The sequence below is a fragment of the Arvicanthis niloticus genome, chromosome 21 (genome assembly GCF_011762505.2).
Source record: "Arvicanthis niloticus isolate mArvNil1 chromosome 21, mArvNil1.pat.X, whole genome shotgun sequence".
Classification (NCBI taxonomy): domain Eukaryota; kingdom Metazoa; phylum Chordata; class Mammalia; order Rodentia; family Muridae; genus Arvicanthis; species Arvicanthis niloticus.
Window position 1 is genome coordinate 26,706,049 of NC_047678.1, and position 63,293 is coordinate 26,769,341.

The 63,293-nt window shown below is 44.7% G+C and overlaps 3 protein-coding genes, 1 long non-coding RNA gene and 1 other non-coding gene across 10 annotated transcripts in view; 3 read left to right on the forward strand and 2 right to left on the reverse strand.

The window, feature by feature from the left end:
* The first annotated feature begins 4,687 nt into the window (after positions 1-4,687).
* Positions 4,688-6,438, forward strand: Iqcf5 (IQ motif containing F5). The gene is made up of 2 exons (XM_034484514.2): positions 4,688-4,759; positions 5,991-6,438. Exons 1-2 carry the CDS (start codon positions 4,756-4,758, stop codon positions 6,431-6,433), a joined length of 447 nt encoding a protein of 148 aa, XP_034340405.1. The 5' UTR covers positions 4,688-4,755; the 3' UTR covers positions 6,434-6,438.
* Positions 6,439-12,164: 5,726 nt separating this feature from the next.
* Iqcf2 (IQ motif containing F2) lies at positions 12,165-51,450 on the reverse strand. Of its 6 annotated transcripts, XM_076917440.1 has the most exons (9): positions 51,361-51,446; positions 50,725-50,796; positions 48,757-48,837; positions 45,553-45,648; positions 45,011-45,088; positions 44,266-44,447; positions 36,701-36,748; positions 19,223-19,285; positions 13,693-13,834 (listed from the first exon to the last, which is right to left on the reverse strand). In XM_076917440.1, exons 1-8 carry the CDS (start codon positions 51,361-51,363, stop codon positions 19,270-19,272), a joined length of 576 nt encoding a protein of 191 aa, XP_076773555.1. In that variant the 5' UTR covers positions 51,364-51,446; the 3' UTR covers positions 13,693-13,834; positions 19,223-19,269. The 6 variants fall into 6 exon arrangements, with proteins under 6 accessions (XP_076773557.1, XP_076773552.1, XP_076773555.1 ...); XM_076917437.1 differs by lacking the exon at positions 44,266-44,447 and having other exon boundaries at positions 13,413-13,834; positions 51,361-51,450; XM_076917441.1 differs by lacking the exons at positions 13,693-13,834; positions 19,223-19,285 and adding an exon at positions 35,707-36,166.
* A 41-nt stretch (positions 51,451-51,491) lies between these two features.
* Positions 51,492-59,438, forward strand: LOC143435352 (uncharacterized). The gene is made up of 4 exons (XR_013105583.1): positions 51,492-51,581; positions 56,212-56,317; positions 58,736-58,798; positions 59,160-59,438. It is a non-coding gene; the product is annotated as an uncharacterized LOC143435352 (long non-coding RNA).
* Positions 57,557-57,696, forward strand: LOC117693927 (small nucleolar RNA SNORA48). The gene has a single exon (XR_004604511.1). It is a non-coding gene; the product is annotated as a small nucleolar RNA SNORA48 (small nucleolar RNA).
* Positions 59,439-61,870: 2,432 nt separating the features above from the next.
* LOC117693808 (IQ domain-containing protein F5-like) overlaps positions 61,871-63,293 on the reverse strand; it is a 2,649-nt gene continuing 1,226 nt past the window's right edge. Inside the window, exon 3 of the mRNA XM_076917366.1 lies at positions 61,871-62,338. Coding sequence (XP_076773481.1) covers positions 61,898-62,338 — 441 coding nt within the window. The 3' untranslated portion in view covers positions 61,871-61,897. The remainder of the gene's footprint in view (positions 62,339-63,293) is intronic.

The following is a 63,293-nucleotide window of genomic DNA, read 5'->3' on the forward strand; positions in this document are numbered from 1 at the left end:
AACACAAAGGCAGCCGAACAGAGCTTCTCTTCAGGGCTGGTCAGGGTTTGATACAGTCACTGCAAATAGTTTTTCTCATTCGGAAAGTTGGAATCTTGGTTCAGTCAACCATTCTTACTGCTAAGCCATGGAAATCTGTGGTGGTTGGGCAAGTCAGCTCCTCCAGCTTTGATTTCTGTGATGAAGATGTAGAACTCTCAGCTCCTCCTGCATCATGCCTGCCTGGATGCTGCCATGCTCCTGCCTTGATGATAATGGACTAAACCTCTGAACCTGTAAGTCAGCCCCGATTGAATGTTGTCCTTATAAGAGTTGCTTTGGTCACGGTGTCTGTTCACAGTAGGAAAACCCTAACTAAGACAATTTCTGACAATCATTTGTGGAATCCATGATGGCTAAATGGACAATGCCTAGTAGTTTCCTAGTGATAGGCAAGGCAGAAGATTCCATAATTTCCCATATGTATTAATGGATATTTCTATATCTATTAGTAACATATCTACTAATGGATACAGTGAGAAGCTATGGGCTATAAGCACTGCACACTTTCGTCTGTCTGTGGTGGTGAGATCAAAGCCCCCAGGGCCTTGCACATGGACATGCAAGGCAAACATTCTGGGTCTGATTCTCCGCCCAAGCCTTTCATAAGCTTGTCCCACCTCCCGCCCCCCAGCACCCCCTACCCTCTTTTGTCCACTCCTATTTTCAGTTTTATTGGGCTTGTCACATCTAGGAAGAGTCCGTGTCAAGTGCTGCTGAGTTTTCTTCCCCTTGACTCCAACAGATATTCTCACATATATTTGTTTCCTACATACTACATACTATTTTTAGAGGCTCATTCTCACCACTTCAAAGCTGGTGTTTGCCCTGTCAGTAACAGCAGCTGGTCTGTACTGGTGCATCTGTCAACTCATTAAGAGCCAAGGAAAGCCACTTGAAAACCCTTGTTTGGAAGTTGGCTATTGATGTTTCCCCCTCATGTCTTCAAGTCTCCGAGCAGCTTTTTTTCTTATGAAGGCTAGTAATGCTGTTTGTTTTCTCTGGACACATTTCTTCAGCTGCTGCAACCAAACTGATTTAATTAAGCTCACACCCGGTAACAGCTTTCCTTGTTTGGTTAGCACATGAACAAGTTGGAATTTTTTAAAAAATATTTATTTATTTATTTTTTAATTTTTTGCAGTCCTGCCTTCACATTTTAGTTTTGGAAAAAAGTTCTGGTGTGGTGAGATATGCATCGCCACTGAGTGTTCTCAACCTTTGTGCTCACTGCTTTTCCATGAACTGGAAAGATGGTGGTTTGTGTCATCTATTAATGTTGGGGGCCGACTTTTTTTCTCTCTCTTTTTTTCTTCTTCTTCTTCTTTTTTTTCCAAGACAGGGTTTCTCTGTGTAGTCCTGGCTGTCCTGGAACTCACTCTGTAGACCAGGCTGGCCTCGAACTCAGAAATCCGCCTGCCTCTGCCTCCCAAGTGCTGGGATGGGGGCCGACTTTTAGCAGAAAGCGGATATCAGCTTTGCAGCCATCTTGAGCCATATACCCTGACATGAGACTTGGATTACAATAGCCTACAACAGCTGAGCACACTCCGATAATCTTGGTTTAGATACCTTGGGTGTGTGAGATTAAAGGTGTGTGAGATTAAAGGTGTATAACTTAAGAGTGTGACTTAGAAGTGTAGAGATCAGATTTAGAGATAAGACCTAAGGGCATGATTAAAGGTGTGACTTAGAGGCATGGCTTAGAAGTGAGACATATAAAAGGCAGAGGCAGATGGTAGAGAATCAGACAGAGATCAGAGAATCAGACAGAGGAGACAGAGAAGGAGACACTTAGAGGAAGAGAGACTGAAGAATAAACGGGATTGAATCACACTCTGTCTGGTCTCCATTCTTTGAGTCCGAGTCCATCCTCTCTCTCTTGCTGAACCCTGACCCGTGGACCGGAGCGGCAGCTTGGGCCGGGATACAGTGGCCGCCCAAACGCGGGACAACCCGGGCCTCAACATTTTGCTCGGGCCGCGACATTTTTTGGCCGCCCAAAGTGGGGTAGCTCGGGCCTCAACATTTTTGGCGCCTGAACAGGGACTCGAGCTTGGGCCTCAACATTTTTTGGTGCCCGAACGTGGGGCTAGTGCGGTTCTCAACATATTAATACGGGTTTATCTTAGTTGCTTTACATTCCATCGCTTATTACTTTATAGGTATGGGTGTTTTGCCTGCATGGGTGTCTATATAGAATGTGCATGCAGTGCCCTTAAAGGCTAGAAGAGGGTGGTGGATTGAAGTTACAGATGGTTGTGAGTCACCATTTGGGTGCTTGGAATTGAACCCAGGTCCTTTGGAAAAGCAGCCAGTTCTCTTAATCACAGAACTGTCTCTCCATCTCCTTATCTTAGTTTCTCTGTTTGTGACTATGATAAAATCTCTGACAAAAGCCACTTAAGGATGGAAGAGGTTAGTCTGGCTTCGAGTTCAAGGTACAGTCCATTATGCCCAGGGGGTCAAGGCAGCAAGAGACTGATGCTGTTGGTTGAACTGCCCATCTCAGCAGATGACCTTTGCCCCCTGCATATTCCTTCCCACTTCCCTAAAACTACGTAACCCTTGATTCATCCTGAATAAAGCTGATCTATCTCCCCAAAGCTGATCTGGGGGTGTCACCATCTCCTTGGTACTCAGGGGGTTTCTGATCTCCCTGTCAGTCACCCCATTCCATATTCTCTATGCCCATAAATCAGATCTAGTCTATTACCTGTCTTTCTATATCCCAAATAGTTTAGCATAAGCATGACAGTCCTCCAATAAAACTTTCTGAACACTGACAGACATTTGGATTTTCCTTTTCTTTAACTTTTGTGGTCCTGAGGAATGAACCCAGGGCCTCCCACATGACACGCCAGCACTCAACCACTGGGCTGTATCTTCAGATCTCTTTTTGCTTTTTATTTTGAGACACAGCTCATTAAGTTGCCCAAACTGGCCTTGAAGTCACCATGTAGCCCAGGAAGGCCCTGGGTTTGTGATATACCCAGTTTGAGCCTCCCAAGTGGCTGGGATTATCACTCTGCTCTAGGCCTCACTCACTTATGCTTTGTGAAACACAACTATTCTTTTGTGGTGTTCTAGCTACTTAAAAAAAATGTAAAAGCTACTTTTCCTAGGATGCAGAGGATCCTGGATTAGATTTGACTTACAAATTGTAGCACTTTAGCCAGGCTCTAGTCAGTGCCTACCATGCCATTCACTGCTTAATGGAATGTAGGTGTCTAGGAGCTAATGTGTGGAAACAGAAGTGTTTTTTTTTTTTTTTTCATGTGTGTGGCATGCACATGTGTGTTGAGGCCTAAGCTGGAGTCCCTGTTCGGGTGCCAAAAATGTTGAGAACCGCACTAGCCCACGTTTAGGCGCCAAAAATGTTGCGGCCCTCTCGACTCCACGATTGGCGGCCACTGTTTCCTGGCCCAAGCTGCTGCTCCGGTCCACGGATCGGGGTTCAGCAAGAGAGAGAGTGAGGACGGACTTGAAGAATGGAGACCAGACAGAGTGTGATTCAATCCTGTTTATTCTTCAGTCTCTCTTCCTAGTCTAAGTCCCAAGTCTTGAGTTCCTAGTTCCTAGTTGCACTCCTCTTAAGAGTCTCCCTAAAGAGTATATTTCCTCTAAGTGTCTGATTCTCTCAACTCTCTTCTGTCTGCCTCTGCCTTTATATGTCTCATTTCTAAGCCATGCCTCTAAGTCACACCTTTAATCATGCCCTTAGGTCTTATCTCTAAATCTGATCTCTACACTTCTAAGTCATACTCTTAAATCACACACCTCTAATCTCACACACCTTTAATCTCACACACCCAAGGTATCTAAACCAAGATTATCGGAGTGTGCTCAGCTGTTGTAGGCTATTGTAATCCAAGTCTCATGTCAGGGTATATGGCTCAAGATGGCTGCAAAGCTGATATCCGCTTTCTGCTAAAAGTCGGCACCCAACACATGTGCATGCCCTAATGCAGGTGTGAGCATGTATTTGTGTGCCTGTGGAAGTCTTGGAGGGCAATGATTCTTCAGCTGACACCCACTTTCTCTTTTATTTTGATACAAGAGGTCTCATTGCCTGGAACTCACAGAGTAGACTGACTGGTTAGAAAGTTCGGGCATCCTTCTGTCTCCTTTACTTCAGTGGCCCTGGGGTTACAAACATGTGCTACTGAGCCCAGTTACTTTATGCAGGTTCTGGGGACCAAATCTTACACAGCTATCAGCATAATATCTGAACTCTCTTCCTAGCCCAAAGATGCTATTAAAAAAGATTCATTCTTATTTATTATTCATAAAAATGATTTATTCTTATTTTATGTGCATGAGTATTTGCCTACACACATGTCTGTGCACCATGTGTGAGGTGTTCATGGAAGCAGGGAGAGGACTTTGGGTTCTCTGGAACAATTGTGAGCCACTGTGTGGATGCTGGAGAAGAAACCCAGGTTCCCTGGAGCATCACCCAGGGCTCTTAACTGTTGGGCCATATCTCTGGTATAAAGATGTGGGTTATGTGGGTTTGTATGTGGGTGTATTGGACCCTCCCGTCATAGCCAGTGACACACAACACAGGTGCTGAGAATGTTGGTTGTTAGAAGCTGTCCTGATGCCTGTGTCATAGGCACCCTTATGACATCATCACTCTTTCCTATCTACTCTCTGCTGGATCAGAGCTAGAAGAGCAGACCGGAGGGTGATGGGAACATCTAGCCCCTAACTATGGGTAATTCATAAAATTCAAATCTGAGGGGTTAACCATGCATACCTAACTCAGGGGATTGAATGTTTTATTTCTATTTATTTATTTATTTATTTATTTATATTTATTTATTTTTGAGACAGGGTTTCTCTGTGTATCTCTGGCTGTCCTGGAACTTACTCTGTAGACCAGGCCTGCCTCTGCCTCCCAAGTGCTGGAATTAAAGGTGTGTGCCACCACTGCCTGAGATTGAATGTTTTATAAGAGATTGGTCTATCCAGGAATGGTCGGCCCACAGCCCATGAGCAGCATACCAATGAGGATAGCTAGGAATGTGGCCCAATATAAAGTTGTAAACTTCCTTAAAGTGTTATGAAGTTTATGTGTGTGACTGATTTTGTTTTGTAACTCAATCATGGTGTTGTTTTTGTTTTTTAGTGTGAACTTAGTAGGTGACAGAGTTATTCACAATGTCTAAAGGTTGTATACACTTGATAGGGATCAATAAGTGTCTCCTAGTTACCACAGGAGGGGATTTATAACAAAGGCCACAAATAACTGGGTGTAGTGGCCCACAGCTTTAATCCCAGTACTTGGAGAGGCAGAGGTAGGCAGATCTCTGTGAGTTCAAGGCCAGCCTGTTACTGGACAGCCAGAGCTGCATAGTGAGACCCTGTCTCAAACTAACACTCTCTCTCTCTCTCTCTCTCTCTCTCTCTCTCTCTCTCTCTCTCTCTCTCTCTCTCTTTCTCTCTTTCCCCAGAAACTGAGTCTTGTACACTTGGCACCAGGAAAAACATTCTTATGTTCTCTCCTACTTTCTTCCTACTTTCTTCCCAAATACGGGAGTTTTAAATTATTATCACAGCCGGGCGGTGGTGGTGCAAGCCTTTAATCCCAGCACTTGGGAGGTAGAGGCAGGCAGATTTCTGAGTTCCAGGACAGCCTGGTCTACAGAGTAAGTTCCAGGACAGCCAGGGCTACACAGAGAAACCCTGTCTCGAACCCCCCCCCCCCAAAAAAAAATATCACAATAGGTACATGTCATGTCCAGAAACTCAGATGTCAGGTTGACGCACTCATGCTGATTAATCAGCATGTACCACAGGCAGTTCAATTTAGCTGGTCTCCTGGGCGCATCCGTGGCCCTGCCGGGTTCTGCAGCTCTTGAACTTCCTAGATAGAGGATCGGGATTCCTGTCTGGCTCACCCTGAACTCCCTAAGCATCCTAAGTGGTCTGTTCTTTCTTGCAAGGCCCAGAAGAGACTACCGCCATGGTGAAAACATCTGCAGCTGTGCGCATCCAAGCCTGGTGGCGTGGCACACTGCTGCGACGCTCACTGCTGTATGCCGCCCTCAGCGCATGGATCATTCAGTGCTGGTGGAGAAAGATAATGATGAGGGTGCAAGGGAAGAAACGGCGGATGGCTCTGGAGTTATATGCTCGAAAAACTTGGGCAATAGTCAAGCTGCAGTCCTGGTTCAGAATGTGGCATATTCGTCAACGATACTGTCGTTTGCTAAATGCTGTTCGCATCATCCAGGTTTATTGGCGTTGGCATAGTTGTCACACCCGTGGCTTTATTCAGGGCAACTATGAAATCAAAGAAAATCGACTGAATATTCAACTTGAAATTTCCCTGGGCTCACAGGCTTGTAAGGTGGAACAGTGCATAACCCTACCAATAAAAGAGTGATCAGGTCTGCCACACCCGTATTTCTCCACTCTTTATCAGAAGGATTTTCAAGTCACTATTAGGCCCATCATGGCTTTAATCACACTAGTGCCTGGCAAATCAGCTCTGAGAGACACTTCTGAGAAGGCTCCTCAGTGGTGAATAAGGATCTGGGATGGATTAGTAATGTCTGCTATGGGGAGGGGCATTAAGATTTCAGGGTTGTCAAGTGTCCAGAATGCGGAAATGGGCTCCCTTGACAATGCAACAAGGAAGCCTGTGTTTTGGGGTTCTGTGTTTGCTACAAAATATTAAGACATTTTAAAAATCACGGTGAAAATATGACACGAACTTACCATTTTAAAGTAGGTTGAAAGGTACTTACATCAAGTGATTGCCACCGACCATCGATCAACCTGTCTTCATAGCTTTTTCATCTTGAGAGCTGAACTCTTCCAGCCACTAAACAGTAACTCTTTGAGTAATTCCCTCAGCCCTTGACAACTTGTCTTTATGACTTCAACTGTTCATATGAGTGCCCCCCTTTCTAGAGAATCCAGAAGTCCCATATAATATCAATGTTGTAGTGACCTACTTATTTCACTTCTTCAAGTCCATGTTGTAGGGTGTGTTAGGTTTGTTTTTGTTAAAGGCTGAATAACAGCCCAGAGAATATACATACTGCCTGGTGTTCATCTGTTGATTGATGCATGTCCCTCTTGCCTTTTGGCTATTTGAACAATGTGGCTATGGACCCAGATGGGCAAATAGCCTTAAAAAAAAAAAAAACAAAACAAAACTAAACTAAAAATCTGTGTCTCTGTTGTATGCAAGTATGTGTGTGTGCTTGTGTGGTGTAGTGTGTGATGTATGCATGTGTGTATGTGGTATATGCATGTGTGTGTGTGTATAGTGTATGAATGTGTGTGTGTGTTGCTTGTATGTGTGTGGTGTATGTGTGCTTGTGTGGTGTGTATGATGTGTGCTTGTGTGGTGTGTATGATGTATACATGTGTGGGTGGGTGTCTGGTGTATAAATGTGTTTGTGTGTCTGTGTGTTGCATGTGTGTAAGTATGTGTGGTGTATGTGTGCTTGTGTGGTATAGTGTATGATGTATGCAATTTGTGTGGTATAGTCATGTGTGTGTTGGTGTTTGTATGGTGTATCAATGTGGGTCTATGTGTGTTGTGTGTGTGTGTGTGGTATATGTGTGTGTGTGGTGTGTGTGTGTGGTATATGCATGTGTGTGTGTGGTGTCTGTGTATGTGTGGTGTCTGTGTGTGTGGTGTGTGTGTGTGGTGTCTGTGTGTGTGGTATATGCATGTGTGTGTGTGTAGTATTTGCATGCATGTGTGTAAGTGTGTGTGGTGTCTCTCTGTGTGTGGTATATGCATGTGTGTGTGTAGTGTTTGCATGCATGTCTGTATACTCACATTCATGCACACAGGTTACCCTTAAACTCACTATGTAGTTAAAGGGTGAACTTGACCCTTGGAGTCTCTTCCTGCCCCCATTTCTCCAGTGCATCCTAGGATCAGAGGTGCACATCACCATTCACATTTATTTGCTTTTTGAAAACAAGTCTTGCCATATAGTTGGCCTTGAACTCAGGTCTTCTTGGTAGCTAAATGTTCCTTGGTGTGCATACAAAGAAATGGAAAATTTACATCCCCATAAAGCCCTGAGCATGTGTGATTACAGAAGCTTTACTCATAACTGCCCATGTCTGCAAACATCTGAGATGTACTTAGGCACAGGAGGGGTTGAGTAAACTTGTAGTTGTTAAGGCCAAGGTAAAATATTAAGGCCTAGATGGAATGTTAAGGCCTAGGTAGCAGTTATCTGGCTAGCCTACCATTTTAAGGGAGCTCTCTCAGGTTTCCACTGTTACTAGGAAACTTTCTAATGCCAAGTTGCTTATGTTCTGTGCCCTTGGAAACCAATCATGATAGAAATCAGTAGGACTGTTTTGTATAGTTACCCACAATAAGTTTGCACCCAAACTAACCACCCAACAGTGATTCCTGTACCCGTGTATAAGCTTTTATGTTATAAGCTGTCCCTGGGATAGACCCCAACATAAGAGAGGCACCTGCACCAATATAAGAAACCGTTTGGAATAAGACTTCCATTTTGAGTAGTGGTCCAGTAAAATTTAAGTTCCATGGAAACTGAAATCCTACTTGGAAGAAAGAGACATGTATGTGGGCAACAGACATTCTGCTGTCAAGTTAAGATATAAATATTAGACAAGGCAAGCTCCTGCCACAGTTGAATGCCCCCAACCAATGGGAGAAGCACAAATGTACAAGAAAGATATGTTCCTAAAGAAACCCCTATCCCCAAATCCTTATTGGTGAAATAACTTGGCACAGATGTTTGTGTATTTTGGGCCTAAAATCTCTGTAGGATCTTAACTTGGGGTCATGATTGGGTTCCTGGATCTGGACCATGGCCCTGGTTGACAAGTTCTGGGGTGTATGCTCAATAAACTATCCCTGTCTGACTGAGATCAGTGTTTGTGTGGTTTGTGAGGCAATTTCTGAATCCCAACAGTATTATGTCCCTCAAGTGGTAGATTAGATGTTATTAAAGGGAGTGAGCCATGATAACACATGAGAGAACTTACATACATGTTACTCAAGGAGAGAAACTAACAGTTCAGGCTACGTACTGTGTGCTTCCAGCTAAGTAACAGTCTGGTAAAAAACAAACAACAAACAAACACATACCGTGGAGAAACAAATAAATGTCAGTGACTGGTTGGCTTTTTAGGGGTTGAGGAGGGAGGAGTATGTAGCCCAGGATGGATTTGAACTTGCAGTCTCCTAGCCTCTGAGTGCTGGGATTACAAATGTGCACACATTGCTGAGTACATAGGAATTTTTTTTTAAAAAAGGAACTTAAACTATTATTCATGAGTCCATAATGGTGGGTCCATGGCAGATCCGTGAGCACGCAGCAATGGAGAGTACATACTTTGGGTGAGATGGTTGTCAGCTTGTGGGCTTACTAAACAAATGTGCTATTCTGGTTGGGGAGCAGATAATGAGGGAGGCTGGGAGCATTTGGGGACAGGGATAGGGGGTGGAGTCTCTGTACTGTCAATTTAATGTGAACTTACAATTGTACCGAAAAGCTAGACAAAACAAAACAACTAAACATTTGTAGGCTGGCAAGGTGGCTCAGTGGATAGAAGTTCAGTCACCAAGCCAGATGAGCTGACGGTGATAGTTAGCAAATTAAACCTGCATCTCAGGTTAGTTGCTAAACTTAAGTAAATGGCATCTCTACTGTGCTCATTCAGCTTGTGAACCCACTATCCCCCAGATTGTGTTTTATATCACTGTTTAAAAAATTTCAGTACATAGATCTGCATTTACTGTATTAAGTGATTATCCAAATTTAATTTTCCCTTTCTCCCTTCTTTCCTTTCCTTCCCTCTTCCTCCTTTCTCTCTTTCTCTTCCTTCCTGCTACCCTCTTTTTCTCCCTTTCCTTTCTAGATAGGGTCTCTCTTGTAGCTCAGGGCTAACCTTGAACTCACCATGTAGCTGCAGCTAAAGAGGCCCTTGAACTTCTGACCCCACTGCCTCTACTTCCCAAGTGTTGGAATTACAGGCACGCACCACCAAGTCTTGTTTCAGATGCATGCTGGCCTTGCGCTCTCCCAGCGGAAGTAGCCCACTTCCTACGTCTGTTTCTTTGGGTGGATTCTCATTTGTATTTAGAATCTCAGGTCTGTAATCTCAATCTGTAAATACGAGCGGTTTTGCTTTCCTGTCTTCTGTCTGTCTGCCCTTTATTTCTCTTTATTGACTATGCGTTGGCTAGAATTTCTAGCACACTGTTGAACAGAAGCTTTGAGGGTAGATCTCATCTCGATTGCGGTCTTGAGGGGCTGGGAGCAGGGTGGAGTGTGCTGTTACAATCATGCTGGTTGTGGGGTTCTCATAGATCCCCCTTATCAGATGTCTAAAATGCTTGAGAATTTTTATCATGAGCAGGTGTTGAATTTGGCAAGTCATTTTTTTCTGATGATTTTTAGTGTTTACCCTTACTTTCTTGACTTAAATTTTGTTTGATCAGGATGGACAATCACTTAGATGTATTGTTGACTTTTGAGTGTGATGAGACCTTTTATAGCCCAATTATACATGACCCGAGTACCTAGGGTGCTGGACACTTATGCTCCCCAAAGGAAAATCTGGGACGGTGGCTCTGAGTTTGTGGTCTTATGCCAGTGAAGGCTTCTCACTTGGACATGTGTGGGAGTATGAAAGGCACAAGCAAGCTTTATTGGAGTTACAGAAAAGTAAGAAACGGAAGGAAATCGAGAGACTTTCAAGAGTGGGAGGAGTTTTCACAGAGGTGAAACAGCTATTGAACTTCCTGGTTTAGGGGTTTTTATAGAGCTATGGCAGAAACTGGACAAAGGCTGAGGTAAGCTCTGTGGTTTGTCCGATGTGCTATCATGGGCAGAGACAACGGAGGTCCCAGCACTCTTCGAATGTCCCTCTGGCCCACCCAAGGAGATGATCATGTGCTGTCCTCCCAGGAGGGGTGATGAGTCCTTCTCTTGTTCATGTCTGACTCTGACTTTGTTAGTCGTTGACCGTGACTGTCCGCTGCTGGTCCTCAGACACTGGCTACCATTGCTACCTCTAACTTTTCAGGTGTCTCAATTGCTATTAATTATACTAAGTTAGTTTTGCTCTTTAAATCTACCAAGACGGCTGGAGGGATGGCTCAGTGGTTGAAAGCACTCTTCCAGACGACGACCTGTGTTCGATCCCCACGCCCATATGGTGACTCACAACTACCTATAACTCCAGTTCTGAGGTATCTGATGTCTTCTTTTGGCCTCTCTGGTACAGGGCATACACATGGTACAGAGACATACATGTAGGTAAAATAGCCACACAATACAGTCACACACACACTGCACTAGGTATATTTCTAGGGATTTTTCATACCAGACAGTGCAACTAAAGAAAGTTCTACAAAAATAGAGTTATTTTAGTATGACCATGGGGGCATAATTAAAGAACTTGGGAGGGTTGTTTCAGGGGAGGAGTGGGGAAGAAGTGTTGCCAGAGCAAACACTGTTTGGATGAGAGAATTGTGAAGAAAGAACTGAGGGACTGTGAGTCTTTCCCCGATTGTTCTCAGATCATCTTGCCTGTTGACATGCCCAGCCCTGCCTATCACTAAGGCTGAACTTCTATTCTTATTTGGAGCCACTTCATAATGCCCTATTTAGACACTGGTATCTCTTCTCTCTCTCTCTCTCTCTCTCTCTCTCTCTCTCTCTCTCTCTCTCTTTCTCTTTAAAGAATTATTTATTTTATGTTTATAAGTACACAGTAGCTGTCTTCAGAAACACCAGAAGAGGGCATCAGATCTCATCACAGATGGTTGTGAGCCACCATGTAGTTGCTTGGAATTGAACTCAGGTCCTCTGGAAGAGCAGACAGTGCTCTTAACCACTGAGCCATCTCTCCAGCCCTGGTATTTTCTTTAGATGTTTCCCAAAGAGGAAACTGAGGCACTCTAGATCCAGCCAACCCTGGCTTCAGCCCCCAGAGTCAGTCTGTGCGTGTAGAGGTGTCAAGAGTTTTTGTTGCGGCCCTCTCCACTCCACACTTGGCGGCCACTGTATCCCTGCCCAAGCAGCCGCTTCGGTCTGCGGGTCAGGGTTCAGCAAGAGAGAGAGTGAGGATGGACTCGAAGAATGGAGACCAGACAGAGTGTGATTCAATCCCGTTTATTCTTCAGTCTCTCTTCCTAGTCCAAGTCCCAAGTCTTGAGTTCCTAGTTCCTAGTTGTACTCCTGTTGTTCTCTTCCGAGTGTCCAATGTCTACCCCTGCTCCTAGTGTCTGAATCTGTTACTCCAAATTGTTTTCACTTCTAAGCCATGCCTTTTGGTCACACCTTTAATCATGCTCTTAGGTCTTATCTCCAAATCTGATCTCTACACTTCTAAGTCACACTCTTAAGTTACACACCTTTAATCTCACACACCTTTAATCTCACACACCCAAGGTATCTAAACCAAGATTATCAGAGTGTTCTCAGCTGTTGTAGGCTATTGTAACCCAAGTCTCATGTCAGGGTATATGGCTCAAGATGGCTGTAAAGCTGATATCCGCTTTCTGCTAAAAGTAGGCTCCCAACAAGTTTTCATGAGATGTAGTTCAGACATCTTTGGATCAGTGGTGGGGAGAAAGAATGGGTCTGGAAATGGGACTTGGACTTCTGTCTGCATCTGTCAGATCAGGTTGGGACCTTGCTGCTGTTTTGAAGACTGAGTGGCACATGACCATTCCAATACCCAGACACAGGAAATCCTCACTGTTGTAGATTTGGTTTAAGGCTTGTATGATCCTAATTGGGTTCCTAAAATTATACGTCTGCAAAATTACATGTCTGCATGTAAGATGCTGAGGGTTTCTGCCCCTAGTTGGCTTTGATTGGTAAATAAAGTTGCCGGTGGCCAAAGGCTGGGCAGGGAGACAGAGGTGGGACTTTTAGCAAACTGGGCAAGGAACGCAGAAGGGAGGAGAGAGGAACTCCATGCCAGGGAAGAAAAACTGTAGGACAGAGAGACTACCAACATGTCAGAGTTGGGGATCATGGCTCAGGAGGTATGCAGGCCTGGGTCCGGGGTGGCCAGGATGGAATATTGGTTTTAGTAAGTGATAATTCAGGAATATGGGAGAATGTGAGAGCCAAGTAGAGGATTAAAGTGGCTCAACCATTGGGCTGATTAAAGCATATTAAATATAAGGCTGGTGAGTGTGTGTGTGCGTGCATGTCTCTCATTTGGGAATCCAGAACATTGGGGTGGGTAGTGAGGAACTTGTGCCGCCACCAGGCGATTTGAGTAACGTTAATAGTTTACAGTAACACCTCACTTTGGTTCTTTGTGAGGAACAACAGGAGTCAGTGAGGCTCAATTCTCAAGGCTTCCATTACCAACCACTGAGTCCTTTACTGAGGACCGGAGACACAGCATCTCTTCCCGTCAGCCCTCAGTGGTCAATGATCTCAATATGGAACTGCAGGTGAGTGGTGGTGATCACACAGTGACCCCGCAGGAGCGAGCATGACTGGCAGTTGTGGTATTTCCAGTGGCCCTCGATGGTGTAGATAGCGCTGAGGACCTGGCAGTACCGCCAGTGGATCCGCCACATCCGCACCAGAGACTGGAGCGTCACCACCGCTCTCTCTCTGTTTGAGAAGTCAATCAAAGCTTTCCTCCGTTGCTTCTCCCGGATCCTCCTGAGCGTCAGCCGCCACCAGCACTGAATGACCCAGGCTCCGAGGGCTGCGTGTAGCAGTGCCCTGCGCACCAGGGTCCCACGCCACCAGGCCTGCACCTGAATGGCTGCTTTCTTTCTGTTTTTCATGAACTTTTTCTAGACAGAGATAAGAGAGATTGCTTAGAGACCTTCTTGCTACAACCTTCCAGGGTCTTCTTGCAAGGGTTCTGGGCTGTCTCTTTAACATTGGGTCATCCTCAGAGAGTTCGGGGATCTAACAAAAGTCTAATAAGGATCCAGGAGACCCGGTAGGGACCTTTCTCTGCCATTGTGGACCCATTATCTCCCTCTCAGCGGTACAGTCCCTCTTTCTCATCCCATGTATTCTAGGCTGGCTTTGATCTCCTTAAATTCAGTTCATCCTGCCTCTATCTCCCACGACTAGTATTAGAGGGATGTATTTCCACCCTTGGCTTATAGCATTCCTCTCTTGCCTACCTAACTGTTGCCTAGATCAAGGGGAAACCAGAGTCACCAGAAGGGTGGGGAGGAGGGTTGCGTCATTAGTCACACCCCGTCTTTAGGACTCACTGGTTTGGGAATGTTTACTCTTCTAATTTGCCCGGCTTACACCGTCTGATTGTTCTCTGCAATAATCGTGTATTTTGATTTTGTGATAGGGTTTGCAGCACTTCCCGAATATTCTACAACCAGCCTTGCTGTAGTTAGAACATTCTGCTTAATTCAGAGTACTCATGTTCTTGACTTCTAGCCCCAAGCATTTTCCCTCTTTCCAGTCTCTATGTCAGAGTCAGACTCAGATCCAAGAGTCTAGGCCGAGAAGGAGACATAGTGGAATGAGCAAATATTAACTTGACCCTTGGTTATTTTAGACTGAGATGTATATATGCAGAATCCCATACCTGTTGCTATGTGTTGTAATGTTAAGTGTGGGCCTCAAGACCTGGTTGCCCCAGAGATGAGAGAGTCTGCAAGTGATGCTCTATGTGACCTTGCCCCCAAGTTATTTCTGATTGGTGAATAAAGATGCCTACAGCCTATAACTGGGCAGAATTGAGATAGGCGGGGCTTGGTGTTCCCAGTCTTGAGGTTGGGGGAGACCATGGGGAGAGAGAGAGAAGAAGGTGGAGAAAGGAGAAAGCTGCCATGGGTTAGGAATCAAGAAAGCATGGCCACAGGGGCTGGCCAATTGGAGTTAAGAGCAGCCTAGATTGAAGCATAGTAAGTAATGGTTCTGGATTATCGACAGGAATGTAGATTCTAACAGCATAGAGGGCAGGTCTCTGCCCAGCTCCAGTGCTGACTGAGGCTTATTGCAAATGATAAAAGTTGTGTGTCTCTTTCTGGGAACTGAACGACTAAAGGCAGAGTAGAAGCCCTGGACTGAGAGTAAATATTTTCTACAACATATTGGCACCTGACATGGGGCAAAACTCACTTTAAAAACGTTAATTTCAGATTCCTGAATAAAGAACACATGCTGTCTCTTTAAGACTATGGAGGTGGGGAGAACTGGTTCCTTAGCAAAGTCAGTTCATCTCCAAGGCACTTGTTTTTTTTTTTTTTTCCCCAAGCTTCATGGGGTTCAAGACTAGGGCAAAATTATGCACACATAATTCTGGGGTTTATAGTGTGAGCTAAAACACAGCCACACCACATTCCCCCAAACCAAACTAAACAACATGCCAAGTGGCAGGCTCAAGCCCCAGCCTGGGGTCTTCCCAAGTGCTGCTTTGGAGATGCAGCTGTGTCAGCTCAGATGCTAAAAGGCCCTGCTGTGCATTGAAGCAGGCAAAGGCCTGCTTCTCAGACAGCAGCAAGCAAGTTGCATACTTCCTGCAACCAGAAAATTACAGAGGGGAAACACAAATTAAGGTGTCAACGCTACCTTAAGCAACTGTTTTCCTTCAACTTTGCCTCCACGGGAAAACTGGGACTGCTTGGCCTAGCACGGGGCATACACATGATGGCTTGAGAATGTGCTTACACAGTAAATAAAATGAAATTTAAATAAAGTTAAATATAGAGAAGGATATTGAATTAATTTATATAAAGATAAAGAAAAAGGGGATATAAGTATATTTATCCACAGAGATAGAAATCTCCAAAGAAGGGAGAAAGAAATGAGAATTGATATAAATGTTTTTAAAGATATACAGATAAATAAATAAATCCCAGGCCTTTGATCTCAATACTTGGGAGACAAAGGCAAGCACAGGTAGATTTCTTGTGAGCTTGTAGCCAGCCTAATCTACAAAGCAAGTCCATGTTGGCCCCGGCTACACAGAAAAACCCTGTCTCAATAAATAATAATTGTTTTAAATATTAAAATTAAGATGTTATAATTTTCAGTGGTTATAATGGTATTACAGATCCTCTATGAAAGAGATCAAAGTAGAGAAGACCTAAGTAAAACAGAGGCTGCTAAATTGAATCAATCTATACTTTTGATGACTTCAGGTTGCTGGACCAATGACATGATATTTTGGGAGAAAGGTTCTGTATTTGTGTTAACAGGAAAGAAAAAAAAAAAGGCTTTGGACTCCTTCCAAACTAAAAAGGATCAGATGTGATAGAAGAAGACTCCCTGAAGATCTTGGCTGCAGACAAAATGAAAGAAATCAAGAAGACCAAACAACACAGGCAACATGATTTACTGATTGTTCCTTCCACATGGGAATAGCCCTTTAAACTTTCTGAGACATAAAACTGCCTCTAGCCAGAACTTCAGGTACACATAGCCAATGGATCTTGTTGGCTACAGAGTCCTCAAGACTCATTATGCCATCTTTTCCTATGGCATGAATGGAGATTTATATTACAGTTTGATTATATGACCAAACTAACTCTAAAGAAAGACAGTTGTCTTTCACCCGATCAAGCTAAGAGCAGAAATTCACCCTTAATTGATCTGTACACCCTTCACATTCTATACAGATGTCTTTATAAAATTATGTGTATTGCTTGTAATATTTATGTGTTACAGAATGAAACACCAAGAGGGTAGGTTGCCCTGACAGGATTCACCCTGAGGATGCTGAGCGGGAGGTGTTCCAGCTCCCTAGTCAATCATGCCCCAAACTGATGCTGTTTCCAGAGACTTGCTTCTAGAACAATTTCAAAAAGGACTCCTGATCCCAAATGACATTGGTTCATCCAGCCTTTTAGACTGTTCCAATCAGGACTTCAGTTAAGCCCTGAATTTTCTCAGCACATAGAGACTGGACAACAAATAATGTCAGCTAGCTTTCTTTTGACTTAACTGTTTTTTAAATTTCCCTTTGGGCTTCTAAACAGAAGTCTTTTGCCCTAATTCTTTAAGAATCAACTATAAGAAGACTGTTTTCCCAATCCCTTAAATTGGAATAGATGATTTTTGGTTATTTTATGAATTATAGGTATGTTATCATTTTAAAGGACGGTTTACAAGTAATTATAGTTTTGGACAGGGAGAAAAAAAACAAGGAACTTAGACTTAGGGATTTCTATCTTTCCTTTCTTCGTTTCTATCTTTCTTTCTTAGAAAGGGAAAGTAGGTTGAGAAGAAAAAGGGAGCGATATAGGAATATTATAAGAAGTTAGACAAATAGGGGTAGATTATTGAATCTATTCTTAAACAAAAGCATTCTATAGACATAATCTTACATTGGTACAAATCTTTATATTTTGGTGCAAAATTGAAACTATATTTTCTTACATTGATACAAATCTTTGTATACTGATACAAAATTTAATTTAATTTTATGCAAAATTTTTGTTACATGATCATGTATTTTCAACTCTTGTATAGGTGTTATGCCTATGCAACTCATTTAAGAATACAAGGCTCCGGCTGGTGAGATGGCTCAGCGGTTAAGAGCACTAACTGCTCTTCTGGAGGTCATGAGTTCAAATCCCAGCAACCACATGGTGGCTCACAACCATCTGTAATGAGATCTGATGCCCTCTTATGGGGTGTCTGAAGACAGCGACAGTGTACTTACTAATAATAAATAAATAAATAAATAAATAAATTGTTAAAAAAAAAAACAATACAAGGCTCAGACCCAGGTCTTTTAATAGCTGCTACTACAAACTGTTTAGAATAATTAAATAATGTAAATTAATAGTCAGATAGTCAAACTCATGGTCATATTAGATACTAATTTAGTTAATTACAATAAAATGTTTTAAAAGTTATTCAAATAGTAAATAGCTAAAAATAAACAATGTTTAACAATTCAGATATGCTATATATAGATGGATGGTCTTCAAAAGCATCAGAGATCCACAGACTATGGCATTTAAAATAATTTTATTATTAAAAGATTTTTTGACTATGAGACAGATTCGCTTCTGACAGTGCCTTCGTTCCTCTATAAAGAAGATGATGAATGCCCATAACCTCCATATGGGTTGCTTCAATTATGGCAAGCTAGCCACTGGGGGGAAAAAGCCCTAACTTTATCTGCAGACAGAATGCTGTTCAAAAAGGACAAACAGATGCAGGATAGTTGACTTTTAAGCTCTGCCCTGACAGGGTAAGCTAGTCCTTCATGATTTCTGCTTTCCTTAAAGTCTGTCTGATGTTCTGGGCCAGACGAGAGATGTTCCAGCATTAGAAGGAATATTGAGGACCATCCAGGCACTGAGCCATCTCTGTCATTTCTATGAATTTTGGAAGCTGCATCCCTTTGCTTCCTGTATACTCAAATACGTATTATTTCTAGATGGTTGTAGCTTCACAATTAAACTTAAGTTGTTTAGGATTTAAAAAGATGTTTTTAGGATGGTAATACAAGTTAAGGTAAAAATAATTTAGATACAAAATTCTAACTCACCAAGATAGGATAGATGATAAAATACTTTATCTAAATTGCAAAATATAATGGGCTAGACATGATAAATGCATAGTGTACTTTATAATTTTCATAATTGTTATAATTGTGTTCAATTTATATCTGAGAGAAAAGGGGCCTTTTGGTCTCAAGACCTGGTTGCCCCAGAGACAAGAGAGTCTGAAAGTAGACCCAAGTGACACTCTATGTGACCTTGCCCCCAAGTTATTTCTGATTGGTGAATAAAGATGCCTACAGCCTATAACTGGGCAGAATTGAGATAGGCAGGGCTTGGTGTTCCCAGCCTTGGGATTGGGGGAGACCATGGGGAGAGAGAGAGAAGGTGGAGAGAAGAGAAAGCTGCCATGGGTTAGGAGTCAAGAAAGCATGGCCACAGGGGCTGGCCAATTGGAGTTAAGAGCAGCTTAGATGAAGCATAGTAAGTAATGGTTCTGGGTTATCAACAGGAATGTAGATTCTAACAGCATAGAGGGCAGGTATCTGCCCAGCTCCAGTGCTGACTGAGGCTTATTGCAAATGATAAAAGTTGTGTGTCTCTTTCTGGGAACTGAACAACTAAAGGCAGAGTAGAAAACACACATCCCCAGGACCTGCCTGGGTACAAGTGGCTTGCAGTTCTCTTCACTGCGTGGTGATTCTACTCACTGCCACAGCGCTAGGCTGAAGGCATCTACTCTCTTCTTACCTTTAGAGTCTGCTTCCTTTTAATAATTTCATCTTCATCTTCACTAGTTAAACTGGTCTTGGACTGTCACCAAAATTAAATGAGAAATCCACACATGAGTAAAACGATTCTCTCTATGAAACCGTACAAAACCACCCATCGCTGTTTTATCCCCCCTCCCCCTAGATAGGATGGTACCCACCATCCCCTACTCTAACCACCGGCTAGATCTGGTTATGTCTCTTATACAAAATTTAAGCACCATAACCAATCTGCATCTTTTTGTGCTCCCCAAGGTTTGGTATGAGCGATTTGAGAGGAGTGAAATTTAATTTACAATGGCTTTCTGATTAAGATGTCTGCCTCAGACTTTTCTCTCTCTGTTTTTTGTTTGTTTGTTTGTTTTTTGAGACAGGGTTTCTCTGTGTATCTCTGGCTGTCCTGGAACTCACTCTGTAGACCAGGCTGGCCTGGAATTCAGAAATCCGTCTGCTTCTGCCTCCCAAGTGCTGGGATTAAAGGTGTGAGCCGCTTCCTGGCCTTTCTCTACTTTAAAAAAAAATTATTTATTTATTTATTTAATGTATGTGAGTACATTGTCACTATCTTCAGACACACCAGAAGAGGGCATTAGATCCCATTACAGATGGTTGTGAGCCACGATGTGGTAGTTGGGAATTGAACTCAGGACCTCTGGAAGGCAATCAGTGCTCTTAACTGCTGAGCCATCTTCCCAGCCCTTCTACTTTAACATATAACATATGTTGTATTGACCCTCCTCTCCTAAGTTCTGTCTCCGAGTAGTCCCTCGCCTCTACAGGCATTCCAATGGAAAAAAGCACACAAATCCAAACATTCAAAACTAAGCTCTTTGAATATGAGACAGCATGTATTTGTCTTTCTGAGCCTGGGTTACTACACACAGTAGAATAATTTTTAGTTCCATCCATTTACCCATAGGTCTTATAATTTTTTTTAAATAAAATTTTGTTGTTTTTTTTTAATAAAATTCAGTTCTGTTTATATATCACATTTTCATTATTCATCATCAACGGGTAGGCGTCTAGGCTGACTGGTTCCTATGTGAATAAATATTAATAAACATGAATGTACACACGTATTTCTGTAGTCAGAACTAGAAGTTTCAGTTCAACTGACTAGCTTTCATAATGCTCAAAGGATGTATGCATACGACCAGGGGAGAAAAGTATTCAACACTCCCATCCAGCTGTGAACCCTGCAAGCTACGAGAACAACTGATCTGACAGATATACACACTGGTACAATAATGGTGCAAACATTATTGGAGTAACCAACCACTTTCAGATTGGATTTTAAGCATATTCTACAAGATGGAACCCATGTTTGGCATTAACTCGGACAAGAACCCAGGGCAGGCTGGGTCCTATGGGGGCCATGCTGATCTGAGTGGCCTGTGCTGCTACCTGAGGCATGCCAGCAGGGCCCAGGCTGCTGCCAGAGGCCCTGTCTGCATCTATAGTCTTATGGCACTCAGGGTTTGTGCTGATATTCCAGGTCCATGTTACCACCAAAGGCCATGAAGATGCTCCTGATCTGGACGCTGCCTGAGGCACTGTGCTAAGCTGGTCCTGTCCCTCCCCAGCCACTACACTCAAGAGACCTGGCCCCGCCCCTTGTCGGGGCAACCCAGTAGAGTTGACCCAGATGTCAGGGAGTGGTTGAGCCAGTCCTGAAGGCGTGAGTGAGGGAGAGTTGCTTCTAGTCCACTGTGGGGTGGCTTGGGCAAGGGAAAGATGCCCTCCTTCCTTTGTACATCACTGCCTGTGGTAGGTGGGAGAGCTGACCCTGAGGTCATGAGAGCCGGAGAGCTGGCCCTGCCCCTCACCCGCTGCAGCACTTGGAAGAGTGGACCCTGCATCTCACCTGGGCAGGACAGTGAAGCTGGCCCTGGTGGTGAAGGCGAGGGTGAGCTGGTCTGAGGGTGTGAGAGCAGGAGAGCCAACCTCGTCCCTTGCCAGCTGTGGCATTGAGTGAGCTAGCCAGAGAACAGCTCGCGCTGGGGGTGCAGGCACAGGAAAGTTGGTGGGCTGACCAACTCAGCTATCTCCCAGGCCCAGATTCAGAGCTTTGAGTTGGCCCACTCCAGCGTCTACCCCATCTATGATCTGCTGGAGTAAAGGAGCCAGTCTTGTAGATCCAAAGCTGCAGGATCTCTACGACACAGGGCAGCAGCAGCATATCTGGGAGGAATCCCTGTGTGGATCCAGTACTGATAAGTAGCAGAAGCCAGAGGCCTCGAAACAAACCAATGACTCATTGAAATGAACATTTGCAAGCAAAGATGTGTGGACAAAAGGGTAGACTGTGGGACACACTGTGCACACACACCACCGCTTCCACTCCAAGATGTGTGTGTGTGTGTGTTTAAAATATTTTCTTTTGTGGGGGAGATTGCAAAGGTGGAGGGTGGATATAAACAGATGGCAATATGAGTGAGATTGGTGTGCATGATGGAAACTTCACAAAGAATCAATAAAACGTTAAAAAGAATTCCAAGAGGACAGCTGGGCTTGGTGGCAGTCATCTGTGAGCCCAGCACTTTGGTATTTTTTATTAGAATTATGCGAGCATGTTATGCGAGCATGCCGTTGGGTCTGGATTCTTTCACTTACTGAATGTCTTCACAGTTTATCCCTACTGCAGTATGTATCAGTACTTGATAATTTCTTATTGCTAAGTAATAGTCCATGGCATGGGCTACCACATCCCATTTATAGGCCACCCTTTCCTGGGCATTTGAGCTATTTGATTTCATCTTTGGGTTGTTATGAATAATGCAGCCATAAATACCCATGTACAAGTTTTCTGTGAGCATCTTTCATTTCTCTGTATAGGGACTGAACGTCTGCTCCATGGTTAACTCTGTGTTTGGTCACTGAGGAGCAGAGGCACTTATTTTCCATAGAGATTAACCATTTAAATTTCCTACGAGTGTGTATGTGTTTTTTTGTTTTTTTGTTTTTTTGTTTTTTTTGTTTTTTTGTTTTTGTTTTGTTTTTGGTTTTTTTGTTTTTTTTTTTTTTGTTTTTCGAGACAGGGTTTCTCTGTGTAGCCCTGGCTGTCCTGGAACTCACTCTGTAGACCAGGCTGGCCTCGAACTCAGAAATCCACCTGCCTCTGCCTCCCAAGTGCTGGGATTAAAGGCACACACCACCACCGCCCGGCAGTGTGTATGTTTTTAATTCTTGCATATTTTTTATTGCCACTTGTTACTATCTGATGTTTTGATTAATTATCCTACTGGATGTATAGGGGCATCATCTTGAAGTTTTTAGTTTTTCTTTTTACTATATATCTTTTTTAGATTATCTGGAGGGGGTAGAATGGATCTAGGAGTTAGGGGACAGAGGGGGAGTGAATACAATAGAAAACCAATGTACACAATTCTCAAAGAATTAATACAAATATTATATTTAAAAACATTTCTCGCCGGGCAGTGGTGGTGCACGCCTTTAATCCCAGCACTTGGGAGACAGAGGCAGGCGGATTTCTGAGTTCGAGGCCAGCCTGGTCTACTGAGTGAGATCCTGGACAGCCAAGGCTATACAGAGAAACCCTATCTCGAACCCCCCCACCCCCCAAAAAAAACATTTCTCCCTTCCCCCTCATAATTCTCTTTCTTGTTCCATGACCCCTCCAGACATGTATAAATACACATGTAGGTATAGATAAAGGCACATATTTTTTTAAAGTAAATGTTATTGATTATTTGGGAATTTTTAAAAAAAGACTAATTTACTTATTTTATGCTTGTGAGTACACTGTCAGTCTCTTCAGACACACCAGAAGAGGGCATCAGATCCCACTGCAGATGGATGTGAGCCACCGTGTGGTTGCTGGGGATTGAACTCAGGACCTCTGGAAGAGCAGTCGGTGCTCTTAACCACTGAGCCATCTCTCCAGCCCTGGGAATTTTATATAATGAATTCCAATCACATTTACTTCCCAGTCCTATCAGGTACAGCCCCCACTATTGTGACCTCCTCCAAAACAGCAACAACAACAGCAACAATAATGCCCAAGTTTAATTTGTGTTGCTCATATATTCACTGGAGCATGCTCAAACTTGCAGTGGCCAGCCCTTTGAAGATGACTGAGTCCTTTCTCTACCCCACCCCCACAAGATGCCATTAACTGTTAGGCATCCTTAACACAATTTTTGAGAGTTCTCTTCAATGGCTTCCTGTCTACACTGTTTCTTTCTGGAGGTAAAGGGAGAAAGGTTGTATCGGAAGCCATCTATGCTCTTCATTCTCAATTGTGAGTCTATGGTCATCAATGTTAGTGCAGAACAAGCTTTCTTGCCTTTTAGTCAGTGGCAACAGGAATCATGGATTTCCACATGGTTTCTGGCTAGAGCATGCACCGTGGACGTGGGCCATGGATCGTGGATTTAGGTGGCTACACAGTCCACAGACATTGCCATGGCCTTCCATGGTAACATGGGCACTGGACATCAGCACCACCCTCAAGCCCAGCACCAACGGTAGACATCAACATGGCCTCAGATGGCAGCACAGGCCACACAAATCAACAAGGCATTCTGTAGCAGCACGGACCATGGACAGCAACTTGGCCTCTAGCAGGAACACAGTCCACAGGCATCCACACAGCTTCTGGCTGCAGCATGGACCACGGACATTGACATGGATTCCGGTGTCACATGGATCATGAACATTCCCATGGTCTTCAGTGGACATGGCCCTGGGCAGCGGTACAAACCACTGACATTATCACGGCTCTCGGCATCAACACGAGCCACAGACATTAACACAGCTCTCACCTGTAGCAAGGTTCATGTATTTTAAAACCTAGGTTCTGTATGCATATAAGAGAAGACAGATTTAAAAAAATTTTTTGAGACAAGTTCTAATTAAATATCCCTGGCTGTCCTGGAACTATCTGTCTAGACAGGACTTGTTTCAAACTTGGAAGAGAGGCACCTGCTTCTGCCCCTGAGTGCTGAGATTAAAGGCACATACAACCAGATCTGATATTTTTAACATTTTTGAGAGTAATACTGTTCAATATATTTTGTATGCTTATTGGTCATTTGTGTCTTAGGAGAACTGTCCGTTTTTATATCTTTTGCATATTTTAATTTATTCATTAGATTTTGGTGGGCGGGGATTAGAAGAACTTAAAAATACAATAACATAAGGCTAGTGAGCCGGCTAATTGGGTAGAGGCACTTGCATACAGGGTTAATGATCTGCGCTTCATTCTTGTATCCACAAGGGGGCAGGAGAGAGCTGATTCCCCAGCTCGGAGCCTGTCCTCTGCCCACAAGGCTGTCTGTGGGCACCTCATATGTACATACTCACAACAGCACCTCACGTGCGTCTAAAATAATAATAAATGAATAAAAATTAAATTGCAATTTAAAATACAATATAAAAGACAAATGGCAATACAAAAGCCTTAAGAATCCATTCTGTCCAATAGTCCTGTAGACACTTCGTAGGAAATAAACACATTTTGAAAAAAAAAAAAAAGCAGTACCATCAGCTCCTAGAAAGCAGGCTTTAGAACAAGAACTGCAAAGCTATTTTGAGTAAGAAAGTCGTCCTAGGTAGATGCTGGGTCAGTTGCCTTTAATCCCAGCACTATGGAGGCAGAGATAAGTAGATTTGTGAGTTTCAAGGCCAGCTTGGTCTACATAGTGAATTCAGGATATCCAGGACTGTATAGAGAAAGTTTGTTTAAAAATACAACAACAAAAAGCATTTCTACTCCACAGTGTTCCATTGGAGTTACAGTTAACCCCAGGCATGCCTTGTTTTTGCCTCACATGCTCTGTTTTCTTTCACCATGCCACTGGCTCAGAAGTAGAGCAGGGGCTTCACAACATCCCCATATTTAATTAAAATTTTTAAATACCTCAGGGGCTGGAGTGATGGCTCAGTAACCACTGACTGCTCTTCCAGGGGACCTGATTCAATTCCTAGCACCCAGAGGACAGCTTACAACTGCCTATAATTCCAAGATCTGACACCCTCACAGACACACATGCAGGCAAAACACCAATGCACGTAAAACAAACTAAACCATAAAAAATTTAAATATCTCATTTTCTTTTGCATGCATGCAGAAGCTAGATTTAAAAATATGTGTGTATCTATATGCATGCGTGTATTTATATATGTGGAGAAGTTATGAAACATAAAGTATATATTTTACATTTACTAACATATAAATTAATAAAATTCACAATATTTTGTCCTGAACAACAAATAAAGTTTTTGTTTGTTTGTTTTTATTTTTTTGAGAAAGGGTCTCTCTATGTAGTCCTGGATGGCCTGAAACTCACTATGTAGACCAGGCTGGCCTTGAGTTCACAGAGATCTGTCTTGCCTCTGCATCCCAAGTGCTGGGATTAGAGCAAATACAATTTTTTGCTTGCATGTTTAATCCCTTTGTAGAACAACTGAGTCAGGGACCCCCAGTAGCTCATGGGCCCGTCTATTATTTTTTTCTTTGTCCCTTTTAAAAAAGTAAATAAAAAAAATTAGACATGTACTACAGTACATCCTTTCTCTTCCCCTCCAACCCTTCCTGTGTTCTCCTTGCCTGGCTCCATCTCAAATTCATGGTTTCTTCTTTGTTACACACACACACAGTGTGTGTATATGTATATGTGTGTGTGTGTGTGTGTGTATGTGTGTGTGTGTATATGTATATGTGTGTGTATGTGTGTATGTGTGTGTATATGTATATGTGTATGTGTGTGTGTATGTGTGTGTGTGTATGTGTGTGTGTGTATGTGTGTGTGTGTGTGTGTATGTGTGTGTGTGTGTATGTGTGTGTATGTGTGTGTATGTGTGTGTGTGTGTATGTGTGTGTGTATGTGTGTGTGTGTGTATGTGTGTGTGTATGTGTGTGTGTATGTGTGTGTGTCTGTGTGTGTGTGTATGTGTGTGTGTATGTGTGTGTGTATGTGTGTGTGTATGTGTGTGTGTCTGTGTGTGTGTGTATGTGTGTGTGTATGTGTGTGTGTGTGTATGTGTGTGTGTATGTGTGTGTGTGTGTGTATGTGTGTGTGTGTGTATGTGTGTGTGTGTGTGTGTGTGTGTGTGTGTGTACATAAATACAACCTACATACTGAGGCCATTTGGCATTCCTTGTATGTATGCTTTTTTATTTTTTATTTTTTGACTAAGCACTCAGTACTGAATAACCAATTAGAAAGTTTATCTCTGAAGAAGACTGTTTTTTCTTTTTCCTCTCTGTCATTAACTGCCTGTAGTTTTTCATCTAGGTGTGGGCCTTGTGAGATTTTCCTTAAAGTCACAGTAGTCTGGGGGAAGGGGAGAGCAGGCAGAGGCAGCAAGAGAAGTTGAGACAGAAAAGGAGGGGCAAAAAGGAAGAAATAAATTCTGCTACGAAGCTGGACTCCAGACTGTCATTCTCAGTGTGAGGAGGTGTCATTCATAGGGTTGACACACCCACAGGTTTAAGGGGTTTAGTCTATGAAGGTCCTGCTGGACATCAGAGTCCTCCATTCCATCAGGGGCTAGCCTATGACAGTCCCCCTGGACATCAGATTCCTCTATCCCATTAGGGGCTAGCCTAGGGCAATCCTCCCAGACATCAGCTTCTTCATCTCATCAGGGGTCAGTCTGTGGCCCTCCAGGGCCCTTCCACATAGATACAGAACATGCACACAGTGGGACTCACAAGGAAGTCGATGAGGTGTCCAGTTGACAAGGACCCTCTTCAGTGCGATCTGCTCAGTGGACGAACAGCATCCTTGTGGTTTGTTTGGAAGTGTCTAAAAAACAGATCCTCTATGGTCATTGTCTTGGTCACTGTTCTTTTGCTGTGAAGAGATGCCATGGCCACCAGAACTCTTAGAAAAGAAAGCATTTAATTGGGGCTTGCTTATAGTTTCGATTTACTCCATTACCATGGTGGGGAGGGTGGTGGTACACAGGTAGACGTGGTGCTGGAGAAATTGAAAGTTCTTGATTTGGATTCTCAGGTAGCAGGAAGAGAGAGACACTGGGCCTGGCATGGGCTTTTGAAACCTCAAAGCCCATCCCCAGTGACAGGCTTCCTCCAACATGGTCACACTTACCCCGGCAATGCCACACCTCCTAATCCTTTCGGGTGGTGCCACTCCCTAAGCATTCAAATACTTGAGCCCTTGGAGGCCACTCTTATTCAGACCAGCACAATCATCTTTCATAATTTGGTTCTCTGAAACACTGAGCTTCAGTGTGCTAAAGGTCACCTTGCCGGGCAGCCTCCTGCAGAAGGATGTGGGATGCATTCCCAGAAGCCCTGGTCAGGGCCCTGTAGGAGGTCCATAGCTAGCGTTCAGGGGCTGGAGTTTGTCTGGTGGGCCTGGCAGGGAGGGTACAGCCCCCCTCGCTGCTGCCAGGGCCAAGCTGCTTCCTTAGCGGTGACTCAGGAGCAGGCTTGCCAGAACCTTCCTATGAGTTGTTAGTGTAGCTCATTATCAGATCTATGAATCGTGGAACACTTCCCTTTATTCTGTGGGTAGACTGTCTGACAGCGTGTGACACACAAGCACGACAGACCTGAGTTTGGATCTCTGCCACCTACATAAAAAAAAAAAAAAAAAAGAAAAAGAAAAAAAAAAAAAAACAAAAACCCAGTAAGGCGGCATACCTGTGATCCTGGTGTTGCAGGAGGCAACGCCAGGAGGAGCCCATGCCTCGTGCATAGGGGTGAGGCTAGCTCTTCAAGACGCTCGTGTCCTCTGGGTATGTCCTCTGAAACATGGTTCTGGGTCACATGCTAGTTCTATTTTTATTATTTTTTTAAAGACTCTTCCATATTGTTTCCCATATGGCCGTCCCAATTTTTCTTGACACCCATACCCACACTTTCTGTCCCTTGTCTTTTGGATGATCAGATGTCAGGTGATGGATGGATGGCTCATTGGGATTCTGGTTCCCAGACGACTAGTGATATTCACTACCTTTCTGTGTACCTGTTGGCCAGCTACATGGTTTGTTTTATTTTTTATTTTTTTGGAAAAAAAAATGTCTTTTTAGGTCTTTTGCCCACTTTTACCTTTCTTTCCCCCCGCCCCCTGATTTTTAAGACCAGGAACTTTTTCATTCACAGTTTTAGTCTGCTCAGAGTCTCTCGTGCTTCTGTATGCATTTTAGTAGGAATCTTTTTTTAAATGCTTAGAACATTCCCATTATATTTTGAAATGTTGAAAAAAAATTTTTTTTAAAAAAGAAAAACCTCATTTTTAGAAATATTGTATTAAGGGCGAAATGTCACTTCAGGAACTTGAGAAAAAATTCTAATATTGGATAAAGCTTTTAAAAAAATAGGAAGAGATGCAATTAAAAAGGCTCACAAAGCAGCTAAAATGATCTCACAGTTTAAAAAAATGTTATTTAATATGGAGCAACTGAGTTTCTTGGTACCAATTACAGACAAAAGTTTTTAAGAATCTATGGAGGGTTTGCTGGGACCATGATTAGGCTAACATGCTCTTGTGTGTAGCCTGCAGCCTGACTGAAATATGAAAGGTGAACACCGGGGGTCCATTTGAAATGTCTGCCGCAGGAAGGTGTTTTGAAGGCTTGTTCGGGAGTTGGTAGAGCTCTTTTTGAAAGGCTGTGGCATCTTTAGTGGGTGGTTCTTAGCTGGAGGAAGTAGATCCGTAGGGGGTGGGTCTTAGCTTGAGGAAGTAGGTCGGTCGGGGTCAGCCTTTGAAGGTCGTAGTAGCCTGGCTCCTGATTTCTGTTGGTTTTTGTATCCTGATCTGCACAGTGGTGGCAGCTTCTACCACGCAGTCCCCCTGCCAGGAACTGAGCTGCCCTGCCATGCCTTCTCTGCCATGATGTACTAAAATGGTAAAACCTAAAAATCCTAAAATAGGATCTGTCTGTGTAACCCAGACTGGACTTGAACTTATATTTCTGCCTCGACCCCTATAGTTCTAGGATTACAGGTATGCAACGCTGTGCCTGACTTTTTTTTTTTTTAAAGCTTTCTGGAAAAAATAAGTAGTAACCTAAGCTGTATGTGCAATTATTGCAATATAATAATATGTGTACTGAGAAGCAATTATTCAGTCTGGGTATGACTAGGGTAGGGCCTAGCATTCAGCTTTGTCTATTTGATGATCTAATTTGTCACCAAAGTGTCCCAGAGTGGCCAGGAAGCTACATAGCTGTACTAGAGCAATGCTTCTTCTGCCTTTGAATTTGGAAGCTCAGTGAGTGGTGGCAATGCTAAGGAAATAAGCTGCAACTATTTAACTGACACAGTGTCAACATTTTCATTTTATTTTATATTTTGGGATAGATGGTCAAGTAGCTGGGGCTGGCCTTGAACTCTTCATCTTCCTGCTTTTATCTCCCGTATGCTAAGACTACAGGCACGTGTCGCCACATCTGGCTCAATATTTATTTATTAACATCATCTTCACCACCACCATCATTATTTTGAGCTGGAATCTCTCTGTGTAGCCCTGGCTGTCCTGGAACTCACTATGTAGACCAGGCTGGCCTCAGAGTCACAGACATCTTCCTTGCCTCTGCTTTCCAATTGCTGGGATTACAGATATGCACGCACAACTATACCCAGCTCTATATTTGTTTTTGAAAATTGTTTTAGGGAAATATTTTAACAAACTATTAGCAGTATAAAATATTTATAACATAAAGTGTATGCCATAGGCCATTTCTAGAACACAATAGTACAGTTTTATAATTGTATCTACGATACACATTTTACCTATAAAAAAAAATCCCTTTCTGGGACCCCTTTGTGTATGAAACAGAAAGGTCTTGGACTTGGATTTTCCTGCCTGGATCAGTTTCTCTCTGTCAGTCTCCAGGCTGTGTCAGAAAATGCACAGAACGCCAAAGATAATAATATCACATCTGAATTTTCTTTGAAAGTAGCTATAACATAGAGGACTCATTCTTGGGGGCTTGGGAGACAACTCAGTAAACATTTGCCTCACAAGTCTGAGGGCCTGGACTCCCATAAATAAAAGCCAGCTGTGATGTGTGGTAGTGTGTGCCTGCAATTCCAGTGACAATGAAACTGGGGGGGGGGGGTGTCAGCGATCATGTGTGAACTCACCCGAACAAACACAGAAGCAGATGTGTGCATGTATGTGTGCTTATGTGTGCGAGCACACCCCCACAAACACACACACACACACAGATAGACACACACACAGATACACACAGACACACAGACACACAGACACACAGACACACACACACACACACAGATAGACACACACACAGATACACACACACAGATAGACACACACACAGATACACACACACACACAGACACACAGACACACACACACACACACACACACACACACACACACACACACAGGTGGTGGTGCATCTGTGACCCTGGAGCTGGAACAACAGAGATAGGCAAGTTCCTGGAGCTCATTGGCCAGTGTGTTTAGCCAATTCATGAGCCTCACGTTTGAGAGACCCTATCTCAAAAATATTAGATACAGCCATGAGGTTACCTAATGCTGGCCTCTGGCTTCACACAGCCGTGTGCGGTGCTTGCACACACACAAATAAAAATGCAAGCACATAAATGAGCGAACCAATTCCTTACTTTACAAAAGGCTGCTTCCCGAGGTTTACCATCCAGCAGGAGCAGTAAGCATGAGTCTGACTTGAACTTGGACCTTTCCTTTTCTAACGTCTTCATAACATGGCTGTAACTGAACTCAGAGTGTTTCTGGGTTGCAATAAAAATAGCATTTATACAGTCTTAAAGAGTATTATTTTAGAGCAGCTAAATGGTAAAAATCATTCTTAGCACTGAGTTTTCTATGCTCCAACTTTTTGTTTTGTTTTTCAAGACCTGGTTTCTCTGTATAGTCTTGGCCGTCCTAGAACTCACACTGTAGACCAGACTGCCCCCCAAGTCAGAGATCCTCCTGCCTCTGCCTTCTGAGTGCTGGGGCTAAAGATGGGTACCAGCTATGTTCCAAGTTTCAAAAAAGTTTTTAAAAAGTTTTAAAGGTTTGTTTCATTTTAAATCATGTGTATATGTGAATGCAACTCCAGCAGAGTCCAGAAAAGAGTGGCAGATCCCTTAGATCTGGGGCAACAGAAAGTTCTGGGCATTGAAGGACATGGGCATTGGGCACCAACTTGAGTCTTCTTAACCACTGAGCCATCTCTGCAGTGCCTCCTGTTGTAATTTAAATAAAGCCAGTATATGTTAATGAGAGGGTCTTTGCCATGGAATGCTGAGGACAGAACCCAGGCCTTCTCTTGTGCTAGGAAAACACTCTGCCTCTGAACTGCCTCCCTAGATCCTGATGGCTTTGAAAACAAAACAAAACAAAACAAAACAAAACAAAACAATGACTTGTTGGTGCTGGCTGTGCCGGTGCACACCCTTAATTCCAGCACTCGAGAAGCAAGCAGATCTCTGAGTTCAAGGCCAGCCTGATCTACAGGAAGTAGTGTTCCAGGATAGCCAGGGCTGCACACACATCAAAAAACAGAACACACAAAAACAACAAAAGAAGACTTGTGACTTAGTATGTACACTAAATTTTTTAGAAGTTTTTAAGTTTTTTAATGTATTAGGAAGAAAGAAACTTCCAAAAGAAGAAAAAAAATTAAAATTATCTTGCTTAAAAAATTAACTTTTAAAGTTATGATACAAAGTAATGGATTCTATTATGGTGCATTATGGTGTTGTCTTTGTTTGTTTTTTTGTTTTTTTTCTGTGTGTGTGTGTGTGTGTGTGTGATTAGAGGATAGTTTGCAGAAATCTTGGGATTAAGCTTGGGTTGTCAGGTTTGGCAGCAGATGCCTTTACCCAGTGAACCATCTCGCTAGCTCCATCTCGAGGTATAAAGAACTCTATTGGATCAATAATAAGAATATCAGCTTGGTCAGAAAGAGGATGAAAAGTGGTACAGCCTGGACTCGGAAGCTTCTGACAGCTCTAGGTCAACCAAAGGTCGTGAAAGTATGAAGAGCTATCAACCAGTTCCCATAAGTCTTTATATGGACAAGGTATAAATCTGGCAAGACTTCAAACTGGCTGTGAGGAAAGGCCAACTCTGGACTTCAGTGTTCTGCAGTATGTTACACACATCAGGCAGCGGCTAGCTCTGTGCAGTTTTGTCCTTTCTCAGTACCTTAGAGTCTTCTGCCTCCCAAGGCTTGGAGTCTCTCTTACTGGCTCCACTTTGTCTACATCATGGAGAGTTTTTATCTTTGCTTCACCTGGGAGTGAGTATCTTAGGTACTTTCTATTGCCATGACAAAACCACCATGATCAAAAAACTTAGATGAGAAAGCATTTAATTTGAGGGCTCACTGCTACAGAGGGTTCTAGTCCATGATCATCATCAGGGGGAGCATGGTGACAGGCAGGCAGGTGTGGCACTGGAGCAGTGGTGAGAGCCTACATCTGATCCACAAGCATGAGGCAGAGAAAGAGGACAGGGAAACTTGAACCCTCAAAGCCTGCCCCCAAGAACACACCTCCTTCAACAAAGCCACACCCCTTATCCTTCCCAAACAGTTCCACCAGCTGGGACTCAGGCTTTCAGATATATGAGGCTGTGGGAGCCATTCTCGTTCAAACCTCTATACTAAGTTTGAGAGTTCACAGCCTGGCCTCACTCCCAGTTTGCTGTCCCTGCTTCCTGTTTGCGGTGGAAGATGAGATTTTTCAACTTCTGGCTCCTGCCACTTGCTGCCATGCTTCCTCGGTGCCATGGTAACTCTTCTCCCTCTGGAACTATAAGCTCAAATAAACTCTTTCTTCCACAACTGACTTTAGGTCTTTGTGTTTTATCACAACAGAAAAGTCACTGCTGCAGCTGCCATCCTTGGGATCTGACCCCATGACATTTTCACCATTCACAACAAAGAAGTCACCAACCAACAAAAACCCTGTTACAGTCACTTCTTTCCTGCTGATGCCAGCAGCTACTAGTTTATTTATAGCTCTATAATTTGCCTCTCTTGGGCATTTTATATAAATTTTATATAACTCTGCAATATGTGTTTTTTTGTCTCTCATGTAACATAATGTTTTCAAAGTTAACTTATGCCACAGAACGTCTGTTTCTCACATTTATTCTGTCCCTCCTCTCTGTGTGAATGTGTGCATGTGTCACATGTACCACAGGGTGTATATGGGGGTCAGATGACAACTTTTTTTTTTCTCCTGTTAAAATGTTTTCTGAGAATTTTGTGCAGTGTATTTTGACCATACCCCCTGACTTCTCCCATATCCATCCCCCTTTTCTAGCTAACTCAAATGTGTCCTTTTTCCCACCATCAGCACAAGTACAATTTGTGCTGCCAGTGTACCCTTGGATGTGTGACCTCCACTGGAGGGTAGTCACCTCACCAGGCTGCACCTTAAACTCTCTGTCTCTCTGTTTCTGTCTCTGTCTCTCTCTTTCTCTCTCAGCAGCTAACAGTCACCAATAGCTCTTTAGCCAGAGGTGGGACTTCATGCCTGTGTCCTCTCTGTATGCTGGAATCTTGTCTGATGCAGGTTCTGTACATACTGTCTCCACTGCTGTGACCTCATGTGTGCAGCTGCTATGCTGTGCCCAGAAACACTGCTTACAGGCAAGTCATCTGTCACCCCCAGGGCTTATCATCAATCTGCTCCTTCTATTTAAATGACCCCCGAGCCTTGGGAAGAGGGGCTACGAAATAGATGTCTTACTTAGGGCTTAGCCTTTTCCAGTTTATTATCCTTTGCACCTTGACCAGTTGTGTGTCTCTGTGGTAATGTCCATCAGCTAAAAGGAAGAAAGCTTCTCTAATGAGGGTTGAGAGATGCACCGCTCTGGGGGGTTCAACAAGCCATTCGGAGTCAGTTTAACAGTATGTCCATTTAGTAGAGTTATTAGTGGCAGGTTCTCCTGTCCGGCCTATGGCTTGTCTAGCCATATGTTCATGGCCCCAGTAATTGGTGCCAGGTATGGATTTCAACTTGTGAAGTGAGCCTTAAATTCAGTACGAAAGCGATTGGCTACTCTCATGATACTTATGTACTAGTGGGCATCTCTTGACAGGCCAGTCATTGTTGTAGGTCACAGGGTTCACAGCTTGGCAAGATTGGTGATTTCTTTTCTCTTCCTTCCAGTGCGCCATGACAGTTAGAGAGAATGGGTGGTGCTTCCATGTGGGCACCAGCCTTGATGTCTCTGTTCTGTCACTCAAGGCTTGTGACATCTTTAGCAACTGGGTCTTACCAAGATATGGAGGCAGCTAAGAGTGTTGGCAATATCCTGTAATGTTTGGAGGTCCATGTGGGTCACTTGCCAACAACTTTAAAAGATGTAACACATACCCAGCAATGGGCTTTTGTTATCCTTTTTTTTTTTTTTTTTGTTGTGTCTAGTAGGACATTTTGTAGGGGTAATTCTATTTAAACTTGTATGTGTGTATGTGTGTATTTTGTGTGTATGTTGTATATGTATATATTTTAGAAAGCTTCTCCATATGACTTTTCAAAATGTCTTAGTGTTGGTTATCCCTTCTGTAGTCTTTCCTCTCCCTCTCCCTCCAGTATGTCTCCCAGAGGGCAACCTGTGGGACTCTGGGAATTGACCTCAGGTCATTAGGCTTGGGGGCGAGTGCCTTTGCCCACTGAACCACATGCCCAGCTCACTTCTCTGTGACCTTTTTTGTGACAAGGTTTCACTATGTAGCACAGTTTGTCCTCCCTGACTCAACCTCACCAATTCTGGGATGATAGGTACATTACCTCAATGCCATCTTTTTTTTTCATGGACTCAACAGACTGTTTCCTCCCAACCAAAGGACTTTTCTTGTAGCTCATCTGGTGCAGGGATGGAGCAGGATAGAAAGCTAGGCTCCAACGTGGAGGAGGAGTCATTAAGGGGAGAGGTCATTATGTTTCTCCCGCTACTGAGGGGGAGGAACTTGAATGCCACAGCCGAGAGGGAAACACTGGTTAGGTCTACCTCTGAGGAGTTCTAATTAGACTTTAGAAAATATCTCTTAGTGCATAAGAATTGTAAGGGCCAGGTAGTATATTAGGCTTAATGAATGTTCAGTCTCTATTTGCAATAACCTTGCTATACAGGCCATAATATTCTGACCTCTGTCCTAGAAGACAGCAGGCGAGAAAACTGAATTGGAGGTTGTATTAGTTCTGTGCTATGAGGCGGCGCTCACGAGTGATCATACCAAGTGCTTGGTAGTAGTCAGAGAAACTGCGTATCTCATATATTGCTCTAGAAATAAGAAACTCAGTCTTTTAATTCCAACTTCAAAAAGCAGGAAAGGTCCCAGGATTGTGTCATGGGATGCCTGGCTCTGCATAGATATAGACATCCTGGTTTGGAGGTGCCAGGACCTATGGGGATGGAGAAGTCTTCCCCTAAGGAGAGGAAGAAGTGTAGGGTCTGAACCCCTGGTGTAGGGGTGTCTCTGTGGCATGACAATCACTGAGACTCACAAAATTAGGTCAGGTATTTATTTAGGCATTGGAGCCAACTCTTTGTGCTGTGGGCCTTTAGATGGATAGGATTTCGATGTGGAACTCTGGTTGTCTGGAAACAACTTCATATTGAACCTGCAAAATGTCATCGTTCTTGAAGGTAAAGGTGTTTTCGACAGACTGGACCACACAGAGTGTGTTGCATATTTGATTGAAGAATCGACGGCAATTCCACATGCGAACCCAGGCCTGGAGCCTGACAGCTGCCTCTTCCTCGATGACGTATATCCTCAGCAGGGCCAGCCGCCGTTTAAGTACCTGTCTGTGGAGAATGTTCCTCCACCAGCACTGAATCACCCAGACATTGAGGGCAGCAGCCAGCAGAGTTTGCCTCACCAGGAATCCGCGCCACAAGGCCTGAATCTTCCTGGCTGCTCGGGTCCTTTTTATTCTTGAGTCCTTGGGTTGTTTTAAAGGAAGAAGCTAACCAAGCAAAGGACAGGATGCTCAGTGGATGGGTAGAGTTTTGTTGTCTCTACCTCTGTCTTGTCCATGGCTATGGCCATAGCTGCTCATCTTCTGAGCCACAGTGGCTTCCTCTATAAGGCGAGGTATGCTTGTTTTGTGGCGTTCACAGGGGACTCAGGGGAAGACTTTCTGATCCTGAAGACCTCATGAGGTCCTCATAAGGAAGAACCATTACAGACTGAGACTCAGTTCTAAACCAGACCACAATTCTGCAAGGTGTCATGTTTCCCTAAGTATTCTCCGCCCTCATCTCACTTCTACCTTCTCAATGATGCTGACTTATGGCAACTCTTGACTACCTTCTTAAGGCAGTGACTTACCTTCCTCTGTCCTACGCACAGTTAATTCTGCATAGGGATGGGATTTAAGGCACAAGAGAGTAATACTGAGCCTGCTGAATGGGAGTAAAGATGCCGCCTCTATTTCTACAAACACTGAGGCCAAGGATCAGGGGCTTCTGGGTCAATTACGGTCCTGGGTAATACCTACCTTTGGTCGGGTCGTTTTCTCTTGTTGGTGGACTTTAGGTTTAGGCTTCTGCAATTAAAATGGGGGGGGGTGTAAGTAAAAGCCAACACCCATGCAAACATCCCTGTGTCCCAGCTTCTCCAGGGCCCCCTACAGTAGCTTGGGAATTCCCTCTGCCAAGTAGTATCCACCCCCAACCTGTAGTCAGTGAATCTGATAGTCTTACAATGAACAGAGAGCCCATGGCAAGGAGCAGGAGCTCAGGTGATCATTCCCTTTTGGTTGCTGCTCATCCAACTCGAGCAGGGACAGGATGGCTGATGGGGAGGATTGCCGTGATGTCATAAGGCCAACTATGACCCAGGGACTAGATGGCTTTCTCCAGTATCACAGGCACTGGATGAAGGAAAACCATCTTTCTGTTTCTAGCCAGGGATGGACTAGAGTCCTTAGGGTGTGAGTTTTCTTGCTCTAAGGATGAACTATGGTTTGGCTATATCAGGCACATTCTGTCGTTGGCCTTTGAGGGCAGTAGCTCACATGACAAAAGGATACATGTATCTCTAAAAAAAAAAAAGGTGCGGGCTGGAGAGATGGCTCAGTGGTTAAGACCACTGACTGCTCTTTCAGAAGTCCTGAGTTCAATTTTCAGCAACTCCATAGTGGCTCACAGCCATCTGTAATAGGATCTGATGACCTCTTCTGGTGTGTCTGAAGACAGCTACAGTGTATTCATATACAATGAAATAATTCTTTAAAAAAAGGTACATGTGCCTCTGACATTCCACTCTCTGCATTTCCCTTGGGATGGGGAAAGTCCTTTAAATGGATGAAGAATGTGTGGGAAGCATATCTTGTTTATTTCTTTATTGCTGTGGCAAAATACCTGGAGAATTTTAAAGAAGGAGGAAAGATTTTTTTTTTTTTTTTTTTAGAAATTCTTAAAAAAAAAAAAGAAAAAAATTCTTAATGATGTATTTTATGTCTGTGTTTTGCCTGTATGTATGTTTGTGCACCCCGTGCAAGCCTGGTGCCTACGGGGGGGTCAGAAGAAGGCATTAGGTCCTCTGGAACTGGAGTTACAGATGTCTGTGAGTCCAGTGTTGGTGCTGGGACTCCAACTCGGGTCCTCGGCAAGAGCAATAAGTACTCCTAAGTGTTGAGTCATGTGCTGGCCAGTTTAATGTCAATTGGACACAAGCTACAGTCACTGGAGAGGAGGGAGCCTCAATTAAGAAAATGCCTCCATAAGATTAAACTGAGCCAGAAGTGGGGTGGGAAGGATGGGGTAAGGGAGTGGGGGTGGTGGCTTCATGAGTGAGTTCTAAAACAGCCAGGGCTACACACAATGAAACCCTGTTTCAAAAACAAAACAAAACAAAACAAAACAAAACAAAACAAAACAAAACAAAAGGAATGGGGCTGGAGAGATGGCTCAGTAGTTAAGAGTACTGACTGCTCTTCCAGGGGTCCTGAGTTTAATTCCCAGCAACCACATAGTGGCTCACAAACATCTGTAATGGGATCTGATGCCCTCTCCTAGAGTGTCTGAAGACAGCTACAGTGTAGTCATATATAAATAAATAAATCTTAAAAAAAAAACAACAAGCAAACAAAAATATTGGGTTGTAAGGCACTTTCTTAATTAGTGATTGTTACGGGAGAGCCCAGCCCATTGTGGGCATGACCACTCCTGGGCTGGTGGTCCTGGGATCTATAAGAAAGCAGACTGAGCAGGCCATGTAGAGCAAGCCAGTAAGCAGCACTCCTCCATGGCCTCTGCAGCAGCTCCTGCCTCTAGGTTTCTGCCCTGATTGAGTTCCTGTCTTGACTTCTTCAGTGATGAACTATGATGTGCAAGCGTACGCCAAGTAAACACTTTTCTCACCAACTTGCTCTTGGTCATGGTGTTTTATTACAGTATTTTAAAAAATTTATTTATTTACATTTATTTATTCATGTATTTATATTTTTTTGTGGTCTTAAGGTATCAGGAACCATCTAGGAGAGGGTAATACTAATGGATGACTTTCCTGAGATGGTCCACCATTTTTGCATGGACTTCCCGGGATGAGGCCTCCTGAGGTAAGGCCCTAGAGACTTTGTCTCAGGATTGATTCTTGTTATTGATATGCCTTTCCTGTGGTTATTAATTAATATAACAGTTCCTGGGCATTAGCCCACCCTACTGAGCACATTTTCTGCAGATCAACGGAGACGCGCTCTTTTGTAGCAATGCTATGTAGACAAATAGATGATTTCTTAATTCCTAATAGTGATCCTATAGAATTCCTAAACTTATACAAGTGATTCTGAAACCCTCTATTAGAAAAACTATAATCGGGGCTGGAGAGATGGCTCGATGGGTAAGAACACTGACTGCTCTTCCAGAGGTCCTGAGTTCAATTCCCAGCACCCATATGGTGGCTCACAACCATCTATAATGGAATCTGATGCCCTCTTCCGGTGTGTCTGAAGACAGCTACAGTGTACTCACATACATGAAATAAATAAATCTTTAAAAAAAAAAAGAAAAAGAAAAACTATAATCAGGACTCTCTAATCCTTCATGTGTCACAAGCTATTTGGGCTAAGATAGAAAGCAGGCATGAGACAGATTTACGACTAAGGAAAACATTCCTCTAGGCTGTGAAACCATTATCTGATAACTAAAGGCCATAGACTGGGAATGAACAGTTTATTGTAGGTGCAAGGACGGAAGATAAAATATTGACTGGGTTTATCTAGACAAAACTTCAATACTAATGAGACACTAGGCAGATGATTTGCCTCTGACATACTGTATTAACTTAGAGTTAAGAATTATAGTTCTAAACTTTTAATGAACCTGTGGAGCTAGTGGCACACTATGTTTAGTTAACTAGTCTTAATGGAAACACATTTAAACATATTAGTTGTTACTTCTCATTCAATTTATGATTTGAATTTGTTTGAACTTGTGAACTTTTGGGGGAAAAGATGCTTGGAAGGCCCATGTGATCATGTGTCCTGAGAAAGTATACTAAGAACTGAGGACAATGACAAGAGAGACAGGTTCCCCTCTCTTTTTCCTTTCTCTTAGAAATAAAGATTAGACACTCTTTTCAAAGTGTTTGTTTTTTTCTGAGATCTTCCCTAGCTGGCAAGGAGTCAGTGAACTCCCAGACTTAGGGCTTGGGCCAGGGAGGACCTGTGGGGGGAACAGGCAGAGAACAAACAACCTCTTTACCTACATCCCCTACCCTCCTCACTGTTTAACAATTGAGTGTTAATCACCAGAGGCCTGCAGCTTCTGGCCTGAGAGTAACTTAGAGTTAAGACAGGTAAATGCTGTTTTATAATAAAGCAACTTTACTCTCACAAAACCTAGTTTTGCCCTCCACCAATGCTCTCCCTTCAGCTGCCTTCCAGAGAGAGGACCCAGCCTGAGTATACTCCCTGCACCTCGGGTTTTGTGTGTGTGAGAGACAAGCATTGCACTACTGAACTCAATCCCCGGCCCAGGGGGAAAGGTTTATTTCAGTTTACAGTTTCAGAGATTTCAACCCAGAGTCTACTGCCTTCATTGCTTTTGGGAACTGGTTCTCTCCTTTCACAGTGTAGGTTTGGAGGATCAAACTCGGTCATGAGGTTTGGCAGTAAGCCCCTTTAGCAGCTGAGCCATCATGTGGGCTCATTCCATCACTTACAACCTGACAGAAGGATGTGGCAGAGTAAAAAGTTTACCTTATGTCAGGGAAAGGATGGGAAAAGTGAGGGAGAGAGTTCAGGACAAGACACACACACACACACACACACACACACACACCCCTTTTGGGTCTGGAGAGATGACTCACTAAGAGCACTGCTGCTCTCCCAGAGGTCTTGAGTTCAATTCTTAGCACCCACATGGTGACTCACAACCATCTATAACTGTAGTCCCATCAGGTCCAATGCCCTCTTCTGGTGTTCAGTTGTACACATAGAGAAAACATCCATATACATGAAATATAAATAAATCTTAAAAACAGAAGGCATCAGGTAACCTGGACCTGGCTCCATGGACAGTCATGGGGTGATACTTCACAGCCAAACATAACAGAGGGTGAGCCTGGTGGGGCTGAGGAGGGTTGGGATGGAGGGGCTCAGCGAATTTGTAGCCGCCTTTTCTGCTGATGTCGCCCAACTGGTCCTCTTGTAGCTATGATACCCCTGTTCCCAGCTGAACCTTTAAAACAAGCTATTCCAGCCTGTGTTGAATATTTCTTTCGACAATGATTTTCTAAAGAGAAGCCATTATACAAAAGAATGGTGTCCTCATCACTAGAGTAAACTGTTTCAAAAGGTCAGATAGTTTTCTAGGCTGATGCCAAACCAGCATTAATGATCAGTCCCCATTGCCACCTCTGGCTATATCTCCTCGTTTCAAGGCATTGCTCATTCTCTTCTGACTTGGGCCAGGTTCAATCCCTCCCTAGGCAACTTGGTTTGACTCCCTCACTCCTGTACCAGGTGGTCTGTTAATTACTGTAGGTTGTGTGACTTACATGACTCTGACCACTTGTGAGTCACTCTCTAATTTACCCTTTTCTATCATTTTTTAAAAAGATGTATTTATTTTATGTATATGAGTGCTCTATCTACATGTACACCTGCCTGCCAGAAAAGGGCATCAGATCCCATTACAGATGGTTGTGAGCCACCATGTAGTTGCTGGGAATTGAACTCAGGACCTCTGGAAGAACAGTCAGTGCTCTTAATCGCTGAGCCATCTCTCCAGCCCCCCCCCCCCCGCTTTTTCATGTTTCTTGTATTCACTACCCTGTCTTTCCTCTGCAATGTTCAAAGATCACCTTCCTCTTCCCTCTTCTCTTCCTTTCTTTTCTTTCTCCTACTCCACACTCAATCATGCATTCTTTCATGTAATGATCAAAAATAGTTACAGAAACAGCTCAGGAAAACCAAGTTCATCATTCTCCCAGGTCATGGGAAAAGGTCCTTGGGTTCACAGGGGGATTTCCAGGTTTGATGAGAAGGCAGTTGAGAGAAGCAAGGAGAGAGGTTAGGTCTGGTCTTACTGCTTTTTCCATGGAGAGATCAGACAGGGCAGGCCATTAGGACTAGCTGGGTGGAAGTGTTGGAACCTTTGGAGTCAGAACTGTGCAAGGTCCTGGCACAAAGTACTGCATTCCTGAAGCTGGCTTCTAGTGTAAGGCCATGTATTAATCAGGGTTCTAGCAGAACTTATAGAATGGATCTCATATATACATACACACACACACACACACACACACACACACACACATATATATATATATATATATGCATATGCACTGTCTGGGATCTCTATAAAGGACTGTGTTTTGCTTCTCTTGAGTGGCTTGCCAGCAGCACTTGGGCACCCCAATGGTGAGGTAGACATGTAGCCGGACAGTACTTCATTCCAGATATGGTCAAATGGCAACCAAGAATAGCCATCACAGGTCAGTAGGCTATGAGATTAGATGCTTGGAACCTGATCAGAACTTGGCACCCAGAACAGCGGAGTTAGGAGCTAGAGCTGTCAGAAGGTGGTCAGGGAAAGCTATATAAATCTCGAGGGACCCCTCCCACCAGCTTTGTGCAGAGAAAAACCTGAACGAAGAGAGAGAGTGTCAGCAGAAAATTCCCCAGGGGAGCAGCCAGGAAAATAGTCTGAGATGAGAGCAAGCTTGGGTTGGCTGCTTGGGATGTTTGGTGACAGGTAGCGTGAATAAGTAGGATAGGAAACATGAACCCAGAACAGGAATGGAGAAGTTCTGGGCCTCAATCTACATTCTGATACCCTCTTTCTTCCCTCTTTCATCAATGTGCACAATGTGTCTTTCTTTATACTCTCCCCTTTTTGCAAGGGCCAGATGCACTGTAATGACCAGGGTAAGGATGAAATGTTTTCAAGGGTGAGCTGATTGTTAATATGTATTGTATACAAAGATGATGTTCCTTTTTTAAAAATGCCAAAGCTAGGGGCTGGAGAGAAATGGGTCAACAGTTAAGGGCACTGGCTGCTCTTACAGAAGACCTGGGATTGATTCCAAACATCCATATGATGGTTCACAACCATCTGTAACTCTAGTTCTACCAGGTCAGATACCCTCTTCTGGCATCTGAGGGCACCAGGCATGAAAGCGATACATATACATACATGCAGTCAAAACACCTGTATACATAAAAGAAACATTTTAAATTTAATTTAAAAATGTCTACCCTTGGTACCTGTGATGGCTATTCTTGGCTGTCAACTTGACCATATCTGGAATTAAATAAAACCCCGTTTCCCTGGGTACTGTGAGGGTATCTGTGAGGGAGTTCCAGTTAATTGGGTCATTTGAGATAGAAAGAAGACCCACCCTAAAACTGGGCGGCACCTTCTCTTGGCATCATACATAAAGAACAAGGAAGAAGGAAGCTTTTGCTTTTTGCCTGCTTGCCCTTGCTCACGATTTACTGACATCACAGCCTACTTCTTCAGGATTCTGACATATACTGAAGGCCAGCTGAGAAGTCCTGCCTGGTAACTCAACAACTCTGGGATTCTCGGACTTGCATCCATAAGCCACTCTAATAAACCTCCTTTGTATATACACAGGTTTATTCTGTTGGTTCTATTCCTCTAGAAAAGCCTGATTAATACAGTACCTGATTCCAAAATTAAAACAAAAACACATTAACACCCCCCCCCATACATACCCATGATCTGTGGGAAATTTCTAGGCCCTAGTCTGTCTTCAGCAACCCATTGAAAGGCCTGTGTCTTTCGTGCAAGGGGAAGCCTGCATCTTGTCTAGTTTCCTTTAGCTGTACCCTCTCCTACCCATAAGACTTTTGCTGTAACAGTTATACACTGAAATCAAAGTTCCCTCCTGTCCAATGACACCGAGAAGATGCAGAGACAGGGCCAAGCCAAACAAGGCCTTTGGACTATGGGGAAAGAGTTAAATCCGGGAGGCGCTGGAGGATGAGTGCCTCCGTATTGCACAGCTTAGAGGACATCATTTAAATGAGCATCAGTGATTCAGGGTCTCTGGAGTTGGTCACATGACATTTGAACCCTACAGCACCAATACCAATATTCCAAGCAACATTGCTAATCAGTCATAGATCCTGATCATTTAAACTTGAGGCCCTCATGTTCTCTGTCCCCAGGGAGGACTATGGACATTCTCTTCTGATTCTCCTGAACAAACTTATGCTTTAAGTCAACAGACATTTTCCTGACCTATTGTTGAAACTGAGACATCCAGCAGCTTGTCTCTTGTTCCAGAGACCCAAGAGACACCGATTAGGAGCAACCCTGGTCAGTTCTTCATCATATTGGGAGAGGTATGCAGTCTGATATCCTACAAATTTGTGATTCGAAAAAAATATCAACCTGAAGCTTTCGCTTGTTTCCTGTGACCTGATAGGAGCCCTGGAGCATGTTATGATTTTTACAAATGTAGTTATGATTCCTGGATGGACTGTTGGAGTTTTCGGTCAGCGTTGTGCAAATGGAGGTAACACTTCCGGATAAGCCGAGTTGAGTTCGCACCCGGAACTGCAGCTTCACAGCGACAGCATATACTCACCTCAGTTTGTAGCGCAACACCTCATGTAACTTCCTCCCCTGCAGCCTGGCCTTTGTCTCCCTCCACCAGCACTGAATGGTCCAAGCGCTGAGGGCGGCAAGCAGCAAGGTTCGGCGCACCAGTGTGCCTCGCCACCAGGCCTGGATCTTTACGCCTGCCAGGACGACGTTAGCAGGCAGCTGCTATATTTTGAAGAGAAGTGGCATGGAAAAGAAAGGACACTCGGTCCTCAGACATCCCAGCCTCAGAATACTCTGGGAAATCGAGAAGGTTCTCAGAGATCAGGGAAGGCATTCGGCATTACCTTTTTTGTCTTCTGCACTATCCTTTTTTTTTTTTTTTCTTTCTTTGAGACAGTTTCCCTGGCCACCTGGCTTTCCATGGAGCTGGGCTGGACAGTTTAGGACAATAGTCCTATGTTCTATAGAACCCTCTTGGATCTGACAACCACCAGGGCCCCTCCCTCTTTTTGGCTTTAATTTACAACCTGCCCTCTAGCTCTGTCAGGTCCTAATGTTTCCTTCCCCTATAGTCTGTGGTCTTTCTCTTGTAATTTACACACACACACACACACACACACACACACACACACACACACACACAACCACACTCTTGCATAATTTTGGGCATGCATGCCTTCATAATCGGAGTCAAAAGGCAAAACAGTAGATCATGCTTGGAGCATAAATTCCCTGAATTTATGTAGATCAGAGATCCACCCCAACACTGGGCCTACACCACTTACCTCTAGCTGGGGGGAAAGTTTCACCAACTCAGTTCCCTTATAGGCCTCTTCAGCTTCAGTTTCCTCCGCTTGGGTTTGCTTTCATAATCAGAGTCAAAGGGCAAAGTAATTAGATTGTTCTGCGTCCAAGTCAGTGTGGAGACTAATACGCACATAGCCCTGTTTGGCCATTTATTTCCTAAACACATCCTGTCCCCCAGCTTCACATAGTTCCTGTTTTCACTCTTTAGGGATGAAGCCCCAATCTTTGTAGCTCAGCCACCTGCCTCTCTAAGGCTAACAGGCAAGTGGGTAAGACAGTCAAGGCTAAGCAAGCCCTATTCACAGCAGCACTGAAGAGGGTGACTTCGTCCCAGTAAGCTTGGTTTCTGATGGTTGTTCAGGGTCATGGTTTGACTCAGACCTTCCTACTCACACATGTATCATTCTTAGAGCATAAATTCCCTGAGTATCCTATGGTACAGGCCACAGAAAAAGCCATCAGCCTGGGCGATATGGATCAAGACATGTGTAGATCAGAGGTCCACCCCAACACCACCTACCTCTGCCTGGGGGGGATCTTCTGTTTTTATTGCCTCATTCCTCTCAAGTATGGCTCCATCTGCCTTTTCAGCTTCAGTTTCCTCATCTTGGGTTTGCTTTTGTAATCAGAGTCAAAGGGCAAAGTAGTTAGCTTGTTCTGCGTCCAAGTGCATGAAGAGTCTAATATGCACACAGTGCTTTGCCTGGCCAGCAAGCTTAACAAACACAGGCCCTGTATCCTGACCACTAGTGGAAACCCACCTTGCCCTGCATTCAACTTGTTTGCCCATTGCCTGACTTCAATCTGATTTTTCTAAAGTGTGCCTGGCAAACCCCTTCATCAGCAGTGGGAACCCACCCAAACACTGTATTGTCCCTGACCCTTCTGCTCTGTGCTCTTTGCTTCCTTTCTCAGGAGCACACACTTACCTAACTTTGGAACCTCTGGATCTTTTGTTCCGTGGGATGGGTAGGCTGTAGTGTCACTAGTTACCTGTGTCCTGATGTTACCAGTGTCCTGGTAAGGGTGTGACACCAGACCCTGCTATATCTCCTTGAATGTGATGGTTTGAATATGCCTGGCCCAAGGGAGTGGCACTATGAGAAAGTATGGCCTTTGTTGGAGGAAGTGTGTCATTATGGATATGGGCTTTAAGACCCTCATCCTAGCCCCCTGGAAGCCGGTCTTTTCCTGTTTGCCTTTGGAATAAGATGTAGGACTTTTTCAGCCCCTCCTGCACCATGCCTTGCTCCCACCTTGATGATAATGGACTGAATCTCTGAACCTGTAAACCAGCCCCAACTAAATGTTGTCCTTATCAGAGATGCCTTGGTCATGGCACCTATTCACAGCAGTAAAACTCTAAGACAAAAGTTGTACCAGGGACTGGGGTATTGCTGTGATAGACCTGACCATGCTTTTATTTGGAAGAATTTGGATTTGGGGACTTTGGATTTGGAAAGCAGTGGAATGCTTTAAGTGGGGCTTAGTGAGCCATCCTTGTAGGAATATGGAAGACTTTGTTGCTGAGAGTGAATTGAACTATGCAGACTGGGACCAAGAACTTTAAGTGAAGAAAAACTCAGTATGTGGAGTTGAGACTGTTTTTGAGGTATTTTGGTGGAGAATATGGCTGCTTTTTCCAAAGAGTCTGCCTGAGGTGAAGGTGAAGAGATTTAGATTAGTTGCTTTGAAAAAGTAAGTCTCAAAACAACCTGGTACAAATTCTGTTGTGTGGTTACTAACGTTTACTCTTATGAAGAGCATTTTAATGAAAAGGAGCAAGCTGAGAAAGGAAAAATACAAATTATATGGTTAAGTAGTAAAGGATCACCAGGAAGTAGAATGGAATTGTCCAGATATGGTGGTACACACCTTTAATCCCAGGAGACAAGGCCTAAGAGATCTCTTGAGTTCAAGGTCAATCTACAGAGCAAGTTCCAGGACAGCCAAGCTTAGGTAGTGAGGGAGTTGGAAAAAAAACTGGTAATAAATAAGGGGAGTCAGCTATGTTCCAGCCCCAGCAAGCAGCAGACAGAACTCAGCAGCTTTGGCCTTGTGGCTCTGGCTTTAGTGTCTAGAATAGAAGAGACCACTGTGACCGCTGATGCTGGTTAGCTGGAGCTAAGAAGTTAGTGGTGATTAAGAAGAGACCAGCATCACTGAGGTAAAACCTGGGAAGTGTTTTTCTGAGAGCACAAAGGAGCTGTGTTCCAGAGACAGCCTCCTCATGCTGCAGCTGGACTTTGGCAATGTGTAAGAATCACCCAGGTGGTACTGGTTTTGAAGGCATGAAGGGGTGATGGAGAGCAGCTGAAGCTTGGCACTGTGAGAGGTCAAGGGAAGGCCATTGGTGAAGACACAACCTCAGTTGCAGTTGATGGCCCAGGACTGAAGGGATCTTGCAAAGAAGTTGAGTCTTGGCACCATGACAAGAGCCTATGAGAGGCTATTGATGAAGCCGCCTTGCAGCAGGAGACCCCAGCATATTGGAGATGCCAGTACCATGGGAGAATCACCCCCAAACAGCAGCAGTAGTGGAGTGGAGTCAACCAGAGCCTAGAGTGGTACAGAGGGCAGAGCTGGAGAAGTGACGTAAGCCCTTTGGAGTAGCCAAGAAGAGCATGTGTGGATTCCAGACATTGGATCAAGAAGCTGTAACATTGAACTTGCCTTGGAGACCTTAATATGTTCAAGATACCAGAGCTGTTGACTATCTGCTGGGGAAAGCTGCTAACAGGGAGTGGAGCCAGCCCAGGAGACAAGAAGTTTGTTGCAGTCTACAAAGATGAAAAAGGAGCTGGAGACCTGAAGACCTCTTTGATATCAGACATGAAGATGCAGAGTTTGGAGTTTGTCCTGCTGGTTTCCTGTCTTGATTCAGGGATTACAGTTAAGTGACTGAATGAATCTCAGAAGAGACTTTGAACTTTGAACTTTTAACATTGAGACTGCTATAGACTATGGGGACTTTTGAAGTTGGAATATATATACATATATATATATATATATATATATATATATATATATATATATATATATATTATGGCTAGGTATGGCCCCCATAAACTCATGTGTTTGAACAAGCCTATGGGGACCAGGGAGTGGCACTATTAGAAGATGTAGCCTTGTTGGAGGAAGTGTATCATTGTGGGTGTGGGCTTTAAGACCCTCATCCTAGCAGCCTGGAAGCTAGTCTTCTCCTGTTTGCCTTTGGAACAAGATATAGAACTTTCAGCTCTTCTGCACCATGCCTGCCTGGATGCTGCCATGGTCCCACTTGAAGATAATGGACTAAATCTCTGAACCTGTAAACCAGCCCGAATCAAACGTGTCCTTACAAGAGTTGCCTTGGTCATGGCGTCTGTTCACAGCAGTAAAACCCTCTCTGGGACCCCCACGCCCCACCCCCTGCAATCTTTGTAGCTCAGTCACCTGCTTCTCTAAGGCTAGCAGGCAAGTGGGTAAGACAGTCAAGGCTAAGCAAGCCCTATTCACAGCAGCATTGAAGAGGGTGTTTTTGCCCTGGTAAGCTTGAGCAGTATTGGTTTCTGATGTTTGTTCAGGGTCATAGTTTGACTTAGACCTTCCACTCACACATGTATCATTCTTGGAGCATAAATTCCCTGAGTATCCTATGGTACAGGCCACAGAAAAAGCCATCAGCCTGGGCAACATGGATCAAGACATGTGTGGATCAGAGGTCCACCCCAACACCACCTACCTCTGCTTGGGGGGGATCTTCCGTTTTTACTGCCTCATTCCTCTCAAGTATGGATCCATCTGCCTCATCTAGGATTTGCTTCTGTAATCAGAGTCAAAGGGCAAAGTAATTAGCTTGTTCTGTGTCCAAGTGCATGAAGAGTTAATATGCACACAGTGCTTTGCCTGGCCAGCAAGCTTAACAAACACAGGCCCTGTATCCTGACCACTAGTGGAAACCCACCTTGCCCTGCATTCAACTTGTTTGCCCATTGCCTGACTTCAATCTGATTTTTCTAAAGTGTGTCCGGCAAACCCCTTCATCAGCAGTGGGAACCCACCCAAACACTGTGTGCTGTTCCCCCACCCCACCCTGCTCTGTGCTCTTTGCTTCTTTTCTCAGGAGCACACACTTTTACCCAACTTTAGAACCTCTGGGTCTTCTGTTCTGTGAGATGGGTAAGCTGTAGTGTCACTAGTTACCTGTGTCCTGGTGTCACCAGTGTCTTGGTAAGGGTGTGACACTGGACCCTGCTAGACCTCCTTGAGCCAGCCTCAGTTCTCTTGGAGACAGACCCTCTTTTGTCAGCCACACAGAGAGTCAATGGCTCCTCTTGGAAGAATCCAACCATCTCCTCAGTAGCCAATCCCAAGCAGCCCCCAGACTAGCTGCTTTGCGCTTGGATGACCTTTGTGGACTCTTTTCAGTTGTATGATATCTATCTATCTATCTATCTATCTATCTATCTATCTACAGCTTTGATCTATTTTCTTTGTCTTGTCACATTTACCTTCTATGTTTTATGGATACGTCACCATTGTTGCCTATGGATTGTTCCTTCTCACATTCTTTTTAAAGTGCAATAGACATTTTTGAAATGAATAGACATTTTGACATATGTTTATTCTCTGATATTCCCATGCGTGTGTAAGAGGGTGAGGAGGTCAGGGCATGGGCTCAGCATGTGGATCCAGTATCTGTTGGGCATTCTCGTTTTGTCATCATCTCTGGCTGGATGTTTGTCTTTCTTTTGACAAGGAGACCCTGAAGCACATTTTAGACAGTGGCTAGAGATTTTGTTTTTTTGTTTGTATATATAGCTTGTGTCTTGTTCATTTATTTCATTAAAAAAATAAATCTAGGGCTGAAGAGATGGCTCAGTGGTTAAGAGCACTGTGGGGGTGGGGTTTAATACTTGCCACATAGACTTTCCTGGGGGAACTTTAGGGAGATATCTCCTTCTGTGTATAGGAAGCAAAGGGTCCTTACAGGGAAGAAACTTTGAATCTATGGCTTGTGATTCTGTCCTGAGCCCAGAATGCTGCTCACACGGTATCCTAGACATCCAGAGTCTCCCTAAGCTCAAGTCTATTAATGTCTACCCAGTGTTAGCATTTCTTCTAGGCTCCACCCCATAGTTACCTGACAGCCATGTATGTCTGGCTTACTATAAAAGGGGTTGCTTGTCCCTCCTCTCTCTTTTGCTCTTCTTTCTCTTTTCCTCTCTTCCCTCTCTGTTCCTTCTCTCCCAACGTGTGCTCATGGCTGGCCTCTACTCCTCTCCTCTCTCCCCCCTCTGCCTTTCTCTACCTTTCTCTGCCTCTACTACCCCCTCAACTCCCCTCCTCATGCCCTAAATAAACTCGATTCTATACTATACTGTTCATGTGGCTGATACCTTACCATGCCTCCACCAAACATACCCTGTCCTCTTTATTCTTTTTATAAAACACAACACCTAGAGTCTTCCTCACCTCAGGTCTATTAATGTCTACTTCTGCCTTTCAAGTCACTCCATAACCTTTGGGGCTCGTCCCCACTTGTCCGCCTTCCCATTTCTCACCACTCCAGGTTTCACATTCTGTGTGTTATGTGCACTTTTTGCCCAGGAGGGGATTTAGGAGACAGATCAATGGGGCGAGAGTTGGCTCCCCTAAGTCTAGGGTCTGTGAGATCATGGGATGTGTTATCTCCAGTTTTCTCACCTACCTCCAGTTGCATCTCGTTCTTTACGCTTTCTGTTTCTTCTGGTGTTTCCATTTTCTTATCTTGCTCAAGTTCCTGTGATCAGAATTGGGTTGGTAACTGTGGTGGTTTGAATGAGAACGGGGTCCCTACCCAACCCCCCACAGGCTCACGGATTTGAGTGCTTGGTCCCCAGAGAGCAGCACTATTTGAAAAGATTAGGAGGTGTGGCCTTGTTGGAGGAAGTGTGTCACTAGGGGTGGGCTTTGAGGTTTCAAAAGCCCAGTCTAAACCCAGAGTCTCTCTCTCTCTCCCTCCTGTCTATCGGTCCGTATGTAGAACTCTAAGCTGCTTCTCCAGTGCCATGTCTGCCTGTGTGCCACCAAAATGGGCTAAACCCCAGAAACTGTAAACAAGCCTCAGTCATATGCTTTGTTTCATGAGAGTTGCTGTGATTGTGGTGTCTCTTCGCAGCAATAAAATAGTGACATTGACAGTTGGGCCAAAGGTAAGACTAGTTTCTCTGGGTTGCATCTAATGCCCAGCCTCCATATTCTATTCCTGAACCCTATGGAGTCATCCAGGGCTTTGTTCTGTCAAGGACAAGTCTTTACCCCGGGCAGGAGAGGATGACAAAAGTCTTACACAACCCTGACTGACCATGGTGGGAAGGCCCCAGCTTCAGATGTTCATTCCTCTCTTGTGTTGCTCCTTTAGCTTCAGCAGGGGCAGGGCAGGTGGTAAAGGAGGCACTGGCTATGACATCACAAAGATATCTGTGACTCACGGACCACGATGTCTTCTACTAGCTCAAAGATGCTTGGTGGATAGAAAACCTTGGACCATTACTCTCCTGCCAGGGATGGATCAAGGATGTCGGGGTGTGTGAGTTTTTATTACCCTAATGATGACTGCTGCTCTGACTCCTCCCAGGGTCCATCCTGTCACTCGCCATTGAGAATACTTGATGTTGTCACAGGAAGGGACACGGGCCTTCCTACCCTCCTGACTCAGGCTGGGTTTCCCTATCCTCTCTGCCTGTCTTCCAATGTGTCTGTCTCTCAGTACTGCTAGGCAGCCCTCTGGAATGTTTTCTGCTGACTGGGGACCAGCAGTCGCTCTTCACTGGTACTGTTCCAGCGTTCCGTGGTCCTTCACCCTAAACTCTGCCCTCTTTGACCTTCTCTCAATTTCTGCTTTGCTCTGCTTCCCTCCTGAGCTGCTCTCTGGAATTGCTCAGGTGCAGCTTGATGCTACGGTCACTGTCACGGCTGCCATCACAAGGGAAGAGGCAATTTTGCCTTTGCTGATGCTGCCTGCCACCATCACGTCACGTACTGCTACGGCTCTGCTGATGATGTCTCTGCCGTTACTGTCGTGTGGCACCTGTCACAGCCATTGCTGCTGCTATCACACTGCTCCCTCCAGCTCTGCTGCCTCTTCATTACCACGGCTCTTACATGGCTCCATGGCTGCTGTCGCTGATGCTACTACATTCATGGCAGCCGGCTGCTGCTGCTGCTTTCGCTCCACCATTGCAATGGCCAAGGCTGCTGGATGCTCCCTTGGCTGCACGGTTAGCGCTGTCTGGCTCTCAGCCACTCCTGTGACTCGGCTATTGCTGTGACAGAGCTTTTCCTATCATCCCTGCTGCAGGGCAGCAGCTCAGCCCACTCTATGATAGGGTCAAAACTAGGCAAGAAAAATGCCACTTGAGAGAAGCTTTTCACTGGGCCCATTGTTGTTACCACACACTGTTTTGTTGTTGGTTTTTGTTTGTGTGTGTGTGTGTGTGTGTGTGTGTGTGTGTGTAGAAAGGATAGCCCAGGAAATTGTGTCTCAGCTAGCTCATAAAGCAATCCAATGAACCTGCCTATATAGCCAATCAATTTGTGGAAATTATATTTGCACAGTCATCCTGTTTGTTCCTTTGGACCATTCAGAACTGTCACTGTGAGGTTACTACAGGACGTACTTCCTCTCAGGTCTGGGTAGAAAAGTTGCAGGTTCCTTAGAGTTCATCAAGTTTTGTGACAACAAACCACTTTAGAGTGGACTGTTTAAACCTGTTCACCTTTAGGATCTGGAGTGTCTGGCCTGCTGGAGCTGCACCACTATAATCTGCCCGTCTCACCCTATTTTTACCAAGTTGTGAAGACGGTAAGGGGGAGGGGCATCACCTGGGTTTTTCCTTAGGGCTCTCTAATGGGGACTTGGGCAATGTGAGTCTGGAGGACGAGTGCCTGAGCTTCAGGCCTAGTAGCAAGTAGCTTTGATTGTTATGTAACTTCCTTAAAGGGTCTGTTGACATCTCTTTGTGCCACTTGGCCCATTCTATCCTTGGTATGGCTTGAATATGGAATGTCCCTAGTAGGCTCCTGTTTTGAAGGCTAGGTTCCCAGACTGTGTAGCCTTACAGTGGGAGGTGCTAGAACATTGGCTGGTGGGGCCTACCTCAAATAGGTCAGCGGGCACATTCTGGAGGTTATATTTGGTCCTGGCCTGTTCCTCTGTACCTACTTTTGTTTCCTGGTGCTTTGCAGTAGGCATTTCTGGTTCCCCACACCCACCATGAAGTGCCACTTCACTGTAAGCCTAGAAATAATGAGTCCTGTGACAATAAACTGAAACCCCTGAAATCATCCAAATCGTGAGGTGAAATCTTTTTTCCTTTCAACTGGGTGTCACAAGTGTCTGTTGTAAGACCAACAAAACTGAAAGACAGTTGCTTAGTCTCCAGCCCACGCCTGTTCACAAGAAGTACTTCTTGAATCCCAGCCCTCTGTTGGAGAAGTTTTGCTAAGCCCCTTCCCCAGACTGCCATCTGCCTTCGCACCTTTCCGTGGTTGTCTGTCTGTTAGACCACAGACAGGGTTGATTTTTATGTTGAGGCCTTGTTAACATTTAATTTTAGCCTTTGTGGTACCATCATGAACACAGCTGTTCATATTTCCTCAGTAATTCTGAGCAAACAGTGAAAGCAACCAGAGTCCCCTGTCCAATCTTCTCCTGTGTGTTTCCCCACCACCTGGTCTCTCTTAAGCATGCTATTCATCCCCATAAACCTCACTAATGCGCTGCATTGGGAATCATAGTTTCCATTTTTAAATTCTTTCTGTGTGGATGAAGACTTAGTCTACCCTGCTCTCAGTATGCTTGTAGTGTCCCTTTAGATCAGTATTACATCATTGTGACTGTGCACACCGATCTCCACTCAGGAACAGTGTGCCTCACGCGTGCACAGCTTTTCCAGAACTTTCCTTTTGTTTGCTGGGAGCCAGCGATTGCCTTGCCTTTCCTAACTCACCCTCAGACTTTTCCCAACTGAGGGTAAATTGAAGGTTTTCTTTCTGTTCCTCCCTTTCTCCCTCCCCCTTTCTCTCATTTTCATCAGCTGGTCTCCTGCAAGCTGCCAGCACCCTCCTCATTGCTTCCTGCTCTCTCTTTGCAGACTGCCCTGTGTACCGGATCCTTGGTGTGGCCGGTTTTTGTCAGTTCTGGAGCTGGATTTACAGAGCTCCTGAGCCACCGGATATGGGTGCTGGGAATTGAACTGAGGTCATCCGAAAGAGCAACAAATGATTTTCGATGCTGAGCCGGCTCTTCGGACCCAAGCATGTCATTTTAAACATGTGTTTTCTCATCTACTCTTACATGCTTTCTGTAAGATTCTGGTGTAGCTTTTGCTCAGAGATCTCCACTGAGTGACAGGAAGACTGTGCTGTACACCAGGCCTCTGTTTCTTGGATGTCGCCCTTATTTTTATAAAGCACATCCTAGGATGGGATGCATGTCTGAAAACTACCACTATACCTACAATTCTGACTGATAATTCCTACTGTGCACGCCTTTCATCCCAGCATTATAGGGAGGCAGAGGCAGGCAGATCTCTGTGAGTTCAAGGCCAGCCTGGTCTACATACTGAGTTTTAGGACAGTAGTGCTTTATACTCTGTCTTGGAAAGAAAAAAAGAAAGATTATCAAATTTTATTTTTTTTTTTCTTTTAAAATTAAAAAAATTAAAATATGAAACAGAGTCTTCACTATCTAGCCCTGACTGGTCTGGAGCACATTACATAGACCAGGGTGTCCTGGAACACACAGAGATCTGCCTGCCTCTGCCTCTGCCTCTGCCTCTGCCTCTGCCTCTGCCTCTGCCTCTGCCTCTGCCTCTGCCTCTGCCTCTGCCTCTGCCTCTGCCTCTGCCTCTGCCTCTGCCTCTGCCTCTGCCTCTGCCTCTGCCTCTGCCTCTGCCTCTGCCTCTGCCTCTGCCTCTGCCTCTGCCTCTGCCTCTGCCTCTGCCTCTGCCTCTGCCTCTGCCTCTGCCTCTGCCTCTGCCTCTGCCTCTGCCTCTGCCTCTGCCTCTGCCTCTGCCTCTGCCTCTGCCTCTGCCTCTGCCTCTGCCTCTGCCTCTGCCTCTGCCTCTGCCTCTGCCTCTGCCTCTGCCTCTGCCTCTGCCTCTGCCTCTGCCTCTGCCTCTGCCTCTGCCTCTGCCTCCTGAGTGCTGAGATTAAGTATGTGTGCAATCATGCTTTGCAGATTATCAAACTTTAGATTAAAATAATTTCCCTTCAGAATTTAAAAACTTTGTTCCAGTTTCTTCTTCGAATCTTGTCTGTTTCTTATGCCTGTGAGATATGACTAATTTCCTCCTCTGGAAATAGTTAAACTTCTCTGTATCCTTGATAGTTTGAAAGTACAAGATGAAACACAGGGAGGGACACCGGTCTTCGTTTTCTGTACGTTTATTGTGTTGTGTATTTGGTTAGCCATTTGCTTTCATTTTCATTTTTAAAAGTTTTTTGATTTCTTGAGACAAGGTATGTCTGTGTAGCCCTAGCTGCCCTGGAACTCGATCTGCAGACAGGCTGCCCTGGAACTCACCGAGATCAGCCTGCCTCTGCTTCCTGAGGGCTGGCCTTAAAGGTGGCCCCACCACGCTCAGCTTGACATCCGTTTTATTTAACTCTGAGAGACATTGAAATTTTGATAGTTCTCATTTTGAATTTTTCTACTTTTCTATTTTTAGAAAGCCTTTATTACATGGAAGGTGCATTCCCCAGTTTTCTAGGTTTAGCCTGTCTGTTTGACAGTTTTTTTTCTTTGTCTTTTTTCTACTTTCTAGAGTTTTAGTATATATTTTTGAAAACATTCGCATCCTCTGAAGTCTTTTAAGGTAATGTGCTTTGACTGTACATAAAATGATATTTTCATACCCATATACCTTTGCACTCTGGTTATATTTACCTTCATCATACTCCGGCCCTTCCCTCACCCTCCTGCCAGGCCCTCTCCTTCCAAACAGTCTCTATGGTGTGTGTGTGTGTGTGTGTGTGTGTGTGTGTGTGTGTGTATTTGTGCCTGTATGTGTGTGTTGTTTGCTACACGCAGCACAGAAGACAGCTTGTGGGAGTCAGTTCTCTATGGCCATGTGGGTTCTGGGAATAAAACTAAGGTCATCAGACAGTGGCAAGAAACTCTACCCACTGAGCCATCTCTCTGGTTCGATAGGTTGATCTGTCCTCCTTCCCTACGGGACTTGGCTGGAAATGTGTTTTCTGGAGGAGTCTTCAGAATGTCCTCCTGGTGTCTCCTCCTACTCACACTGATGTCCCAGGTATTTCCAACTCGTCCCTCTTCTACTTACACATTTGTCTGGTTTTTGTTTTTTGGGAGGGAGGTTGTTTGTTTACTTAGGGTTACTCGCACATAGGCCAAAGGTTACTTACCAGTCAACAGGCAACTTCTCAGAGTCTACAACTCTGAGGGTGAGGGCTAAGGAGCCACTCTTCTCTCCTTGATATGTTGATGGTCTTATGCAGGTAATCACTGCTGCTGAGAAGTCAAGAGCTGGCACAGCTGGGTGTGGTGGTGCTCACTTTTAATCCCTACACAGGAGGGCAGAGGCAGAGGCAGAGGCGCAGAGGCAGGAGCACTGGGGTGCAGGGGTACAGGGGTGCAGGGGCGGGCAGGGATGGGCAGGGGGCAGGGGAGGCAGAGGGGAGCAGAGGGGGAAAGAGGGAGGCGGGGGGGGGTAGAGGGGAGCAGAGGGGGGCAGAGAGGGGCAGAGAGAGGTAGATTTCTGTTCCAGGGAAACTAAGGCTGTACAGTGAAACCCAGTCTCAAAACACCAAAAGAAAGAATAGAGGTAGTAAAAATAACTTTTATTATTTGTTATGTTTTATTTCCACTGCTCTTGGTCTCTTCAGGATAACTTCTGAATAATAAAGAGATGGTGGATTTTTATTAAAGTGCTTTTCTGCATCTACTAAGATGATCATTCGACTTTTTTTTTATTTACCTTGGATCCATTTACATGAGATTACATTTATTGATATGTGCATATAGAATTATCCTTTTTTTTAAAGAATGAAGTGAATTTGATCACAGCAAATTATTTTTTTGATGTGCTTTTGAATTTGGTTTGCAAGTATTTTATTGAGAAAAATTTCATCTACATCCATCAGGGAGCTTGGCCTGTAATTTTGTTCCCCCCTCCCGTTGCTGTGTCTTTATCTGGTTTTATTGTTAGGGTAATACTGACTTCATAAAAGGAGTGTGTCTTGAGTGGACTTCTCTATTTTAGCAAGGAAGAATAAGAAGAGGAAGGGGAAAGGAGAAGACTGAAGGAAAGGAAGGAGAATAGATGGACAGACAGATAGATGGGTAGATTTGGATAATTCAGAGACGACTGTGTTTACTGGGTTGATTGGGGAATTTTCAGGTATGTTGAGGTGTGAGGGAAGTTACTCCTGGGGCGTAGGCCTTGATCCATAGTGATACCACAAATCCAAAGTCCTGGGACAAATCTTGAATCATGTACTCACTCACTAAATACTGAGACTGTAAAAGTGCCTTCCTCGGCAGTGGGCCAAGAGGCACCTTGGTGGTGATGTTCTTCTATCAGTCAGGGGCAGAGCAGATGGCAGTCCTCTGTTCATCCTAACCTGATGCCTGGCTTGGTGGCCAAAGCTGTCTTATGCCTAGGACTCATAAGAAATCAAATCTAATCAAACCCAATCCAGGCAGTGCAGTATGGGAGGAGGAAGACAGAGACTACCATGCCACCCACAGACCTGCCGTCAGTGAAGGGTACAGGAAGGTCATAGACACCCACTTGCAGCCACAACATGCCACGCCGTGGGCCATGCAGTGCAGGGTGGAGGATGTCATTGAGTCCTCCAGCTTCATGACCAGCCTGTAGAGGGAGCCAGCACAATGTGCAAGTATGTGGTGATCAAATGAGAGAGAAAGTGGAGCAGCTTGGGCATTACGAAGAGAGATGGAACTGGAGACTGAGGAGTGGAGAGGAGGAGTGCATTGCGAGTGGCCAGCCCCATCACCTGAGATCCTGGTGTGGTCCCAGCCCACGCAGCCGCTGAGGGCCATGTCTGGGTCTGTCGATACCATGTAGATGTCCGTGGCTCATATCACTAGAGACATGGGGAAATTTCTGGTCAAGGCAGCTGCAGTGAAAGGCACAGATGTCCAGGAGCTATGCAGAACTGGTCCCATCCCTCAATGGATGCGGTGCTTTGAAGAGGGGGCCCCATCTCTCATTGGCTGTAGTGCTTGGGAGAGAGGGCCTGGCGCCTTGCCCAGGCAGCACAGTGGAGCTGGCCCTGGTGCCCGGGGTGTGAATGAGCTGGCCCAAGGGCATGAGTGTGGGAGAGCTGACCCTACCACTCCTCTGCCATGGGATGGCACAGGCACAGAGGTGACAGCCCTGCTCCTTGCCACCTTGGCAGTCAGGAAAGCAGCCTACAGGGTCATGAGCTCGGGAGAGCTAGCCCTGCCCCTCAGCAGCTGCAGCACTTGGGAGAGCAGACCCAGTTCCTCATTTGAGTAGCACAGTAGTGCTGGCCCTGGTTGAGGGGCGTCACGAGTGTGGTCCCACCATTCCTCTGCCATGAAGTGGTGTGGGTTTGCAGGTGATGCCTTCCCTCTCCCACCTAGCCACCCTACGGTAGCCAGGAGAGCCTGTCCCAGGGACATAAGAGTGGGAGAGTTAACCCTGCTCCATCTCTGGCTGTAGCATTCTGGAGAACTGGCCCTGTACTTCACCTGGACACAGTGGAGCTGGCCCGAATGATAACAGGTATGACACAGGTATGACAGTCCTGAGGGTGTGAGTCGGAGAGCTGGCCTAGCCCCTCATAGGCTGTAGCACTTGGGAGAGTGGGCCCCGAATCTTGACTAGGCAACACAGTAGAGCTGGCTCTGAAGGTGTGGATGTGGGTGAGCCAGCCCCAAGGGCAGAAGAGCAGGAGAGCTGACCCTGCCTCTTGCCAATGGCAGTATTGGATGGCCTAGCTGGAGCAGTGCTGGAGAGCTCACTCTGGTGGTGTGGATACGGGAGAATCAGTGTGCTTACCAGCTCAGCTACCACTCAGGCCCAGATCCAGGGCCCTGGGTTAGCCCACCCCAAAATCTATATTGTTTGGGAATGGTTGGGGCAGGTGAAAGGGCCAGTCTTGCGGATCCAAAGCTGCAGGATCTCCATGACACAAGGCAACAACGGAATAATCAGGAGTGCCAGTGAGGATCCGATATTGATGGTGTCACAGAAGCCAGAGATCTCGAACCAGACCGATGACTCACTGCAATGAGCAAGGGAAGATGGAGGGGGGGGGTTGTAGTGTGACATACTGTGACACACTGCAGCATCCACAATGAGACGCTTTTTGTGCTTTGTTCTTGTTTTGTGTGTTCATTTTGGGAAGAAGTTGCAAGGTGGATAAGAGGGAACAGGGAGGTAAGCAGGAATGGGGTGCCTGATGTGAAACTCACAAAAAATAAAACTTTTTTTTTTTTTTTAAAGTCCAACTTGCCGGGCGGTGGTGGCACACACCTTTAATCCCAGCACTTGGGAGCCAGGGGCAGGTGGATTTCTGAGTTCGAGGCCAGCCTGATCTACAGAGTGAGTTCCAGGACAGCCAGGAATACACAGAGAAACCCTGTCTCGAAAAAAAAAAAAAAAAAAAAAAGTCCAACTTAATTAGAATAATTTTCAGGTGCTTGAATAAACATTTGTCCAAATAGCTATTTTACAAATGATCAGTATTCACAGAAGGTTGCTCAAAATTCTCAGTCGCTAAGCAAATGCAAATCAAAACCCACAAGGAAGCTCCATTCCAGGCCAATAGGAGGGCAATAATGTGAAAGAATGACAAATTCTGTGGCTTTCTGTAATGGCCTCTGTCTGCTGCAAACAGACATCTTTGATGAGGAGTGAGAGCGGCGGTTATCTGTGGCTATAAGGGGAAGTTACAGAGGGCGGCTAGCAATTAGTCTGGTTAGTAAAGTGTGGTGGGTTTCCCTCTAAGAGCCAAGCATTAATAGTTATTTTTAAGAATGTTTGACAGTCCTCTTAATGACTATGACCTGGCCTAGCAGTACTGACCTAACCTGCCCAACTCTTTCACGTGGCTGATGGTACTGTAAACTGCTAACCGTTCATCGTGACTTCAGTCAGAAGAGCCCAAATGCATGCAAACGCGTGTGATAGATTATTACACTGGAATGTTATGCAGTGACAAGATTTGATGCGTACGATGGTGCGAATGAGCACAGTACACTGAGAGGGGCCGTGACTGTTTACATGAAATAGAATAGATATATCCTATAGGGACAGGATAACTTTTGAAGGGCACCACAAACTGGAGAAGCAGTTAGAGGAGGGGGACACTAAAAATCTAGGGTATTATGTAGTGTCCTAAAAATAGATTAGAACTTGATATAGGTGGTGGCAGCTTAATGTGATGGTATTGCCCTTAATAGCTACTCTGCAGTGAGTGGTTTTCATTTTCCACCCGTGAGCGAGACACACAGACACACACACAGACATACACACAGACACACACACAGACATACAGACACACACAGAGACACACAGACACACACACAGACATACACACAGACACACACAGAGACATACAGACACACACATAGACACACAGACACACACGGACACACACAGACACAGACAGACACATAGACACACACAGACACATACACACACAGAGACACACACAGCCACAGCCACACACAGACACACAGACACACACACAGCCACACACACAGAGACACACACACAGACACACACACAGAGACACACAGAGACACACACAGACACACACACACAGATATACACAGACACACACAGATATACACAGACACACACAGACACACAGAGACACAGACACAGAGACACAGAGACACACACAGACGCACCCACAGACACACATACATACAGAAACACACACAGACACACACACTCAGACACACACTCAGACACAGACACACAGATACAGACACACACACAGACACAGACAGACATACAGACACACATACACACATACACACAGACACAGACACACACATAGACACACAGACACAGAGACACACACATAAACACACATGCAGACACACACACAGATGCACACAGACACACACACACACACACATACAGAGTCATGATTAGTCCTTGTAGCCACAAGAAGGGGTGAAAAGAGCCCTGTCCTCTTGCAGCTGGCTGTTTAATGGAGGTCTGTAGACAATGGGATTATACCACCTCAGGTCCTGATGAGGACTTTGCATCCAGGATATCAGAGTTACCAGCTAGAGCCAGAAGACAGCAGGCAGAGAGAGCAAAGTAACTGGGAACACAGAGGAGGCCCCTGAGGGTTTGCTTGTGCAGAAACAGAGCTGAATGGAGAGAGCTCTCGGGAGAGGAAGCCCTGGGGGAACAGAAGACAAGCTCCAAAGTTTGAATGGGAACAAGGTTGGCACGCTCTGCTCGAGATGCTTAAAGGCTGGCAGTGTTCAAGAGGACACTGGGAGAGTCCAAAGGATGTGGCTGGACTGTGTAGGGTTGCAGACCACGGTGAGAGACGACTGTCAAATTTGTTCTAAGCAGGTGGAGAGAGACCTTAAGAGGATGAAGAGGAAAGAATGGGATATTGAACAGTTACGGGGAGTGGGCATTTGGCAGTGTTTCTGATGACTCTTATCCCTAACTCTCCAGCCATGCAGGCACTGTGTGTCCCAGGGCTCTCACATGCTCTGCCCCTGAGAGTTCAAACACATGCTGCTGCTGTCACCAGAGCAAGTTTGTGTGGTACTGTGTGTCTGCAGCCACTGCGGAGACTTGCTGCTGGACAGACAAAGACCCAGTTTCGTGTATTAGAAGACCTGATCAGTTCTTTATTGGCAAGGGTATGCAGTCTGATATACGACAAACATATGATCCCAGAAAGATGTCAAGCTGTAGACGTAGTTTGCGTCCTTCAAGTTCATAGGTGCCCTGGAAAAAGCCACGGGTATGGCAGTTATACCAGCGCCATGACATCTGGATGACACGGGTGGCGTAGCACAACCTGCAATAATACTGGCGGATTCTCAACATCCGGACCCACGACTGAATAAGGACGCAGGCCCTTGTTTCTTGTGCCATCCAGTGCAGGAGCATCAGTCGATTCTTTTCCTGTCTTTTGGCCAGTATCTTCCTCCACCAGCATTGAATGATCCATGCACTGAGGGCGGCCCTCAGCAGTGTGCGTCTCACCAGGGTGCCTCGCCACCAGGCCTGTATCTTTCTGGCATTCTGTGCTTTTTTTGGTAGGTACCGTGGGAATGGCTGTAGTGGGGTGTAAGGTGAGGAATGGCTTTAGTTTTCAGGGGTGCAGCCAAGGGTAAGTTACTTTTAATTGTGTGAACAAATCCCTCTTCATGCAGTGACACACACAGACACAGAGAAAGAGAGAGAAAGAGAGAAGGGAATTGGTGAGAGAGAATAAGAGGGAGAATGTGAGCAGAGCATATTATATAATTTGCATAAAAAAGTATGAAGATATATTCTCAGAAAATGCCCTGATCCTATGTCACTAACCATGGCTTCCTCTCAAGTTGATTTGAGGACAGCAGGATAAGCCATAGAAGCAGAAAGACAGACTATCTCTGCTCTCCTTTCTGTTCCAGGTCAGTTAGTAAACAAACATCACCTCAACCTCTGAGTCCCTATGTCCCCATTTATAGAATGTGGTACATTCAGTCTTGTAGCGGTTTTTTTTTTTTTTTTAATTATCTGTACGGTGTTGAGCCTTCATGTATATTTGCACTGTGTGTGTGTGTGTCTAGTGTCCTCAGAAGTCAGAAAAAGGGCATCAAGACACCTGAAAATAGAGTTACAGATAGCTGTGAACTGCCATGGGGCTGTTGGAAACTGAACCCGGTCCTCCAGAAGGGCAGCCAGTGCTCTTAACCACTAAGCTATCTCTCTAGCCCCTCTCCTAGGTGTCTATGAACTTGGTTGGCCAATTTAGAGCAAGAACCTGGTAGTTTATAGGATCTTTTTGGGCAGAGGACCACATAATGAGACCAAGGCTTCCTAGCAGGAACTTCCAGTAAATCTGCATTCTTTACTGTCTTTTCCTCCTCTACCTCAGTCTGCCACCTGCTACACAACGCCCCGGACCCCTGATATGTCCTAATATTAAATTTCTTTCCTCATACAACTTAGGGTCCTGACCTCACCTATTCCTCACTTCCCAAACTTTAAACCTTTTTAGTTCACACAATGACACATGCACACA

What these genes read in the sequence shown, in the direction of transcription:
- Iqcf2 (XM_076917437.1), bottom strand. An exon ending in AAGATCCCCCCCAGGCAGAG is followed by an intron (nt 45,089 to 45,552) that starts GTAGGTGGTGTT and finishes TGATTATGAAAG; the next exon opens with CAAACCCAAGCGGAGGAAAC. An exon ending in AAAGGAAGCAGACTCTAAAG is followed by an intron (nt 13,835 to 19,222) that starts GTAAGAAGAGAG and finishes ATCTCTGTCTAG; the next exon opens with AAAAAGTTCATGAAAAACAG.